General features: G+C 43.4%; 1 protein-coding gene, 30 non-coding genes and 4 pseudogenes across 33 annotated transcripts; 34 read left to right on the top strand and 1 right to left on the bottom strand.

Moving 5' to 3' along the window:
• Positions 1-12,386: 12,386 nt before the first annotated feature.
• Positions 12,387-25,094, bottom strand: LOC122032363 (CST complex subunit CTC1-like). 3 transcript variants are annotated; one of them, XM_042591647.1, is made up of 19 exons: positions 23,911-25,094; positions 23,453-23,571; positions 23,297-23,371; positions 23,121-23,199; positions 22,950-23,012; positions 22,236-22,310; positions 21,957-22,157; positions 21,229-21,333; positions 18,927-19,208; positions 18,793-18,826; positions 18,676-18,717; positions 18,394-18,590; positions 17,667-18,284; positions 17,513-17,604; positions 16,946-17,165; positions 16,601-16,718; positions 15,843-16,171; positions 12,762-13,131; positions 12,387-12,669 (listed from the first exon to the last, which is right to left on the bottom strand). In XM_042591647.1, the coding sequence occupies exons 1-18, from the start codon at positions 25,009-25,011 to the stop codon at positions 12,925-12,927; spliced, it is 3,957 nt and encodes a 1,318-aa protein (XP_042447581.1). In that variant the 5' UTR covers positions 25,012-25,094; the 3' UTR covers positions 12,387-12,669; positions 12,762-12,924. The 3 variants fall into 3 exon arrangements, with proteins under 3 accessions (XP_042447581.1, XP_042447580.1, XP_042447582.1); XM_042591646.1 differs by having other exon boundaries at positions 18,676-18,826; XM_042591648.1 differs by lacking the exons at positions 12,387-12,669; positions 15,843-16,171 and having other exon boundaries at positions 12,950-13,131; positions 18,676-18,826.
• A 2,917-nt stretch (positions 25,095-28,011) lies between these two features.
• Positions 28,012-28,130, top strand: LOC122033013. Its single transcript, XR_006126309.1, has one exon. It is a non-coding gene; the product is annotated as a 5S ribosomal RNA (ribosomal RNA).
• Positions 28,131-28,450: 320 nt separating this feature from the next.
• LOC122032985 lies at positions 28,451-28,569 on the top strand. Its single transcript, XR_006126282.1, has one exon. It is a non-coding gene; the product is annotated as a 5S ribosomal RNA (ribosomal RNA).
• A 3,114-nt stretch (positions 28,570-31,683) lies between these two features.
• On the top strand, positions 31,684-31,793 carry LOC122033028 (annotated as a pseudogene).
• A 979-nt stretch (positions 31,794-32,772) lies between these two features.
• Positions 32,773-32,891, top strand: LOC122032966. The gene has a single exon (XR_006126264.1). It is a non-coding gene; the product is annotated as a 5S ribosomal RNA (ribosomal RNA).
• Positions 32,892-33,226: 335 nt separating this feature from the next.
• LOC122033243 lies at positions 33,227-33,345 on the top strand. The gene has a single exon (XR_006126479.1). It is a non-coding gene; the product is annotated as a 5S ribosomal RNA (ribosomal RNA).
• A 545-nt stretch (positions 33,346-33,890) lies between these two features.
• Positions 33,891-34,004, top strand: LOC122033029 (annotated as a pseudogene).
• A 269-nt stretch (positions 34,005-34,273) lies between these two features.
• LOC122033024 lies at positions 34,274-34,388 on the top strand (annotated as a pseudogene).
• Positions 34,389-34,977: 589 nt separating this feature from the next.
• LOC122033242 lies at positions 34,978-35,096 on the top strand. Its single transcript, XR_006126478.1, has one exon. It is a non-coding gene; the product is annotated as a 5S ribosomal RNA (ribosomal RNA).
• A 362-nt stretch (positions 35,097-35,458) lies between these two features.
• LOC122033241 lies at positions 35,459-35,577 on the top strand. The gene has a single exon (XR_006126477.1). It is a non-coding gene; the product is annotated as a 5S ribosomal RNA (ribosomal RNA).
• A 362-nt stretch (positions 35,578-35,939) lies between these two features.
• LOC122033240 lies at positions 35,940-36,058 on the top strand. Its single transcript, XR_006126476.1, has one exon. It is a non-coding gene; the product is annotated as a 5S ribosomal RNA (ribosomal RNA).
• A 362-nt stretch (positions 36,059-36,420) lies between these two features.
• LOC122032991 lies at positions 36,421-36,539 on the top strand. Its single transcript, XR_006126287.1, has one exon. It is a non-coding gene; the product is annotated as a 5S ribosomal RNA (ribosomal RNA).
• A 361-nt stretch (positions 36,540-36,900) lies between these two features.
• On the top strand, positions 36,901-37,019 carry LOC122033239. The gene has a single exon (XR_006126475.1). It is a non-coding gene; the product is annotated as a 5S ribosomal RNA (ribosomal RNA).
• An 805-nt stretch (positions 37,020-37,824) lies between these two features.
• On the top strand, positions 37,825-37,943 carry LOC122033237. The gene has a single exon (XR_006126474.1). It is a non-coding gene; the product is annotated as a 5S ribosomal RNA (ribosomal RNA).
• Positions 37,944-38,299: 356 nt separating this feature from the next.
• Positions 38,300-38,418, top strand: LOC122033236. Its single transcript, XR_006126473.1, has one exon. It is a non-coding gene; the product is annotated as a 5S ribosomal RNA (ribosomal RNA).
• A 333-nt stretch (positions 38,419-38,751) lies between these two features.
• Positions 38,752-38,870, top strand: LOC122033235. The gene has a single exon (XR_006126472.1). It is a non-coding gene; the product is annotated as a 5S ribosomal RNA (ribosomal RNA).
• Positions 38,871-39,232: 362 nt separating this feature from the next.
• LOC122033234 lies at positions 39,233-39,351 on the top strand. The gene has a single exon (XR_006126471.1). It is a non-coding gene; the product is annotated as a 5S ribosomal RNA (ribosomal RNA).
• Positions 39,352-39,707: 356 nt separating this feature from the next.
• On the top strand, positions 39,708-39,826 carry LOC122033232. Its single transcript, XR_006126469.1, has one exon. It is a non-coding gene; the product is annotated as a 5S ribosomal RNA (ribosomal RNA).
• A 317-nt stretch (positions 39,827-40,143) lies between these two features.
• Positions 40,144-40,262, top strand: LOC122033231. Its single transcript, XR_006126468.1, has one exon. It is a non-coding gene; the product is annotated as a 5S ribosomal RNA (ribosomal RNA).
• Positions 40,263-40,625: 363 nt separating this feature from the next.
• On the top strand, positions 40,626-40,744 carry LOC122033014. The gene has a single exon (XR_006126310.1). It is a non-coding gene; the product is annotated as a 5S ribosomal RNA (ribosomal RNA).
• Positions 40,745-41,512: 768 nt separating this feature from the next.
• LOC122033230 lies at positions 41,513-41,631 on the top strand. The gene has a single exon (XR_006126467.1). It is a non-coding gene; the product is annotated as a 5S ribosomal RNA (ribosomal RNA).
• A 362-nt stretch (positions 41,632-41,993) lies between these two features.
• LOC122033229 lies at positions 41,994-42,112 on the top strand. Its single transcript, XR_006126466.1, has one exon. It is a non-coding gene; the product is annotated as a 5S ribosomal RNA (ribosomal RNA).
• A 362-nt stretch (positions 42,113-42,474) lies between these two features.
• On the top strand, positions 42,475-42,593 carry LOC122033228. Its single transcript, XR_006126465.1, has one exon. It is a non-coding gene; the product is annotated as a 5S ribosomal RNA (ribosomal RNA).
• A 345-nt stretch (positions 42,594-42,938) lies between these two features.
• On the top strand, positions 42,939-43,057 carry LOC122032992. The gene has a single exon (XR_006126288.1). It is a non-coding gene; the product is annotated as a 5S ribosomal RNA (ribosomal RNA).
• Positions 43,058-43,390: 333 nt separating this feature from the next.
• LOC122033226 lies at positions 43,391-43,509 on the top strand. The gene has a single exon (XR_006126463.1). It is a non-coding gene; the product is annotated as a 5S ribosomal RNA (ribosomal RNA).
• Positions 43,510-43,816: 307 nt separating this feature from the next.
• Positions 43,817-43,935, top strand: LOC122033217. The gene has a single exon (XR_006126456.1). It is a non-coding gene; the product is annotated as a 5S ribosomal RNA (ribosomal RNA).
• Positions 43,936-44,262: 327 nt separating this feature from the next.
• Positions 44,263-44,381, top strand: LOC122033248. Its single transcript, XR_006126484.1, has one exon. It is a non-coding gene; the product is annotated as a 5S ribosomal RNA (ribosomal RNA).
• Positions 44,382-44,707: 326 nt separating this feature from the next.
• On the top strand, positions 44,708-44,826 carry LOC122033206. Its single transcript, XR_006126446.1, has one exon. It is a non-coding gene; the product is annotated as a 5S ribosomal RNA (ribosomal RNA).
• A 326-nt stretch (positions 44,827-45,152) lies between these two features.
• LOC122033246 lies at positions 45,153-45,271 on the top strand. The gene has a single exon (XR_006126482.1). It is a non-coding gene; the product is annotated as a 5S ribosomal RNA (ribosomal RNA).
• A 326-nt stretch (positions 45,272-45,597) lies between these two features.
• LOC122033195 lies at positions 45,598-45,716 on the top strand. The gene has a single exon (XR_006126438.1). It is a non-coding gene; the product is annotated as a 5S ribosomal RNA (ribosomal RNA).
• Positions 45,717-46,042: 326 nt separating this feature from the next.
• LOC122033183 lies at positions 46,043-46,161 on the top strand. The gene has a single exon (XR_006126430.1). It is a non-coding gene; the product is annotated as a 5S ribosomal RNA (ribosomal RNA).
• A 318-nt stretch (positions 46,162-46,479) lies between these two features.
• LOC122033171 lies at positions 46,480-46,598 on the top strand. Its single transcript, XR_006126419.1, has one exon. It is a non-coding gene; the product is annotated as a 5S ribosomal RNA (ribosomal RNA).
• A 319-nt stretch (positions 46,599-46,917) lies between these two features.
• Positions 46,918-47,036, top strand: LOC122033159. The gene has a single exon (XR_006126408.1). It is a non-coding gene; the product is annotated as a 5S ribosomal RNA (ribosomal RNA).
• A 323-nt stretch (positions 47,037-47,359) lies between these two features.
• Positions 47,360-47,478, top strand: LOC122032967. The gene has a single exon (XR_006126265.1). It is a non-coding gene; the product is annotated as a 5S ribosomal RNA (ribosomal RNA).
• A 320-nt stretch (positions 47,479-47,798) lies between these two features.
• Positions 47,799-47,918, top strand: LOC122033023 (annotated as a pseudogene).
• Positions 47,919-67,817: the final 19,899 nt, after the last annotated feature.

The raw sequence follows: 67,817 nt of genomic DNA, 5'->3' as shown, positions 1-67,817 counted from the left end.
TGCTCCCACATATGTGGTATTTCTTGTAATGGAGCATTGCTCTCACACTGGAGGATTTAGTCTTTGGTGATTTATGTTGTTGGTGATCAGATTTTCGACTTATTATCGGAGATCTTATGGTTAGGAATGTCTGTGATACGAACATTATGTATTTTGGTTTTACCATTAGGGCTTGCAGAGCAGAGCCTTAGATGTTTTCAGGGGCTCGATGATTCTGGTATTTCGAGGATGTTTGGATCGGTTTCCATTGTCTTTATTGACAATGTTGTGATCTATTTCGGATCCGCGGTGAGTCACGCACATCATCTTTGCATAGTTCTAGAGATGTTTCAATGGGAACATTTATATGCGAAGATCAGTAGTGCGTATTTTGGTTGTCTTCTGTGAGATGTTTGAGGCACACAGTCACCAGTAGGGTATACTGTGGTTCCACAGGAGATCGAGGTTGTTACCGTTGGGAGTAGACAGAGTCTATAGAAGAGGCTCACAACTTCCTTTGTTTGGCTCGATATTTCCGGAGATACGTTGAGGGTTTCTCACGGATTGCTATGCTACTTACACGCCTGACCAGGAAAGGCATGAAGTTCACTTGGACTGAGGATTGCAAGACCAACTTCCAGGAGCTGAAGCAGAGACTGGTGTCGGCTCCGATTGTTGGTTATACCTTCTGAAGAGACGTGTCGGTGTAGAGCACGAATCCGTTGTCTCTTCAGGGTTTGGGTGTTATTCTGATGCAGCACGTCAGAGTAGTCTCCTATGCTTCTTGTCAGTTGAAGGAGCATGAGAAGAACTACCCTGTGCATGATCTGGAGTTAGCCGCCATCATCTTTGCTTTGAAGATTTGGCGACATCATTTATACGGCATTACATTTGAGATTCTCACTGATCATAAGAGTCTCAAATATATTTTTACTCAGAAGGAACTTAATCTCCGATAGAGGAGATAGATGGAGTTCCTGAAGGATTATGATGGTACCATTAGCTATCACCCAGGGAGAGCTAATGTGATTGCCGATGCACTTAGCAGGAAGCCCACAGGGACTTTAGCTTGCCACCGAGTTATGGTCACAGACTTGATTCAGGGTTTCTCCGAGTTAGACCTTGAGGGGCAGGGACATACAGAGCAGGGTATTCTTGTTACCATAGTTGCTCAGTCGTCGATCAGGACGAGAATCCGAGAGACCCAGTTGTTGGGACCTCACAGAGCTCAGCAGGAGGCAGAGTTGGTCCGTACTATCAGGCGGAGGATGTCAAAGGCGCAGGATCGCCAGAAGAGTTATGCTAATCGGAGACGCAGACCTTTGGAGTTCTCTACAGGCGACCATGTATTTCTGCGAGTTTTGCCCACGAAAGGGGTGAAGAGATTTGACCTCAGAGGTAACCTAGCTCCATGATTCATTGGACCTTTCCAGATCCTAGAGAGGATTAGAGCAGTAGCTTATCGGCTGACACTACCACTGTCCCTGGCAGGCGTTCACTACGTATTTCATGTGTCTTTGCTGAGGAGATACATAGCTGACCCCGCACATGTGCTGACAGATATCTCCGTTCCAGTTCAGCCTGACGTCACTTATGAGGAGATTCCAGTACGGATTCTGGACCGGAAGGAGCGTCAGTTGCGGAACAAGACTGTCCGACTGGTTAAAGTCGGATGACAGCATCATTCGGACGAGAAGGCTACTTGGGAGCTCGAGGATATTATCCGAGCTTGATACCCCATCTTTTCACTTGAGGTATGTGGTTTAATTTATCGTTCAGCAATTATACGCTTTACCTGTTGTTAGTATTTGTTGATGGTAGATACTGAAATTTGGGGACCAAATTTTTTATTAGTGGGGGAGAATGTAAAATACCAGAAAATAGAGAATAATAATAAGGGAATTTTTCGAAATTTTTGAAAATTTTTCAAGAATTTTTCGGAGCTCGTATGGACAAGTTAATGGGGATAAAAACGGGGCCCGGGAAAGCCTGTTTAGGCTACCCATTTAAGAAAGGAAATATTATTTTCTTAATTTCCTTTTCTATTTTCTTTTCTTTGTTTTCTTTCTTCTCTTCCTCGCCGAAAACCCGCGCGCCCCTCTTCTTTTCCCGTCGCGACTGTGCCCTAACCGCTCGGCGGTTCTCCTCTTCATTTCTTCTGCCCGACGCCACTGCTCTTCCGCCACAGAGCCCGATTCCTTTCTCCTCTCCCTCCCGCGCCGCCTTCTCTCGACTCCCCATCGTCGCCGACACCCAACCCGATCGCTAGCCTTCATTTTCTCTTTCACACCTCCGTGAGCTTCTCCATCACACCTACTGTCGCCGGTGCTGCCACGGCTTCGCTATCTTGTCTCGTGTAGGGGGCGACTGTGCCCTAGATTTCCGATCGCCCCTCTTTGCTGTGCTCGTGCTCATTTCAGAGAGCCAGCCGCCTAACCTCTACACCGGTAGCCACAGCCACAGCGGCCAGGTGCTGGTGGTTGTACCTGGTGCCACCATTCTTCCGTTCCGGCCATTGTCGAGCTCTAACACTGTGCCCTAGCGTCGACCATAGTTGTTTGCCTCATATCTTTCGCTCCTCATCACCGAACCTTGTATTAAGGGGTCCAGCACCTCCTCTTCATCGGATCTTGGACCATGGAGGTATAATATCTTCTACTCTTCATTGGATTTTGGATTTCTCTTCCTCGCTGTGCTCCAACAGACCCGTGCCACTTACCTTTGTATCGGCAGTGAGCTTGACCTCGTTTCCTGCCTCGATTTGGTTCTCTGGTTGTCATGAAATAGCTTCATCAAGTCATTGAGGAGGTATAAGCATACGATTATTACTCTTTTGTTGGTTTAGTTTTCCTTTCTAGATTATCCTCTTTAGTCTCATGTTGGATTGTTCTATTTAAGGGTGCTTGGATTGAAAATTCACTGGCATGAGAAATGTGAAGGTTTTGGATTTCAATTGGAGACTTTGATTCAAGGTAAGCTATGTATAGTGTTTTGGTTGATCTCATGTTAGTGTTAGGTTGAAATGGATTGGTAACATATTCTATTTGAGATGTTAATATGTGACAACATGACTAATGAGTAATTAGTTATCTTAGGTTGAAATTTCAGATGTGATTGAGGTGCGAATTGTGGATGATTTACATTGAGGGCAGTAGCTTTATGGTTACTCCGACTAGAATTTTCTGACAACCACTTCTCTGACTGCGAGGTGATAAAAGGATACTCACTATTGGGACCCTGATTACGGGACGATTGTTCTGATGTGAGGATTGTTTAGCACAGACTACAGTTAAAGGCGGGTACCTCTTGACTTATCTTTTATGATATTGTCATTTGGATATGCATAGTATTTTATAGCTACAAGCAATGATCATGTTTGCCTTTGGTATGTCACGGTTTGATACCCATAGCATGCTCTGTTTTTGTCGTTTGTTATGTATCCATGTTTATGCCTCGTGATTATTGCCATGGTTACCTTAATTCCTAGAGTAAGTGACATACCATGCTCTACTGATGTAGGACTAGATTCTAGATTTTTTATTATCTGGCATGTGTACCTATATTTTTATATCATATCTGATCTGTATACCTAGACCCTTTTGTTTTGATTCATGTACATTGTTGGTACATATTTTATGGAGGTGGATATGTTCCGGACCTAGGTTGTTATACCATAAAGGACCTGTATACCCTAGATCTGTGGATTCGACTTACTGGTACTAGGGTACACATTTATATATATATATATATATATATATAGATTGGTTCAGGATATGGTCATGCACCATTCGCATATTACATGCTGCGTGATAGTCTACTCCATTATTGTAGAGCATATCGCCAGTTTCATCACTGTTCGGTGCTCCGTTGGTCTGCTCATATGTTGCATGACGCAGCGTGGTAGCACGTCAGTTTTGCTCTGTTCGGTGCTCCGTTGGTCCGCTCATGGGTAGTGTGATGCAGCGTGGTAGCACGTCAGGGATCCCTCCCCGTCATGGTGTACCGGGAGATGAGAGCATTGCGCTCCCCCATTTATAATTTGGGGTAGGAGTATGTGTGTACTCAGACAGCATCCCATCCATTCGGTCACTCATCAGGAGCAGTGACGTCAGAGTGCACGGTTGTCACAGCCCTACCCACTCAGTCTCACCATTGTGTGTGAGATGACTAACTGGCGTCAGGGGTGACCATGTCATTGGCATCATATGCATTTATTGCATTTATTTGCTTATGTTTGCTGCACTTATATGCTGCATTTTGGTGGATGCATTTGTTTGACATGCATACAGGAGGCATATTGTGTATCTGGTTTGACGACCCTTTTGTTCTGGATAGGAGTTCCTGGTGAGTACAGCTTTCTCAGTTACCTTTCAGTTTTGCATATTTCCTATATATGATTAGGAAGTTGTATTCCATGTTTATTGCTGTTAGATATATCTTACTAGGCATGTCTATTGGTATTCGCTGAGTTGTTGAACTCACCCCCGTGGACACTATTTTTTTCAGGTACCAGGTTGATTATGATGTCGCTTGGAGTATCCTGTCTACTGGTCCCCACGTCACCTCAAAAGATCTATCGGTTTCATTTATGTTTTGTTTATTTTATGTGTCAGTGTGTTTAGTTTGTGCTCCGGTTTTGTTTCTGGAGTTTTGAAGTTGTTATGTGGTATTTTGTATTATTGTTGATTGTGTAAGCCTAGCCGGCTAGCAGTTTTGTGTTTGGTTTGTATTTGGTTTTTGTTATTTTCCGTTGTGTTTTGGTTTTGGTACAGCCGAGTGGGCTGCTTTACATATAACTGTGTGGTTGTGTTTTTATTGTATCAGCTGAGTAGGTTGTATCATATAACTGCGTGGTTGTGTGTATATTCCAGCCGCCTGTGGCTCATGTATATTGTGCATGTAGACATGATTCAGATTGTCAGTCGTACAGGGGAGGTACTGTCGAAATTTCTTCGGACAGGGACTCCCCCGAGGCGTGACATTTGTAAGAGGGGGTTTTAATTTTATTATCTTGTCAACCTATTTTTATGACAAATTAATAGTTGATTTTCCTTTGGTCACACAAATAATAGCAGTGACTCTGATGGGGAGGATACTATTAAATGCGCCTAAGTGTATACCATTACTTGATACTAAGTCCATTAAGTAGGATTGTGCCCCTTCCGATGGGGAAGATCACACGCTCCTAAATAATTTCCCATAACCATCCATAAAGGAAGTTTGATCTAGTGATCCACAAACAAACTCATCTAATATGAAGGAAGGCACTCAAATCCAACGCACAAGTTTGTTTGCATCACTTACAAACCAGTAATGGAGATCGTGGAATCTATCTACTAATCCCTCTCCCACTTAGTTATTTAAGGTGAGAAATTTTAACCTATCAAGCATACATCACATGCACACACACATCACAGTAAATAAGAGCAATAAATATGGAAATTAATTTTTCAACTATTATGGCTTCTTCCATCACTGTTCTTCGTGTGCTCCATCCCTGGCTGCTGCCATCTTTAGCCACCGCCATCGGGTCCATGTCGTTGGGTCCATCGAGCTTCCTTTTCTGCTGCGTCTCTGGTCCTCCAATAGCACCACGCTTCGCAAGGATATGATCCGTGACAAAAATAGAATTTTACATATATCGATCCTATATTTCACAAAAGAATGTACATGTATTCTAGATCAAACAAAAAAGTAAAATTCTAAAACTAATACAGCTCCTGCTGTATTTGATACATACAATCATGCACACACAAGATAATGCCCTTGACATGTCTAAGGGTCCAATCACACACAACATATATAAGTCATAATAGTTGGAGCCTGCAACCACAAAGTTAGCACATCCTACTATTATCCTGCCTAAATTATGTATGACATGTGCATAACTAAATTGAAAACCAAACACACAGAGGCAAACCCTAGCTCTGATACCAATTGTTGGTTGGACCTAGGAAGATCGTACCGGTTCCACTGTTCAAAAATTTTATACAAGTGTCGAACCTTTCCTAACAGCCTATTGTGTTCTTTAGAAATTAAATTCGAAATCACAAACGAAACTTAATATTATTGATTCCAAATTTAACTTATCTGTTCTTAATGGTTTAGACTTAGATTGCAAGCGGAACTTAACATTATTGATCCAACTCCGACCTATGTTACAAAGTTGATTAAATATTTATTTCTAAAATCGGCTTCCAGGTCAAACATGGTGAGGCACTAGCCTTCTTGGGTATGGGATCATCCACCACTGCCTCGACAAAGCATTTTATAGAAATTCAATATTTAATTTCCTAAAATAACATTAGGTTTAACCAAAAAAGAACAATCGAATCACAAATTCGAAAAACAAAAAAAAACAAACTCGAATCACAAATTCGAAACTCTAGAATCATATGTCTCTTGTGTTTAGAATTCATACAAAGAAAAATTAGTATGATGCGGAAAATAATTACTAGTTATACCTTTCTTTGTAAGCAAATAACCTCTTGATCTTCTACCGTATTCCTCTTCTAATCTCGGACGTTGTGTGGGCAACGATCTTCCGAGACGAGAACCACCAAGCTCCTTCTTCTCCAAGCTAGATTCGGCCACCACCAATTCTCCAAGAGATGTAAAGGTCCGGCCACCACCACCAAGCTCCAAGGGATGCTAGAAACAAAGCCTCCTTTCTCTGCTTCTTCTCCTAGCTAGAACCGGCCACCAAGGACTCCTCTTGTGTTGATGCCGCCGGCCACAAAGGAGGAAGAGAAAAGGAGAATAGCTAGAAGCAATAGGGTCGGCCACCACCAAGGAAGAGAGGGAGGGAAATAGAATAGAGTTGTTAGCCATGAAGGCACCCCTACCCTCTCTTTTATAATCCTTGGTCTTGGCAAATAAGGAAATTTAAATAAAAACTTCCTTAATTCCTTTTGCCATGAAAAGGAAAATTTAATTGATTAAAAATCAATTTCCTTTTCTTTATCTACATGGTCGGCCACCTACAAGCTCCAAACAAGGAAAGTTTTAATACAAGAATTAAAACTTCCTAATTTGTTTCCGGAAATTTTTAATAAAAATTTCTCTAATAATTTATCCCTTCATGGTTGGTTATAAAAGGAAATTTCTCTAAATTAAAATCTCTCTTTTAAAACATGTGGATAATTTCCAAAAAGGAAAGTTATCTCTAAAATTAAAATCTCCTTTCAATCTACAAATAAGGAAAGATATCTAATCTTTTCTTAATCCTTTGTAGAAACTTATAAAAGGAAAATTTTATAATTTTAAAACTCTCTTTTAAATCATGAACATGGTTACAAAAAAGGAAAGTTTTCTCAAAATTAAAATCTTCCTTTCAATCTACAAATAAGAAAAGATATCATATCTTTTCTTAATCTTTTGTAGAAAGCTATAAAAAGGAAATATTTAAATTTTAAACTCTCTTTTAAAACCATGGAATCCACATAAGAAAAATTTTAAAAAATAAAATCCTTTTAATATGATGTGGCCGGCCACACCAAGCTTGGGTTCAAGCTAGGGTCGGCCACACCATCTTACTCATCCTAATTTCTTTGGCCGGCCCAAGCTTGGGTTCCAAGCTTGCTTGGCCGGCCCCATTAGGATGGGTATAAGGTGGGTAAGAAGTGGGTATATGGTGGGTATAATTCTCTATATACAAGAGGCTACGATAGGGACCGAGAGGAGGAATTGGTTTTGGCCTCCCGATGAAATTAAGTTTCCCGTGTTCACCCCGAACACCTAACTTAATTTCATCAATAATAATTCATTCCACTAAAGAATTATTATTGAACTATCGCACCAATCCCAAATTACATTTTTGGTTCCTTCTTATTATGAGTGTGTTAGTCTCCCTATGTTTAAGATTTTGGATGTCAACTAATTAATTGAGTTACTGACAACTCATTTTAATTAATATCTCGGTCCAAGAGTAATATCACTCAACCTTATCGTCATGTCGGACTAAGTCCACCTGCAGGGTTTAACATGACAATCCTTATGAGCTCCTCTTGGGGGCATTATCAACCTAGATTACTAAGACACAGTTTCCTTCTATAATCAACAACACACACTATAAGTAATATCATTTCTCAACTTATCGAGCCTTTTGATTTATCGAGGTAAATCTCACCCTTTGACAAGTCAAAGAGATAAATACTAAATATATGTGCTTGTTATTATATTAGGATTAAGAGCACACACTTCCATAATAACTAAGGTCTTGTTCTTTTCTTAAGTTAGTATAAAAAGAACTTACATTAAATGATCCTACTCAATACACTTAGAGTGTACTAGTGTAATTTATTAGTCAAGATAAACTAATACCTAATTACACTACGACTATTCCAATGGTTTGTTCCTTTCCATCTTAGTCGTGAGCAACTGTTGATAATTTATAAAGAACTGATAGCATGATCTTCTGTAAATGACACCACTCGCCATGTTATTTACAATATAAATTAATTGAACAACTATACTTAGCAAATAAATGTAGACATATGACCAATGTGATTCTTTTATTTCAAAATAGATGTTTACAAAAAACTAGGCTTTTAGTATACACTCTAACACTCTTCACACATAATCTACATATAATGAATAGTTTCATATTTCCAATGTAATGCTTTACCACCACCCTAATGGATACTTAAACCAATCTTAGATCAATGGTCCAGGGTTCAAATCCTAGCCTGGGTCATTTATATATATATTTTTATTTCTTTTCTCTTCTTTTATTTCATTTTTTTTTTTTTTTGCTCTTTTGGAAGAGAGGAAATTTACAGGCGTTACAAGTCAATTGTTGATGCTTTTATCACATTTTCAACGATGGTTTTTCCAAAAAAAATCATGGTGGTTTTAGGAACAGCTACTGTTCTTTGGGATTTGAGATTGTGAAGAATTTGAAATCTTAGGTTTTCTTATACAAAAACTTGATGAATATTCATGTTTAAATATGTTACATCTAAATCTAACGTGAAACACAAGCATTTTGACCAAAATCGTCAAAAAAACTCATATCATAATGTTGAAAAATCAGCAACAACCCGACATGTGGCTCTAATATCACTTGAAGAATTTTCCATCCTCTTTAAAATCGTGCTATCGCATATGAATCGACAAAAGATTCAAGCGATCCAACATTGGATCTTGTCAAAGATCTATAACAAATATATGAAATCGAAAGTGAAAGAATTAAAATAGAAAATTGTAAATCCGCATCTGAATCCAAAGACATCCTCATCTTTAATATTGTTGAAAGAACCTGAAGATCAAAACACGAATTAGCTGCAAGGCTTGATCTTCCATAGGTGTGAGGGCGATGGCTTCCTAATCTTGATCCAATGGAGAAAGCAAGATAGGCATCAGAATACCTCTCCTACAAGGACCACACTCATATATACATATATGGTCCAAACCCGTTAGCAGGCCATCAATGCTAGCAGTAATGAGCTAATTAACGAGTTTTACATACCAATAATACAAACCCATAATTAAAATCCCAAATTAGATAACTTTAATGAGTTTGTTTATAATAGCAAAATCATGTGTTAGTAATTAACATGTTAGCCCACTTAATGGAGACTAAATCCAATGCATACTAGGTGTTCAAAGATTGAAACACATGCGTTTGAATCTTTATGAACATCCTATTATATTTGGCACACTACCTTCAAATTACATTGATTCTTAACTTTGCATTTGAGGTATACCTTGCACGATATAGTCAAAAATCACACCTTAGTGAGATAATAGTTCCCTCGGAATGTCCTCTTGATTGGACACTAAAAGAAGGTGTGATGAAGTGATTCACCACCCTTCTCTTCCCCTTATTGTGTGATGCCACCATCCTCACCTCTTGGAACACTACCATCTCTCGACCATAGTCATCTTCGACCATCCCTCCTTTGGTAGCTCCCTCACTCTTTCTCTCTCTCTCTCTCTCAATCTCTTGCAATTTCTCTTTTTATCATCCCCTCTTGATAGCAATTCCCTTGTTGGTATTGGAAAACAATCACCTATTTTAGACAAAATCATTTGTTATTTAGGTATGATTATCTCAAGTGCTTCGTAAAATTATTTGTTATTTAGGTTTGATTACCTTAAGTGGTTCGTATCATTGTATTTGGTTTAGGAAGAGAGATTAATGGTTGTTTTTAATAGGGGAAGTTGGTTTCTTTAATTTGGGTTGTATTGGGTTATGAGATCAAGATTGGATTCATCAATCTTGACTTTTATTAATTCTTAGATTTCTATGTTATTATCTTATTTTTTGCTTATTTAAGTTTACTAAGTTGTTCTTATATTTATTTTGTAGATTTAGATCTTTGCTTGATGCATATTTGAGGTAGATAAATCTATCCTTAACTGACTTACATATCCTTATTCATGAATTGAATGTGTAAAATGTTATTTATATTGCTGCAACTATTTTAATAATAAAAAATTAAAACGGCCATAGTTTACCAAATTGGGTTCCAAAAGAACTTGTGGATTAATTAAATGCTATTCTTTATTGATATATGAGTATGATATATGAGTATGAGTGATTATGTAGAAATTAACATGAGGAATTATTTTTAAAAGATAAAAATTGATACTCTAATTAATCCTTAGTTGTTACATGTCTTTAAATTACTTTAGCTTTCATGCAACTTCTTAATTTGGCAATTTTCTAAACCGCGTGAAGAAATTTTCAAAATATCCTTCCTTTTTCTCTCTAGATCCATCAATTAATTTCGTCTGAAACTTGCTAATGGACTTAATGAACTTTGATCACTTTAAACTAAAATCAATATACTCTTAAAAATCTCATTAATATATTTATGTTATCATCTCTGAGTTTAATAATGTAAATTGAAATTAGTTAATTAAATTGAGAGCTCATCTTCAATTATTTACTCTACCCATTTAAAAACTCAACAATCTCAATTTACACTATTGAATTTAGATACGAAAGCATATATACATTAGGAGGTTTTTAAAAGTATATTAATTTTAATTTGAAGTAATTCAGAGTTTTTTAAGTCTATCAATCAATTTCATCCGAAATTGGCTAATAGATTTACACTATTTAAAAATTTAAAAGTTTGATATTTTTGAATCAATGGAGTCTTAGAAACCCGTTGATAGTGTTAATTAGTAAGTATCATTATTCTAAGCCTTATAATAACTTTATTATAAATTCTATCTAGTCTTTTGTAAATTTAAAAAGTCACTACTCTTAATTTATGCTATCGAATACACTAAAGAGACTTCTAGAAGTACATTGGTTTGAAATTGACTAATTGACTAATGGAGCTAGAAAAAAAGAGAAGGGGTATTTCAGGAATACACTATACAATTCGGGTATTTTGAAACTTGGTATGTAAATGGATAATAATGAAATTTGCTCACACCTCTTTAATGTCATAAACTTTTATCTCAAGAGTATATATCTAGTAAAGCATAGTTAAAATTAAGTTTGCCCCTTAAACTAACCAATGCGATAAGTGTTCGAGGTGGACTAACTGTTGCATGAAAAATTTTAGTGAAACAATGTTATCATAAATGATGAAAAAAAACAATTAAGTCTAACCTTTTACTAACGAGGATGCCCACGGTTAATATTTATCTGTACAATAGTATTATATCCTTGTATATCCTCTACTCTAAATTTATTAGTGGGTTTATTGGTGATGATTAAAAAATATTAGTTAAAAGTAGATTAAAATATGATAATAAATGTTTAAGAATTAAATGGATTTATTTATAAAGAACAAATCATGATAATTAACTAGAATAGGAGTAACAGTTGATTCTATGTTAAAATAAAATCAATTATAGTATATTTGTAGAGATTTTTCTTTTAAATAAGACGTACAATCATCAGATATTGAGCTTCTGGGCCATCTACCTTAAACACTTCCCGATTTACCCTAACAACAGATGAAAAAATTTAATGGGGATCAAACTAATCGTCTCAGATTTGATGTTATCTGATTTAACATTTATATTAAAATAAAACCCCAACTTAGAATTCTAGTGTTTGTGATACTCTTGGTTTCCTTGAACTTCAATTTTATAAGTGTTATTTGATGTATAGAGTTACTTGAAAATGTATAATTCTCAAGATGTTTTCAGGTACATCTCAAAGTAAATTTTATGAGTTCTTTTCATTCACTAGTTTAAAAATTTTAGCTATGATTTTTTTGTTATGTTACCCCCATGTGAAAAGAACTAGTCAGGGCTTGGAAGGCCTACCCAACTCTATTCCAAATGCATCATTGGTGTTTGGTCTAATCTTGATACAAGGGTTGTTGGACACACCTCGGCACCTATCGAGCCAAAAGATTCCCACTCCTTAATCAATCTACTAAGAGTTCGAGAGGAAGTTGACATTAAAAACACAGTACGAGTGACAATCTTTTCGAAGCAATGGAACAAGCAAAGATTTAGTAGAGTGCTTGTTTGACGGGTGTTATTGCTACAAGCAGATCAAATCGTAACCTCATGAGCAGACGATAGATGCTGTATTACAATCTTGCTACAGAATGCAATCGAGATAGGGAACAAAAAAGTGACAATAAATACACTCATTTTCTCTTAATGTACTTTCAGATTCCTTCTCACTTTTGCATATGCGATACAAGTAGTAGATACTTCACCAGATTCTGAGAGTCTGGCTGATGGCATCCTACCCAAAAGCTTGAGGGTCTGTCAAAAAAAACATCCAAGAATGTTCTTGTGGTTATCATATATCCATTAACCGATTGGTGATCATACAAGCTTGTGAAAGAACTCCAAACCTGTTGACTCAAAGTTTTGCCACCAAAAACTGCTGCTAGGTTTCATGATGAGCAATGCAACCAATGGTGCAAAAGTAGTAGGAGATATATCAAAGCTAATAAAACGCCACTTGAGCTTCTTTGCAAACAAAAGCCACATCCTTCCACTCAGCTTCTTATTAACTCAAATGGATAAATGAACATCTCCAGCTTCTTGCCTCATCCTTCCACTCAGTGTGTAGGTTCTCCCATAAGCTTCTTGCCTCGAATCAATGGGCACAACCTCTTTAACCCACAAATATGGCAGTGATTGCAATGCTTGACGATGTTCAAGAAATTCCATTTTACCATCGAATGTCGAAGTTGAATTCATCATAATGCCAGCAATACTCTGTCAGCAAAGGAAACTTAGTCAAAAGATATTTAGCACTATTTAACAATATATGTTTACTCCCAACTCTTCAGTGACTGCAACAATGCAACAGCCCCTGCCATTTAAAAATATGCCGATCCTAGATTTTAATAACGGTTATTATAGACGGAACTATAGTTTGTATTACGAAAAGCACAGTTCACCTCTGGTACAAAACTTACAAAGAGTGAAGATAGCAGGAAAAACATTTATAACCAATATTCATTACTTCTTGACCAAAGAGGTTCATATACAGAATGGATTGTCAAACAAGAACTATTTTTTCAAGAAAAGAAAGTTATTATATTAGATGGATTGTCAAAAGATACGGCATTCATTCAGAGTTAGCAAAATTCAGCTGGATAGTCACATTTTGGAGCATTGCTCCACATGTTAGATGTCTTAGGATACTAACCCTGATCTCAGCAAACTTTCCTATCCTAATTGACCATAATACTATGTTATCGTAATCTAGTCTTATGATTAGTTGGCTACTATAAGTTTTACATGCCACATTTGCATATAATAGGAAGTGAAGCCCAAAGTTCAATATAAAGCATTACACTATTCTACAATTTTGCATACCTAAATCCCTTTATTTATTTTCTCATGGCTGTAGCCTTCTCTGTTCTCATTCCAGGAGACTGTTGTAATTTGTGTACCAGACATGACCTCTCTTCGCTAATAATGTGGCAGCTAATAGCATATTGTGTTGTCATCAACGGATTCCTCAAAAGCCAAAACAGGCTAATAGAAACCCGATTGCTGTCAAAAGTCGACTCCTCAAACCATTCCACTTCTGTCCCACAAGTGTAGTGTAACCTGGCCTAAAAGCATGTGCCATCCTATCTGTATCAACCCAATGATTTACAGGATCATTGTTAAGCAACACGTGGCAGCAAATGCATGTGTCGATGTATGAAGTGCCCATAGGCTGCACATTTTAATCCAATTGAACACTTTCTACATCTTCACAACTAAAAGCTATATTCTTCTTCCACCTCCTAATACAATCGATGAAAAAATTTTAGTTACCTAACACATTGCCTTCCTTGGGCATATTTAACTAGCCCATGTATGACTTCTGAGTAAATATAATTTCTTCATTTTCTTATTCACAGATGTAATGGAGTGCGGTGCATTTTAAACTGGAAGCCTTAAATGAAAATTATCTTTTCTAAATATCATAATGGTTTGAGTTCAAAGTATTCGAATTGTGTTCTATGAAATTCGTCCATCCATTAAATTTTTGCTATTAACTTCAGCTGGTTGCATTGGAATAAATAGTTGTGGGGACTTGATGATCCAGTCTAGTCCTTGTAAACTAGATGTAGAGTATCATCGTCCAGGTAAGGCTCAAACCCCATGGCTAGTTAGGTAATCAACAACTCCTTGGACTTCATAAGCAAATCCGACATTAGGAATATAAGAAAGCCGGCCAACCAGTCCTCTGGTGATTAAGAGATTTGCCTCGCCATTCTACCATCGTTCGTATCCTCGTGTGAGGATAGAAATTTGGATATTTCTGTAAAAATCTCCAATTGTTAGCATTATATCAGGAATAACATAGACAAGTTGACTTCCTTGTGTCATATCAACTTCCATTGTGGCAAGGATAGCTTGGTCACGAAGCCATCGATTATCCCGGAAGATGACTAGGGCCATGGTGCCTTCTTCTTGTCGATGGAGAGCTTGTATGCATAATTGTAAAACACCTAGATAGATGTACTACATATGGCTTCTTTGGAGGTGGTTGAAGCTTTCTTCCCGAATGAAGCTTCTATCAAGCTAGCCTCCGTCAGTAATGAGTACAGCTTCCTCCGATCTATGAACATTGACCAATGAGTTGTCTCCGTAATCTCCCAGTTGCCCGTTGGAGATTATACATTCTTCGTTGATTCCGCCTATATTCTCTTATTTGATCTTCGAATAAGGGGGTTGTTTGCACTGGTGTTGATACAGTCTCCATTCTAGTGGCCATTAATTTTTTAATTTAGCCTGTTCTTCTTTAAGCACCTTTTAAGGATCCTTAAAGACCCTTAGCTTTCCTTTACCTTCCTTAGGTTTGTCTGTTGTGCCTAAAGATAAGTTCTTCAATTTTTCTACCAAGTCGTCGGGTATAGAGGTGGTCTGGACTCCTTTCTTTGTTTGTTCTATAATAAGCTTAAGGTCATATTGTATATCTTTTAGGGCTTCTGCTATCTGAACCAAGAGTTGTATTTGTGTATTATTTTGCTTAAATATTTTAAATCTTTTTTACAAGGATGGCATATGGCCAGCATATGCAATGCTTGCATCTGTAAATAATTTGCAAGAGATTGCACATGATTCGTACGAGTTCCTATTGGACCCATATAATAAGAGGTGCGACTATTTGAGATAATATTTCTTTCAAATTGAATACTAAATAACATAAGTATTGCCTAAAAGTGTACAACCTAGATTTACACTGGTACTAACTATTACAAAGAGATGGACAAGCAATAACATTAAATAAATGAAACATAAATGAACAGGATGCACATTGCCAATTAGATTGAATAGATGCGGGACTTTGCATATCAATGGAAAAATATCAGTAAATAAATTGCAGAAAATCAGTATGAATGCTATGCTATCTATATTAGTGAAACTGTTAACAAATTTATATTCGGAAAAATGATTACTACAGGAAGTGTAAGAGAACTGACAAGTGTTGTTGGTGCATGGCATGCATTGTTGATGATGGACCTCAGAAATTTTTCTTCTGCCTTACTGAAAACCTGATCCGAGTCAATCAAAAATGAAAAGTCTACACAGGACAAGTCAGGAGCAGCACCATGATTTCTAACGATGATCCTCTGATGCTTTTTAAGCATCTCGTATAGAAGGTACTTAGTAGTACGCTGAGAATATTTCTTTTCAGGCCCTCTTACTATCTTACCACTACTAAAAATCATTTGACTTGATTCATGTAGCCGAAGCAATGTCTCAGCTCGACCATAGTCAGCCCAGCAATAACATAAGGATGATCCATCCTCTGTACAGATAGACAAATATTCAGTAGAATATTGTAAACTAATTCACTACAATTTACTGTATATCCAGCATGTAAAGGATATACTAACCCCTGTAATGCATGTTCGTCCTTGAAATCTAAGGAAAAAAAATATGATGAAGGCTCACACAATTGTTACAGCAATGCAATAGTTTGCAACATTACCTAGCAACTGATCAATTCTAGTAAGTGATACCATGCAAAACATCCAGAGAAAGTGGCATTACTTAGATTAATCTAAGGCTAGAAGATTGTACCCATTTCCAACATCCAAGTTACATAAGAAGGATTTTTCAGAAATTAACAAGAGATGTAAACCTAGCATACATGAATGACAGTAAAGAAAAGAATAAGTTGCTATTTCTATTATCAAAAATACATGATGATTGGAAAAGGCTCAATGCATCTCACCTACTAGAAAGCCAAGTAGAGGGATACTTGCTGTTGTTATTTTGGGATAGCCTACAGGTTGCGACATTACAGGTCCATGTGTCTGGTTCTCCAGTACCAAAGTAATGATACACACAACCTGCCTTCGAACAAGGAGAAAAGAACACGTGGGCACAAAAACGGCACCAACGTCCAAAAGAGTCAAGACTCAGGAGCATTATGTTAGTCTCTAAAAGCATGAATGACATACAGAGGGAAGTAGCAAGAAACAAAACCAATGAAAATTTCTAGTCAAAAGGTGTCAAACCCTATAAGCTATAAAATTGATACCAAATTGTACAAGCACTATAACTGTTGTTTAATTACCCTGCAGTTAAGGTGGATGAGATCACTGTCAATGCACTGCAGCACATTTGAGATCAAACACGACGATGATTTGGTATTTATGAATACTTCATATGGAATATTCCGTCTGGACTCTTGAATCAAACCTTCAACATTAACCAGAGGGCAAATTTCCTTCACAGTGTTAACCACAATAAATGACATTGGGGTCAACATCAATTCTTTTGTCTGACTTGAATTTCTGCAGATAGGTAGAATTACAGAATTATGTTTTTGTTCTTATTATACTTGTAGGAAAGGGTCACAAATATAAGTGAAGAGACTATGCTGATAAATCATACACTCTTAATTGAGAAAAATAAGATCTTAGGTAAAAAACCAGAAAATTTGATGATAATCTGGTATTTAAAAAGTCACACAGTTCAGAAAGCCACCACTTTAGGGTAGAAAGGTCACTACCAGACGATCCATAATGATGATGGATAAGCACCATGGAAAGCAACAATAAAAATTCCAATATGAATACCATAGCTTATGAATGGCCTTCCAGCATAATAATTGAACAATAAATTCTATGAGTAAACTTACTGAGTCAGCAGGACCTTGTGGAAGGTTGCATTCACTGCATGACCTAATCCAATAGGATAAGCATATCTGCTTATGCTACCACGAATCCGCACCTGAGATTAAAATAACTATCACTACCAGCCACATCAATGATGAAAATGTGACAAGAAATTACCGTATGACAATCATCATTTACAAGCATACAGACTTCACATGTACTCCAGTGTTCACAAACTGTGAAACTAGAGCATGCACATTTAGGTTTGAAGTCATAGATGGAAATACTCTCAATATTTCCACTTAACGATAGCAGATTTCCTTGAGGCAATTCATTGGCTGGAATAAGAATTCCAGACGTAAGAGCAGCCTGAGCCATCATTTGTTGGATGCATGATGACACAGTTGTTATTTTATCCAAAGAAGGAAAAATACTGTGAAAACTCTTCAGCAAGGACTCCAATTCTTCCAATTGATTGATTGCCTCACTATACATATGCAGATGAACATCAGAAAGTCCATGAGTTTCATCATTCAAATGTAGGAATGTTTGCCCAGGCTGACAAAAATTTTCAGTTAAACATTTATCATTTCTCACTGAAGAAACACAAGAACAAACATGTTGAGATTGCCCATTCTGATGCTTTGCTTCGTCAAATAGTATAGAAAGCCTCCAGATAATTGATTCAGAGATTACAAGGGGCTTTACTTGTGTTATATGCTTACAGGCTTTTGATTTGCAGTCAAGACCCTTTCCTGAGCACTTCAGAAGATAATATGATCCTACACGAAGCATCTGGAATGCAAATTGAAAAGTCAGTTCACTTATCAAATTCATCTCTTCATGAAAGTAGCAAATATTGTTGTGCTAGTTTTGTCAAGAAAAATCATCAGCATAATTATACCTGATACTTGTCTAAGTTGTTAGAACTGAACTCTAACAAGATTTTTGAATCACTGTGATTATGAAGCATGCCATTGTCTTTGAACCCACGAGCACAATGTAAATAAAATGGAAACTGAAATGACTGAGAATTGCTTCTACTCAACACGAGCAAACATGGAATCTGGGAGGACCTATAATTCTCTCTCAAGAAATTATCTGAACCAAAAAGGTTGACAGTTATTTGATGGTTGAACATGTTCCAGATGTTTGGACTTACTATCAAATGCATCTTTTAGCTTACCAATACAATCAGACTTCTTATCTAGATTTGTGAGGAAAATTTCTGCAAATTGATCAAGTTCACTTGTCGCATAAGGAATCAAATTATAAGGCGACATAAAAGCCTCAGCAAACAAACCAGAGCTGTTTGACAAACTGACATCCTCATGAAGCTGCATCGTCAGATCAAGTACGAAATAAGTAAAAAAAAGATATTTTACTTACTTGCCATTAAAAAATGTATTTGAATGTCCTAATGATTCAGAGATATACACTGTGATATGCAGGAAATTTGTGTGTGACATATAATAGGTGGAACATTTCACCACTATTACACTTCAAGGAGTCACTGTTGTCCATGTAAGTAGAAAATTGAAAGAAATGCATGCAAGTTGACTTCTTGAGATAGAAATGAACATAAACCACAAGCTGTGATGAGGCTCTGGGAGAAAAATGCTGAAATATGGTTCTGCACGAGAGTGGTTCGTCCAAATACTGCTGCTGCATGTAAATTTTCTTTGACGAACCTTCAATTACAAGTTTATAATCTTTGACCTGGTAAATAGAAGAAATCATCATATCCGCATCAGACAAGCTACCTTGTAAAGATCAAAGTGCTAATTGAAAAATAAAGATTTAATCAAGTAGCTATGAGAACAGACAATGCTGCCAAAAGGGGATAATCAAACATTTGCTGAATTATGAAATGGGGAATAAATAAATATATTATGGGGTTAAACAATATAGTTGAAAACTGATTTCTTTTCTTGCTGCATATGATTTTATCTTGCCATACTTGAGTATGATACATGCAGGTAATACACTTGGAAGGAATTTTTTTTCAAAAGTTATTATTCACTCCATACATTGCTACTTATCTGTTAGTTGCACTGTTCTCAATTTTTTTTTTATTGTTGAATACCTATGAAGCTCTATGTAAAAATTGTATGGGTAATAACTTTGCTAATTGGAGTAACTAAAAGAAACAAGAATACATTATGATACATGGTCAGAGATAATAAGCAAATATGAAATTGGTGAAATTAATGTGTATATACTTACATCAAAGTAAGAGAGCAATTGATATACATACACACAGTATTGAGTCTCATTTCCACACTCAAATGGACCTAAGGTCCTTTCACATGCATTATATAGGCTTTAACCCATTTCTCACTAGGTAGATTATAAGTTGTTCACCCTTTGTAGTGCATTTCTTTATTAGGTGAATTGTGAATTGTTCATCCTCTATATATATATATATTTGATGCATTCCATACTAGATGAATTGTGAGTCATTCACCATCTATATATGATGCATCTTTTATTTACTAGATAATAAGTTTCCACTCTCTAAGAGAAAAATATGAAAATAATGAAACTATCTAAAGGAAATTAGAGAAAAATAAGATAACAGATTGATGATTACTTAATGCTAAAAGAATATAAAATTTATCTAAGATGCTCAATATTTGTATTATCTTCAATGCGATATTATATCATGCACATCCTCTCTTACCCTACTTTGCACTTGTGTATTCATGCTCCACTTTTCCTTTGACCTCTGAGTTCATAAATTTGAGGCAATGTTTTAGGGTGGCACTTACAGTTTCAAATTTGATCATACTCAAATGATTCTGACAACCTATATTGAAGACGGGTTTATTAGTGTCCTTTTATTTTCTTGATGCACGGATTATTTCCTTTGTGTATTTGTAGTTTTTGCATATTTCTCGTTTGTCAACATGAGTCCCGTTATATTCGGTCAGCATGAATCCAAGTATGTTTGTAGGCATGAGTCATTCTTGTATAAGCATATTTTAACTTATTTAATGATTCCAACATTTATTATTATTACAGCTTTGTATATTCAATTGGTGGCTGCATATTGTTGCAAGCCAGTAGTCTATCCCTTATATAAGGACAGAGTCCTTCGAATCATGACCAACTCTAACTCTACTTTAATACCATACCATGTTAAAGTTGATGACTAAGCATTATTAAAAAAACTCAAACTGAAGGATAATACCTCCATAATTCATAATTTAGTTTTTCCATTCTATTTGAGTTATGAGAGCTTGTAATATGGAAGATGTTTCTCCACTTAGTTTATTTTCCTCTCTAACACCTTATTCAGTGTTAATTATCTGTCTTTAAACACCACAGGTTCTCCCTAAACTCCTCCATAGTTTTGTGTCCCTACCACTTATGTTACTTAGGATATTAAAAGTCATAACGCCCAGCAAATATCACAAGACTCCCTAAACTGCCTCTCTGTCAGCATGCTTGTGCAAATATTGAATTTCCAACTCTTGTTCCTGCTATTACATTTTCCCTTCTTTGGATCATCAAATCACTGATCGATAGCAAGGCTGCAGATTTTCTTCTCACTCATTAAAATGTGTTCAAGAAAATCAAAATGAATATTAAAGATTATAATACAATCTCATAACATGGAAGAGGACATGGTACAGTTTGCTTAGCCATAGCATACGTGCGAATAGGTATCACAAACATCAAATGTTGTTAATCTTTGTCTATGAAGGAAATACAAAAGAATAATAATGTGCTACACCTCATAAACGGCCTGGAAGTTCACATCCAATGGTAAATCTGGCACCACAGCATCAATGCTTCCAGTTGCATCAGTTAATTGCAACCTTCCTGAATATGGAGAAACCTGAAGATGCATGTGAAGTTCAGAATATGCACGAGAAAATGCTTGGTTATTTCAACTTTATGAATTCACAAAATAGCATAATAAAGAAATGGGAGATCTTGTATTTCAGTAAAGATGATCAAATCAATGTTGTTTGGGTCATATGGGAAAAAAAGAAAAATAAAAGATCATCATCGTAAAGTCACGTTTGTCTCCACTATTTAGAATCGACCACACAAATCTTATTCCTTTATTGACTAGACATCATATCATTGAAATGTTCTTTTCACATTCTATGTTTGCAAATCTGTTAAGTGATATACAAGGAATAGGTTATCCGTCAAAGAAGACCAAAGCTTGTGAATTGAGATTTCGAATAAGAAACTAAATATGTTACCAAGATCTTCAGAATCTATTTGTGTGCACTTAAATTTCCAACTCCATCTCTAAAGCAAGCTACTCCAAGATCTAAATTCCAACATAAAAATCCAAAGTGTAGCCAGCAAATGGTTACCAAAAAGTTGCCTGTCAATATTTGCTTTTATTTGACTTAGAAAGGTTTACCTCAGTCCATCCATTAATCATACGAATCATGCTGAGAAAAATAGAGAAAAGCAAATAGATAAACAGAAATAGTAACCAACCTTCAACATGCCTACCAAAACAAAGCTCATATCATCACTTGAAAAAATTCTTCTAATCATGTCATTGCCCAAAGGTTCTCTGTGGTATAACTGTTCAAAATATGGGCTTTCTCCAAATTGGTTATTATCATTGTGTTTTTGTGCTAGCAATGAAATCCAAGACACTTCACACCAGCTTTTGAGATTAGATATTGGTATCACCTGGAGAGAGAGAGAGAGAGAGAGAGAGAATCAGATTATTAGCAAATAACTAATCTGACTTCTTATAGCAACTCTTACCAATTTAAGGAATGATAAGTTTTCCATTTGGTAACTGCACCGACCATGTTTGCAGAAATTAGTAAACAATCCTGACTGCAAGCAAGATAAAAATTTGCAGCCACTCAGACAATAGCAAGAAGTACTAAAAAGAAGAAGTAGCTTGAGAAACATTAGTTGTCCAAATTAGATGAAACCTAATTTATGAAGAACCTAATGGAGAAAAGAAGAGTTATGGATGAGAAATAAATTTCAGTTTTATAACATCATACAGAAAATGACTATATTGGGTATGATCATCTAAGTAAGTCAACAAGCTATAAACCATAGCCATGAATCACCCGACCTAATTCCAAGTGATGATTTTCATGAAGATTCAAATATAGCCTATGTCAATTTGAAATTATTAATCATAAATCCACAGAATAACAAAACTAGATTTTATGATCTTTGACCAAGAAAAACAGATGGAATAAGTAATTTAATCAACAGTTTACTCAGAACAATTGGATCCAAGTCAATGCCCCTATATGAAATCCTGGTTGTAGAACAATGAAGTCATGCCTCAACCATTTGAATCAACTAGATGAATTCTATCCCCCAATATGGGACTCCATGTAAAGTCATATGTTAGTCTTATCAGTGATGCCTATTTAAATCATTTTGCCTTTAGTCTCACTTTACCCAGATAAAACTCAGGCAATTAAATTGGAAATAAAAACTAGCAAAATTAACCTTTGTTTCAAAGGCACTAGGAGGCAACAATGTTGTAGCATAAGTTTGTGCAAATCCTTCCTTCTGATGTTACCTTGCACACTTAGATTGTCAGCTAAAGAATGATATGTAAATAAACTCAATCACAAACTAAAATTTAGAACATGAGATGTTATTGCAGAAAGGAATTACTTTCTTTGATCCCAAAATATCCTTGTAAGAAAATATTCCACCAAATTTTTTTTTAAAACACGAGACCAGAAGTAGCATCCTGACAACCAACAATAAATCAGTATAACAAGCAGAAGGTAGAATAAAATGCAATTAGAAAATGATAAGCAAAACCTCTGTTTCTTCAGAATTCCTACCAAAGTTTAGCTGAATATGTTAGAGATTCAAGAAACCTCTCCAAAATACTTGAACCCTCAGATTTAGAATGAGACCTAAATAAGTAAAGACAAAGAATGTTATCTAAGAAGACAATAAAAGAAAAAGCTAGGAAAGGAAAAACCATAATGTCTTGCCTTATATCAGTCATGGAAAAGGATTTGACACTGATGCATGTCTTCACACATGTCCCAAGAAGGATTATCTTGACCCAGGAATACTTAACATGAATAAAATGGAAATTTCTAACAGAAACCTATAGAAGGAAGAAATAGTCAACAACAGAAGGAGGTAGATGATGTAGAAGAATTAGCAAAAAATCCATACACAGCTTTACCAATCTTTGAAGTGAACAATAAAGGGCTATGTTATTTTAACCAATTAGGAACTACATTATAAATAAAATGGAGATGAGGAAGCTACAGGAGACGATCAAAAGAAATGAAAGGAATTTTTAAATAATAATAATAATAATAATAATAAACAATCTCTTGAAAATGTGTTAATTATTTGATAAAAGTGCACTATCATGACAAACTTCTTAAATTTGAGAATTGTCTTGATACATAAATAACTGAAGAAGCTTATGACGCACAATGGCACCCATCCTCAAAGAATGTTGTGGAGGATCAGGAATCAGTAGCAAGACTTTATCGTCCAATTCAATCACCATTCCTTGCATGTAAATTCCAGTAACAACACCATTGTACATGCCTTCATCACTTTTTTTCAAACTTTCTTCATAAATACAATTTGCTGAATGGTTAGTCAAAGATACCATAGTTGATGGTGTTGAGACAAACATCTCATATGACACTTCATTTCCAACAAAGATCAAATTCCTCTTCAACCTTGAAATAGTTATTGACTTCCCAATCAACCTATAGAGTGCTGGCCGCCATAAAAAATTGGGTTGCATGAAATAGACAAATACTGAATTACTGAAGGAATGGCAGTCCTTGTTTTTCAGATGATGGTCATCACGTTCTGCTACAAAACTAGATTCATTGCAAACATCACAGACACAAGTAAGTATCTCCACGAGGAATCCTGTCAAGTCCCCTCTACTCATGAGGTTTCTCCCAGAATTTCTCAAGTTATCCTCTTTTTGCTTCGTGCAAGGTACACGGAAGATGGAGCTAACAGCCTTGAGAATGCCAAAGGCACCACCACGGCACTTCATGTTGGCTTCTCGTGAGGAACAAGCAGAAGTCATAGACAGTAACGAATCAGAAACAAATGCCGCTTCAAAATCTGTGAAGCTCCATCGGATCACCTCAAGAACTCCCCTATCACCATGCTTGAGTGGTAGGAAATTCCACGCCAAGATTTTGACTCTGCGGCCAATGATCCTGAGGTCGAAATCCAGGAAGTAGCAGCAGACTCTCGAAGAGCCATCTGAGAACGAGAAGCAATGATTCAGACAGCCGAGGGAAATCTTAGCATCCCAAGGGAACAGCTCGACGGTGCCAACTATGATCACGGGACGGCTCAAGGGAGAGAAGGTGCCAGGGTTGGAATTTTCACAATGGTCAGCGAAAAGAGGAATTTTGACAGGAACCTCATCTGAAATGTCACATTTAGGTTTTTTGGGCGGAGGAGAGGCCGATGGCGCTAGGCACAGGGAGGCAGCGCCTGTAAGAGGGCGGCCGAGCTTGACGAGGTCGGAGATGGATATGATCGGGATCCTCTCCATGGATATGCACCGGAGAAGGGGAAGAGTGAAAGGAGAGGGTTTTTCGAGGGTTTCCAGAAGCGGGAAAAGCCCCCGCGATGGTGTCCTCGGTACGAAACCAGCAGTCAAATTTGACGCGCCGCGTGGCCCGATATTTTGCGATTCAAGGCAATTTCTCAGAAAAGCCCATCATTTGACTCTTATACAAAATTAAATTTGGAATATTCCAAATTTCAATTAAATATAAAAATAAAATTATTGCATATTCAATTTATTATTAGTAAAATATTATTATTTTTTTTAATTTGTGTTATCGCTGATATTCAGTTTCAACGGGATGCAGATCTAATTGCACATTAGGCGTTTACAAGTATATAGATCTATATGCACTCAAATTTGGTGTATAATTTTGGGATGATCCTGCCATTGGCTTGGCTTAGATATAATAACTCGATCCATACTTCTGAATATCCATCGAGTAAGGAAGAGAGTAGTGATACCAATCTCTTTAGAGGAGATAATAGCTTGACACCTCAACTCCAAAATATCTGCGAAGTCGATAAGAGAAGAGTAATACAGATCTCGCTAGAGGAGACAATAATTTGATCTCTCTATTCTCAAATGTCCGTGAAATCAGGAAGAGAGTATAATAAGAAGCCAAATTGCTGATCGAAGATCTGGGGAGTAAGGATCTAGTTGGGACGAAGGCCTATGGGCTTTTGGCGCAACGGTCGAATGAGAATGACACCTAAGAAGTTTTGATTTCTTGCTTGCTGCATTGTGGGGTGATGTGTTTGTCAAAATCCTCTCGGTCACGGTGATGGTAGAGAGTTTCTCGGCATCATTAATTTTTACATTTTAGATCAGGTGTAAATTCTCACATATGGCATCAAATTGTTGGTACCTCAAGGTAGTTTTGATATGATTAACCAAGTCATGTTAGGTCCTATTGGTGTTTGATCTTTGTGTCTAAGTGTGCAGAAATTTAGAAATACAAGAAGTCAAGTGGAAGACGCATTTAGTGAGAAAGATGGCACGGGAAGGGAGTCGACGGGTTCGGTGCATCTGAGGGACGAGGTGCTACGAAAGAGTACACCGGTGGGCGAGAAGAACATGCGTGACGTTCGAGAAATGAGAAGCCGGGGAGAAAGCCTGCACGAAGAGAAGGCCGGAAAATGAGTTTGGGTGAGTCATATTCTGGTTGACCAAAATCACCCAGGCGAGCGGAGCAGCAGAAGAGCAAAAGATGACTGGAAGTGCTACTAGAGGCGCCTTCAAAGGGAGTTAAAGGCGCCTCCAGTGCCTCACTGTGGAAGGCGCCTTCGACCAGAAAAATATACCATTGCTAAAGGATACAACTTTATCTTTTGGCGCCTTACTGGAGGCGCCTTTCAGGCTGTTGGAAGCGACTTACACCCATGGATAGGATTTTTCATGAGCTATAAAAAGACCCCTGGAGCTAGAAAATACACAACAACTTTAGTATCAACTCTAGTATTAATTTCCTAGCAATAGTCTGAGTAATCAACAAGTGTAAGAGGCTTCTCCACCTTCACCAAAGGAGATCTTTTAAAGCTTTTCATTTATCTTGGATCAACAACCATCTAGGTTGTAACCAAATAAACTCTGCGCCTTTTCTTTCAGTTTTTTTTTTTTTGTTTAATTCATTCTTAACTATACTGTTGCTACTAATCTGAGTTGAAAGAATGAGAAAGGTTGTTTCACAAGCAATTCACTCCCTTAAGCCTGCAGCCAAGGGACCTAACACAAATTTGATCATGTCTGAAATCAATAAGAGTTGAACCATCGGTAAGCTATCGCCAATGTTGACCAAGTCGCCAAGACCAAAAGAAAAGCTAGAAAAAGGGAACCAATGGTAGCAAAAAGTCTCTAGTCAACGACGCATGCAAGGCTGCTTGGCCTATGAGGGAGGGCCTCCCTTATAACATGAAGAAGTGGTATGTCACATTTGTGGCTATCAGTAGAGATGATGCGCTTATGACAGGATGTCATGTCCTAATAAGGTGGGTGTCCCATCGCCATATCAGGAAGTCATATCACCCATATCTAGTACAAAGATCTCACGAAATCACGCTATGTCCATCATGTTGTTCCATGTGTCACGTCAGTTTGTCGGAGTGAAGGTGAGCCACAGCGTCCAATCGACGAGACTGATCGAAGATAAGTTGGGTATTCGATCGGCGAACTGAGCCCTTGGAGTCAAGTGAACTGACTGGAAGTGATCATAGCAATAGATCAACGTGGTTGGACATAGCATTGGATCTAGGTTGGCAAAGCCGAACAGAGATATGTTGGATTTGTAGGGCGATAACATGATAGTAGAGACTCGGTTACTAGAGGGCTCTAGGAGATGAAGCATGGCCAAAGGACTCCGAAAGGTGGAGCACGGCCAGATAAGCGAAAGTGGGGTCTACAGCGGCAGTGGCAAGGCCTATTGCGAGATATGCGCTGGAGGGAAGTGGTGTTGAGGAAATGTCCAATAAGGTTGTGATGGCGGCATGCAGAAGGGTGGAAGAAAACGACGAAGAGGAAGGAGCATGGGAAGTGAATAGGGAGGGAAGCCCTCAAGCCGTACGCGATGACGACAACGTCGGAGGCAGCGAGGTCGATGGTGGGTGAGAGCGGTACTAGGATGGGTGATCCCCTGGGAAGTCCTCATGTTGCACTTATTTTTTGATTTTTGATTTTTTTTAAAAATATTTTTGGTAAAAGAAAAGTGCTCGTGTATGTATTATCGGTCGATCTATTTTTCGCGGGAGGTATCAGACTGTTTGTTCATTCGTTTATTCTTTCCCCGGAAGGCGGTGGCGACGATTGCTCGGAGTAGTCGCGGTCGGGTGCTTACTTGATTTTAATTTCGATTTCGATTGATTTTTATTATTTTTGTTCTTGTTTTCGATTTTTGTGGTCGGGTTGATTTCGCCGGGGGAAAAGCGGCGGAGGGCTGGTTCGCGCGACGGTCGTTCGTGGTATAAATAGAGAGTGTGCGGAAGAGAGGATGGGTGCGATCATACCATTACTAATGCACCGGATCCCATTAGAACTCCGAAATTAAGCGTGCTTAGGCGAGAGCAGTACTAGGATGGGTGACCCCCTGGGAAGTCCTCGTGTTCCACCTATTTTTTGATTTTTTTAAAAAAATTTTTTGGTAAAAGAAAAGTGCTCGTGTATGTATTATCGGTCGATCTGTTTTTCGCGAGACGTATCGGACTGTTTGTTCATTCGTTTTTTTTCTTTCCCCAGAAGGAGGTGGCGGCGACTGCTCGGAGGAGTCGCGACCGGGTGCTTACTTGATTTTGATTTCGATTGGTTTTTCTTATTTTTGTTCTTGTTTTCGATTTTTTTGGTCGGGTTGATTTCGCCGGGGGAAAAGCGGCGAAGGCCTGGTTCGCGCGACGACCGTTCGCGGTATAAAAATGGAGTGTGCGGAATAGAGGATGGGTGCGATCATACCAGCACTAATGCACCGGATCCCATCAGAACTCTGAAGTAAAGCGTGCTTGGGCGAGAGCAGTACTAGGATGGGTGACCCTCTGGGAAGTCCTCGTGTTGCACTTATTTTTTGATTTTTTTTTAAATTTTTTGGTAAAAGAAAAGTGCTCGTGTATGTATTATCGGTCGATCTATTTTTCGCGGAAGGTATCGGACTGTTTGTTCATTCGTTTTTTTCTTTCCCCGAAAGGCGGTGGCGGCAACTGCTCGGAGGAGTCGCGGCGGGGTGCTTACTTGATTTTGATTTCGATTGGTTTTATTATTTTTGTTCTTTTGTCGATTTTTGTGGTCGGGTTGATTTCGGCGGGGGAAAAGCGACGGAGGGCTGGTTGTGCTCATGCATAAATAAAGTGTTGCGGAAAAGAAAGGATGCGATCATACCGGCACTAATGCAGGATCATGAACTCGAAGTTTAAGCGTGCTTCGAGAGCAATACTAGGATGGGTGACCCATGGAAGTCCTCGTGTTGCATGTTTTATTTTTGAATTTTTGGTAAAGGAAAAAGTGCTCGTGTATGTATTCGATTTTGGACGTGTCAGTTGTTTGTTCGCCCGGATGGCGGGGCTCTCGGAGTCGCGGTAGATGATGATTTCAGTTTGGGTTCGATTCGATATTTGATTGGTTTATTATTTTTGTTCTTGTTTTCGATTTTTGTGGTCGGGTGTAGGGAAGCGGCGGAGAAGTCGTTCGTGCTGATCGATCTAATGCATTATAAATAGGGTGCGATCATACCACACTAATGCCGGATCCTACTGGATCACTAGGATGGGTGACCCCACAGGAAGTCCTCGTGTTGCTTTTATTTTTTCTAAATTTTTGGTAGAGGAAAAGTGCTACGTGTATGTATTGTTCATTCGATGTTTTTCATGGTCAGTTGTCTTGGAGTATTCGATTCGCCTTGATGGGGTTTGTTTGATTATGAGTTCGGGTTTGATTTCGATTCGATTCGATTCGATTTTGGTTGGTTTATTATTTTTGTTCTTGTTTCGATTTTGGTGGGTTGATTCGTGAAGGAAGCGTGACGATGGTTCGCCGCTAATGCATTATAAATAAGTCTTGAAGAGAGGATGGGCGATCATACGGCACTAATGCCGGATCCCATCGAACTGAAGTTAAGCGTGCTTGGGCGAGATCTAGGATGGGTGACCCCCAGGAAGTCCTCGTGTTGCACCTATTTTTCATGTTTTATTTTTCTAAATTTTTGGTAGAGGAAAAGTGCTCGTGTATGTATTATCGAGTCGATCTGTTTTTTTGTGGTATCGGTTGTTTGTTCATTCGGGGCAGTAGGGTGCAGGGTTTGATTCGATTCGATTTCGGAGTTTATTATCTTGTTTTCCGATTTTGGTGGTTGATTTGTAGGAAGCGGAGGCTGGTTATGTGACGTCGTTCGGTAATGCATTTTATTATTTTTATTTCTTGTTTGATTTTTGTGTTGATTTTTTTTTGGCGGAGAGAAAATTTAAGCGCGATGTAGTATCGCCGGAGCGTAGAATTTTTTGGGTCCATGGGTGTCAATTATGTTCATGCATTACTAATGAGTGATCGAGGAGTTAAAGCGAGGGTCGAGCCCGAGGATGGTGACCCCACAGGGTAGTCCTCGTTTTTTTCTATTTCATTATGTTCTATTTTTCTAAATGGGTTTTTGGGCAAGTAGAGGAAAAAGTGCTACTGTGTGTTTTCTATCGGTCGATCTTGTTTTTTTATATTATCGGACTGTTGTTCATTCGCCCGGAGCGATATTGAGGCCCTTTCGGAGGAGTGGCGGTAGTGCTTACTTGATTCGGTTTGGGTTCGATTTCGATTCGATTTGATGATTCAGTTGGTTTATTATTTTGTTCTTGTTTCGATTTTTTGGGTTGATTTAGCAGGAAAGCGTGAGGAGAGAAATTGGTTGTGACGGATTCGCCGCTAATGCATTATAAATAGGGAGTCGCGGAAGAGAGGATGGGTGCGATCATACCGGCACTAATGCGGATCATCAGGAACTCCGAAGTTAGCGTGCTTAGGCGAGGGCAGATGCTAGGATGGGTGACCCCACAGGAAGTCCTCGTGTTGCACCTATTTTTCATGTTTTATTTTTCTAAATTTTTGGTAGAGGAGTATGTGTTGTATTAATATGATTTGGTTGGTCGATTGTCGGTGTTTGTATCATTATAAATAGGAAGAGTGAGGATGGGTGGCGAGCTCTGCACCAATTTTAAGCGTGCTCGTGATTCGTTTATTTCGATTCGGTTGGTTCGATTGTTTTTTTTTGTAATTTGATTTCGGAGGAAGCGGTTAGGCGGTTGGTGCATTAGTTAATTCATTTATTAATAGGGTGCGGTATGGAGTGCGATCATACCGGCACTAATGGGCGGTCTTGGTTTCGATTTCATGATTTGATATGGGTTCGAGGGATTTTTGATTTGATTCGGTTTTTCGATTATTTTTGGTTGGTTTTTATTTTGTTCTTGTTTTGGATTTTTAGAGCGGCGGAGGGCTGGTTATGCGACGGTCGTTCATGGTAATGCATTATTAGAGTCTGCGGAAGAGAGGATGGTGCGATACACTAATTAGGAAGGCGTGGGCGGATATAGGATGGTGACCCCTGAAATGTTTATTTTTCATGTTTTATTTTCTCGTGCTGTGTATATATTGTCGGTCGATCTGTTTTCTTTCGGTGTGGAGGGTGCTGCAGTTCTGGGGGTTTGAGATTCGTTCGATTGTGATTCGTAGGAGCAGGCGGATAATCGTTAGATGGAGTGAGGAGATGGGTGCGATCATACCGCACTAATGCGGATCCCATCGAACTCGAAGTTAAGCGTGCTTGGGCGAGGCGATCTAGGATGGGTGACCCCACAGGAAGTCCTCGTGTTGCACCTATTTTTCATGTTTTATTTTTCTAAATTTTTGGTAGAGGAAAAAGTGCTCGTGTATGTATCGGTCGATCTGTTTTTTTTGTGAAGTGTCGGATTTTTGTTCATTCGCCGGGAGTGATAAGAGGGCTCCTTTCGGATCATGGTAGGGTGCTACTTGATTCGGTTTGGGTTCGATTCGATTTCGATTCGATTCGATTTGGTTGGTTTATTATTTTGTTCTTGTTTTCGATTTTGTGGTGGTTGATTTGTAGGAAGCGGCGGAGAGGCTGGTTATGCGGCGTAGCCGTCTAATGCATTATAAATAGAGTGCGGAAGAGAGGATGGGTGCGATCATACCGGCACTAATGCCGGATCCCATCGAACTCGAAGTTAAGCGTGCTTGGGCGAGTACTAGGATGGGTGACCCACAGGGAAGTCCTCGTGTTGCACCTATTTTTCATGTTTTATTTTTCTAAATTTTTGGTAGAGAAAAGTGCTCGTGTATGTATTATCGGTCGATCTGTTTTTTAGCGGTGTTGTTCATTCGCCGGAGATGTGAGGGCTGGTCTGTGATTTGGGTTTGGGTTTGGATTCGATTTCGATTTGGTTGGTTTTATTATTTTGGTTGTTGGTGGTTGATTTGGCGGGAAGCGGCGGAAGGAGAGCTGGTTATTGTGACGGTCGTTCGCCGCTAATGCATTATAAATAGAGTGCGGAAGAGAGGAGTGCGATCATACCGGCACTAATGCCGGATCCATCGAACTCCGAAGTTAAGCGTGCTTGGGCGACTAGGATGGGTGACCCCACAGGAAGTCCTCGTGTTGCACCTATTTTTCATGTTTATTTTTCTAAATTTTTGGTAGAGGAAAAAGTTGGTTTTATTATTTTGTTCTTGTTGTTTTCGATTTTAGGTTCGTCGTTTGATTCGGGATTTGGTTGATTTATAATTCAGCGTTCAGTCGTTCTAATGCATTATAAATAGGAGTGCGGAAGAGAGGATGGGTGCGATCATACGGCACTAATGCCGGATCCATCGAACTCCAAGTTAAGCGTGCTTGGGCGAGGCGATCTTAGGATGGGTGACCCACAGGATCCTCGTGTTGCACCTATTTTTTCATGTTTTATTTTTCTAAATTTTTTTGGTAGAGGAAAAAGTGCTCGTGTATGTATTATCGGTCGATCTGTTTTTGGTATCTTGTTTGTTCATTCGCCGGCGAGGGCTTTCGGAGTCGTGTATGTGTGTTTGATTTGGGTTTCGATTTCGATTTCGATTTCGATTTCGATTTCGGTTGGTTTTATTATTTTTGTTCTTGTTTTCGATTTTTCTGGTCGGGTTGATTTCGCCGGGGGAAAAGCGGCGGAGAGGGCTGGTTCGCGCGACGGTCGTTCGCCGCTAATGCATTATAAATAGGGAGTGCGCGGAAGAGAGGATGGGTGCGATCATACCAGCACTAATGCACCGGATCCCATCAGAACTCCGAAGTTAAGCGTGCTTGGGCGAGAGCAGTACTAGGATGGGTGACCACCTGGGAAGTCCTCGTGTTGCACCTATTTTTGTTATTTTAGTATTATCATTTTTGCTATTTTTGGTTGAGGAAAAACGTGTATGTATTATCGTCGTCTGTTTTTCGTGGGTTGTTTGTTCATTCGCCCCGGAAGGCGGTGGCGGGGACTGCTCGGAGGAGTCGCGGCCGGGTGCTTACTTGATTTCGGTTTGGGTTTCGATTTCGATTTCGATTTCGGTTGGTTTTATTATTTTTGTTCTTGTTTTCGATTTTTCTGGTCGGGTTGATTTCGCCGGGGGAAAAGCGGCGGAGAGGGCTGGTTCGCGCGACGGTCGTTCGCCGCTAATGCATTATAAATAGGGAGTGCGCGGAAGAGAGGATGGGTGCGATCATACCAGCACTAATGCACCGGATCCCATCAGAACTCCGAAGTTAAGCGTGCTTGGGCGAGAGCAGTACTAGGATGGGTGACCCCCTGGGAAGTCCTCGTGTTGCACCTATTTTTTCATGTTTTATTTTTTCTAAATTTTTTGGTAGAGGAAAAAGTGCTCGTGTATGTATTATCGGTCGATCTGTTTTTTTTCGCGGGGGGTATCGGACTGTTTGTTCATTAATGATGTGGGGCTGCCGGAGGTCATGGTAGGGTGCTTCTTGATTCGGTTTGGGTTTGATTTGATTCGATTCGGTTGATTTTGTTCTTGTTTCGATTTCGATGTTGATGGTTGGTAAATTGCGGAAGAGGATGGATCATACCAAATGCGATATCCCATTAGTTAAGCGTGCTTCTCACTGTCCTCGTGTTGCATTTTCATGTTTTATTTTTCTAAATTTTTGTAGAGGAAAAGTGCTCGTGTGTATTATCGTGATCTGTTGTATCGGTTGTTGTATTGCGTGGGGCGCTCACGGAGTCTAAGATTTCGGTTTGTGATTTCGATTCGATTTGAGTCGGTTGGTTTTTTATTTTTGTTCTTGTTTTCGATTTTGTGGTGAGAGATTCAGTGGATTCGTGCTAATGCATTATAAATAGGAGTGCGGAAGAGAGGATGGGTGCGATCATACCGGACTAATGCACGGATCCCATCGAACTCGAAGTTAAGCGTGCTTGGGCGAGGCGATACTAGGATGGGTGACCCCACAGGAAGTCCTCGTGTTGCACCTATTTTTCATGTTTTTTTTTCTAAATTTTTTGGTAGAGGAAAAAGTGCTCGTGTATGTATTATCGGTCGTCTCTGTTTTTGGGTTTGGTTGTTGTTCATATTGGAAGGGCGGTGTGAGGTTGGGTTTCGATTTGATTCGATTTGATTTCTTGGGTTTTATTATTTGTTCTTGTTTTCGATTTTGTGGTGGGTTGATTTCACGGCGAGGGGAGCTGGTTGTGGGTCGTTCGCAGCTAATGCATTATAAATAGGAGTGCGCGGAAGAGAGGATGGGTGCGATCATACCGGCACTAATGCCGGATCCCATCGAACTCGAAGTTAAGCGTGCTTGGGCGAGGGCGATACTAGGATGGGTGACCCCATGGGAAGTCCTCGTGTTGCTTTTCATGTTTAATTGGTTAGTGAGCTTGTATATTATCAGTTTGTTTGTTCATTTTGATGTAGGAGGAGGAGTCGCGGTGGGTGCTATGATTCGGTTTGGGTTTCGATTCGATTCGATTCAGTTGTTTTATTATTTTTGTTCTTGTTTTGATTTTTTTACGGTGGGGATTCGTAGCTAGTTGTGACAGTGCGTTATGTAATGCATTATAAATAGAAGTGCGGAAGAGAGGATGGGTGCGATCATACCAGCGGATCCATCGAACTCGAGTTAAGCGTGCTTGGCGAGCGATGCTAGGATGGGTGACCCCACAGGAAGTCCTCGTTGCATTTCATGTTTTTCTAAATTTTTGGTAGAGAAAAAGCTCGTGTATGTATTATCGGTCGATCTGTTTTTCGTATCGGATTTGTTCATTATTGGGAAAGGTAATTTCAGTTGATTCGATGATTCGATTCGATTCGATGAGTTGGTTTTATTATTTTGTTCTTGTTTTCGATTTTGTGGTGGGTTGATTTGGTAGGAAAGCGGTGAGAGAGGGCGGTTATGACGGTGGATTGCTAATGCATTATAAATAGGGAGTGCGCGGAAGAGAGGATGGGTGCGATCATACCAGCACTAATGCACCGGATCCCATCAGAACTCCGAAGTTAAGCGTGCTTGGGCGAGAGCAGTACTAGGATGGGTGACCCCCTGGGAAGTCCTCGTGTTGCACCTATTTTTTCATGTTTTATTTTTTCTAAATTTTTTGGTAGAGGAAAAAGTGCTCGTGTATGTATTATCGGTCGATCTGTTTTTTTTCGCGGGGGGTATCGGACTGTTTGTTCATTCGCCCCGGAAGGCGGTGGCGGGGACTGCTCGGAGGAGTCGCGGCCGGGTGCTTACTTGATTTCGGTTTGGGTTTCGATTTCGATTTCGATTTCGATTTCGATTTCGGTTGGTTTTATTATTTTTGTTCTTGTTTTCGATTTTTGTGGTCGGGTTGATTTCGCCGGGGGAAAAGCGGCGGAGAGGGCTGGTTCGCGCGACGGTCGTTCGCCGCTAATGCATTATAAATAGGGAGTGCGCGGAAGAGAGGATGGGTGCGATCATACCAGCACTAATGCACCGGATCCCATCAGAACTCCGAAGTTAAGCGTGCTTGGGCGAGAGCAGTACTAGGATGGGTGACCCCCTGGGAAGTCCTCGTGTTGCACCTATTTTTTCATGTTTTATTTTTTCTAAATTTTTTGGTAGAGGAAAAAGTGCTCGTGTATGTATTATCGGTCGATCTGTTTTTTTTCGCGGGGGGTATCGGACTGTTTGTTCATTCGCCCCGGAAGGCGGTGGCGGGGACTGCTCGGAGGAGTCGCGGCCGGGTGCTTACTTGATTTCGGTTTGGGTTTCGATTTCGATTTCGATTTCGATTTCGATTTCGGTTGGTTTTATTATTTTTGTTCTTGTTTTCGATTTTTGTGGTCGGGTTGATTTCGCCGGGGGAAAAGCGGCGGAGAGGGCTGGTTCGCGCGACGGTCGTTCGCCGCTAATGCATTATAAATAGGGAGTGCGCGGAAGAGAGGATGGGTGCGATCATACCAGCACTAATGCACCGGATCCCATCAGAACTCCGAAGTTAAGCGTGCTTGGGCGAGAGCAGTACTAGGATGGGTGACCCCCTGGGAAGTCCTCGTGTTGCACCTATTTTTTCATGTTTTATTTTTTCTAAATTTTTTGGTAGAGGAAAAAGTGCTCGTGTATGTATTATCGGTCGATCTGTTTTTTTTCGCGGGGGGTATCGGACTGTTTGTTCATTCGCCCCGGAAGGCGGTGGCGGGGACTGCTCGGAGGAGTCGCGGCCGGGTGCTTACTTGATTTCGGTTTGGGTTTCGATTTCGATTTCGATTTCGATTTCGATTTCGGTTGGTTTTATTATTTTTGTTCTTGTTTTCGATTTTTGTGGTCGGTTTGATTTCGCCGGGGGAAAAGCTGCGGAGAGGGCTGGTTCGCGCGACGGTCGTTCGCCGCTAATGCATTATAAATAGGGAGTGCGCGGAAGAGAGGATGGGTGCGATCATACCAGCAGTAATGCACCGGATCCCATCAGAACCCCGAAGTTAAGCGTGCTTGGGCGAGAGCAGTACTAGGATGGGTGACCCCCTGGGAAGTCCTCGTGTTGCACCTATTTTTTCATGTTTTATTTTTCTAAATTTTTTGGTAGAGGAAAAAGTGCTCGTGTATGTATTATCGGTCGATCTATTTTTTTTCGCGGGGGGTATCGGACTGTTTGTTCATTCGCCCCGGAAGGCGGTGGCGGGGACTGCTCGGAGGAGTCGCGGCCGGGTGCTTACTTGATTTCGGTTTGGGTTTCGATTTCGATTTCGATTTCGATTTCGATTTCGGTTGGTTTTATTATTTTTGTTCTTGTTTTCGATTTTTCTGGTCGGGTTGATTTCGCCGGGGGAAAAGCGGCGGAGAGGGCTGGTTCGCGCGACGGTCGTTCGCCGCTAATGCATTATAAATAGGGAGTGCGCGGAAGAGAGGATGGGTGCGATCATACCAGCACTAATGCACCGGATCCCATCAGAACTCCGAAGTTAAGCGTGCTTGGGCGAGAGCAGTACTAGGATGGGTGACCCCCTGGGAAGTCCTCGTGTTGCACCTATTTTTTCATGTTTTATTTTTTCTAAATTTTTTGGTAGAGGAAAAAGTGCTCGTGTATGTATTATCGGTCGATCTGTTTTTTTTCGCGGGGGGTATCGGACTGTTTGTTCATTCGCCCCGGAAGGCGGTGGCGGGGACTGCTCGGAGGAGTCGCGGCCGGGTGCTTACTTGATTTCGGTTTGGGTTTCGATTTCGATTTCGATTTCGGTTGGTTTTATTATTTTTGTTCTTGTTTTCGATTTTTGTGGTCGGGTTGATTTCGCCGGGGGAAAAGCGGCGGAGAGGGCTGGTTCGCGCGACGGTCGTTCGCCGCTAATGCATTATAAATAGGGAGTGCGCGGAAGAGAGGATGGGTGCGATCATACCAGCACTAATGCACCGCGTGCTTGGGCGAGAGCAGTACTAGGATGGGTGACCCCCTGGGAAGTCCTCGTGTTGCACCTATTTTTTCATGTTTTATTTTTTCTAAATTTTTTGGTAGAGGAAAAAGTGCTCGTGTATGTATTATCGGTCGATCTGTTTTTTTTCGCGGGGGGTATCGGACTGTTTGTTCATTCGCCCCGGAAGGCGGTGGCGGGGACTGCTCGGAGGAGTCGCGGCCGGGTGCTTACTTGATTTCGGTTTGGGTTTCGATTTCGATTTCGATTTCGATTTCGATTTCGGTTGGTTTTATTATTTTTGTTCTTGTTTTCGATTTTTGTGGTCGGGTTGATTTCGCCGGGGGAAAAGCGGCGGAGAGGGCTGGTTCGCGCGACGGTCGTTCGCCGCTAATGCATTATAAATAGGGAGTGCGCGGAAGAGAGGATGGGTGCGATCATACCAGCACTAATGCACCGGATCCCATCAGAACTCCGAAGTTAAGCGTGCTTGGGCGAGAGCAGTACTAGGATGGGTGACCCCCTGGGAAGTCCTCGTGTTGCACCTATTTTTTCATGTTTTATTTTTTCTAAATTTTTTGGTAGAGGAAAAAGTGCTCGTGTATGTATTATCGGTCGATCTGTTTTTTTTCGCGGGGGGTATCGGACTGTTTGTTCATTCGCCCCGGAAGGCGGTGGCGGGGACTGCTCGGAGGAGTCGCGGCCGGGTGCTTACTTGATTTCGGTTTGGGTTTCGATTTCGATTTCGATTTCGATCTCGGTTGGTTTTATTATTTTTGTTCTTGTTTTCGATTTTTCTGGTCGGGTTGATTTCGCCGGGGGAAAAGCGGCGGAGAGGGCTGGTTCGCGCGACGGTCGTTCGCCGCTAATGCATTATAAATAGGGAGTGCGCGGAAGAGAGGATGGGTGCGATCATACCAGCACTAATGCACCGGATCCCATCAGAACTCCGAAGTTAAGCGTGCTTGGGCGAGAGCAGTACTAGGATGGGTGACCCCCTGGGAAGTCCTCGTGTTGCACCTATTTTTTCATGTTTTATTTTTTCTAAATTTTTTGGTAGAGGAAAAAGTGCTCGTGTATGTATTATCGGTCGATCTGTTTTTTTTCGCGGGGGGTATCGGACTGTTTGTTCATTCGCCCCGGAAGGCGGTGGCGGGGACTGCTCGGAGGAGTCGCGGCCGGGTGCTTACTTGATTTCGGTTTGGGTTTCGATTTCGATTTCGATTTCGATTTCGATTTCGGTTGGTTTTATTATTTTTGTTCTTGTTTTCGATTTTTGTGGTCGGGTTGATTTCGCCGGGGGAAAAGCGGCGGAGAGGGCTGGTTCGCGCGACGGTCGTTCGCTGAAGAGAGGATGGGTGCGATCATACCAGCACTAATGCACCGGATCCCATCAGAACTCCGAAGTTAAGCGTGCTTGGGCGAGAGCAGTACTAGGATGGGTGACCCCCTGGGAAGTCCTCGTGTTGCACCTATTTTTTCATGTTTTATTTTTTCTAAATTTTTTGGTAGAGGAAAAAGTGCTCGTGTATGTATTATCGGTCGATCTGTTTTTTTTCGCGGGGGGTATCGGACTGTTTGTTCATTCGCCCCGGAAGGCGGTGGCGGGGACTGCTCGGAGGAGTCGCGGCCGGGTGCTTACTTGATTTCGGTTTGGGTTTCGATTTCGATTTCGATTTCGATTTCGATCTCGGTTGGTTTTATTATTTTTGTTCTTGTTTTCGATTTTTCTGGTCGGGTTGATTTCGCCGGGGGAAAAGCGGCGGAGAGGGCTGGTTCGCGCGACGGTCGTTCGCCGCTAATGCATTATAAATAGGGAGTGCGCGGAAGAGAGGATGGGTGCGATCATACCAGCACTAATGCACCGGATCCCATCAGAACTCCGAAGTTAAGCGTGCTTGGGCGAGAGCAGTACTAGGATGGGTGACCCCCTGGGAAGTCCTCGTGTTGCACCTATTTTTTCATGTTTTATTTTTTCTAAATTTTTTGGTAGAGGAAAAAGTGCTCGTGTATGTATTATCGGTCGATCTGTTTTTTTTCGCGGGGGGTATCGGACTGTTTGTTCATTCGCCCCGGAAGGCGGTGGCGGGGACTGCTCGGAGGAGTCGCGGCCGGGTGCTTACTTGATTTCGGTTTGGGTTTCGATTTCGATTTCGATTTCGATCTCGGTTGGTTTTATTATTTTTGTTCTTGTTTTCGATTTTTCTGGTCGGGTTGATTTCGCCGGGGGAAAAGCGGCGGAGAGGGCTGGTTCGCGCGACGGTCGTTCGCCGCTAATGCATTATAAATAGGGAGTGCGCGGAAGAGAGGATGGGTGCGATCATACCAGCACTAATGCACCGGATCCCATCAGAACTCCGAAGTTAAGCGTGCTTGGGCGAGAGCAGTACTAGGATGGGTGACCCCCTGGGAAGTCCTCGTGTTGCACCTATTTTTTCATGTTTTATTTTTTCTAAATTTTTTGGTAGAGGAAAAAGTGCTCGTGTATGTATTATCGGTCGATCTGTTTTTTTTCGCGGGGGGTATCGGACTGTGGAGGAGTCGCGGCCGGGTGCTTACTTGATTTCGGTTTGGGTTTCGATTTCGATTTCGATTTCGATTTCGGTTGGTTTTATTATTTTTGTTCTTGTTTTCGATTTTTGTGGTCGGGTTGATTTCGCCGGGGGAAAAGCGGCGGAGAGGGCTGGTTCGCGCGACGGTCGTTCGCCGCTAATGCATTATAAATAGGGAGTGCGCGGAAGAGAGGATGGGTGCGATCATACCAGCACTAATGCACCGGATCCCATCAGAACTCCGAAGTTAAGCGTGCTTGGGCGAGAGCAGTACTAGGATGGGTGACCCCCTGGGAAGTCCTCGTGTTGCACCTATTTTTTCATGTTTTATTTTTTCTAAATTTTTTGGTAGAGGAAAAAGTGCTCGTGTATGTATTATCGGTCGATCTGTTTTTTTTTCGCGGGGGGTATCGGACTGTTTGTTCATTCGCCCCGGAAGGCGGTGGCGGGGACTGCTCGGAGGAGTCGCGGCCGGGTGCTTACTTGATTTCGGTTTGGGTTTCGATTTCGATTTCGATTTCGATTTCGATTTCGGTTGGTTTTATTATTTTTGTTCTTGTTTTCGATTTTTGTGGTCGGGTTGATTTCGCCGGGGGAAAAGCGGCGGAGAGGGCTGGTTCGCGCGACGGTCGTTCGCCGCTAATGCATTATAAATAGGGAGTGTGCGGATGGGATGATTGGTGCAATCATACCAGCTCTATTGCACCTGATCTCATCAAAACTCCGAAGTTAAGCGTGCATGGACGAGAGCAGTACTAGGATGGGTGACCCCTTGGGAAGTCCTTGTGTTGCACCTATTTTTTATTTTTTTTTTATTTTTTGGTAAAAGAAAAGTGCTCGTGTATGTATTATCGGTCGATCTGTTTTTCGCGGGAGGTATCGGACTGTTTGTTCATTCGCCGGAAGGCGATGTGAGGGGCCCTTTCGGGAGTGATAGGTGCTTATGATTCGGTTTGGGTTCGATTTCGATTCGATTTGATTTCGGTTGGTTTATTATTTTTGTTCTTGTTTCGATTTTGTGGTGGGTTGATTTCGGCAGAGGCGGCGAGAGGGCTGGTTCGTGACGATGGTTCGCCGCTAATGCATTATAAATAGGAGTGCGGCGGAAGAGGATGGGTGCGATCATACCGCACTAATGCCGGATCCCATCGAACTCGAGTTAAGCGTGCTTGGGCGAAGCGATCTAGGATGGGTGACCCCACAGGAAGTCCTCGTGTTGCACCTATTTTTCATGTTTTATTTTTCTAAATTTTTGGTAGAGGAAAAGTGCTCGTGTTATCGGTCGATCTGTTTTTTTTCGCGGGGGGTATCGGACTGTTTGTTCATTCGCCCCGGAAGGCGGTGGCGGGGACTGCTCGGAGGAGTCGCGGCCGGGTGCTTACTTGATTTCGGTTTGGGTTTCGATTTCGATTTCGATTTCGGTTGGTTTTATTATTTTTGTTCTTGTTTTCGATTTTTGTGGTCGGGTTGATTTCGCCGGGGGAAAAGCGGCGGAGAGGGCTGGTTCGCGCGACGGTCGTTCGCCGCTAATGCATTATAAATAGGGAGTGCGCGGAAGAGAGGATGGGTGCGATCATACCAGCACTAATGCACCGGATCCCATCAGAACTCCGAAGTTAAGCGTGCTTGGGCGAGAGCAGTACTAGGATGGGTGACCCCCTGGGAAGTCCTCGTGTTGCACCTATTTTTTCATGTTTTATTTTTTCTAAATTTTTTGGTAGAGGAAAAAGTGCTCGTGTATGTATTATCGGTCGATCTGTTTTTTTTCGCGGGGGGTATCGGACTGTTTGTTCATTCGCCCCGGAAGGCGGTGGCGGGGACTGCTCGGAGGAGTCGCGGCCGGGTGCTTACTTGATTTCGGTTTGGGTTTCGATTTCGATTTCGATTTCGATTTCGATTTCGGTTGGTTTTATTATTTTTGTTCTTGTTTTCGATTTTTCTGGTCGGGTTGATTTCGCCGGGGGAAAAGCGGCGGAGAGGGCTGGTTCGCGCGACGGTCGTTCGCCGCTAATGCATTATAAATAGGGAGTGCGCGGAAGAGAGGATGGGTGCGATCATACCAGCACTAATGCACCGGATCCCATCAGAACTCCGAAGTTAAGCGTGCTTGGGCGAGAGCAGTACTAGGATGGGTGACCCCCTGGGAAGTCCTCGTGTTGCACCTATTTTTTCATGTTTTATTTTTTCTAAATTTTTTGGTAGAGGAAAAAGTGCTCGTGTATGTATTATCGGTCGATATGTTTTTTTTCGCGGGGGGTATCGGACTGTTTGTTCATTCGCCCCGGAAGGCGGTGGCGGGGACTGCTCGGAGGAGTCGCGGCCGGGTGCTTACTTGATTTCGGTTTGGGTTTCGATTTCGATTTCGATTTCGATTTCGATTTCGGTTGGTTTTATTATTTTTGTTCTTGTTTTCGATTTTTGTGGTCGGGTTGATTTCGCCGGGGGAAAAGCGGCGGAGAGGGCTGGTTCGCGCGACGGTCGTTCGCCGCTAATGCATTATAAATAGGGAGTGCGCGGAAGAGAGGATGGGTGCGATCATACCAGCACTAATGCACCGGATCCCATCAGAACTCCGAAGTTAAGCGTGCTTGGGCGAGAGCAGTACTAGGATGGGTGACCCCCTGGGAAGTCCTCGTGTTGCACCTATTTTTTCATGTTTTATTTTTTCTAAATTTTTTGGTAGAGGAAAAAGTGCTCGTGTATGTATTATCGGTCGATCTGTTTTTTTTCGCGGGGGGTATCGGACTGTTTGTTCATTCGCCCCGGAAGGCGGTGGCGGGGACTGCTCGGAGGAGTCGCGGCCGGGTGCTTACTTGATTTCGGTTTGGGTTTCGATTTCGATTTCGATTTCGATTTCGGTTGGTTTTATTATTTTTGTTCTTGTTTTCGATTTTTGTGGTCGGGTTGATTTCGCCTGGGGAAAAGCGGCGGAGGGCTGGTTTGCGCGATGGCCGTTCACGGTATAAATAGGGAGTCTGTGAAAGGGAGGCTGAGTGTGATCATACCAGCACTAATGCACCGGATCCTATCAGAACTCCGAAGTAAAGCGTGCTTGGGCGAGAGCAGTACTAGGATGGGTGACCCCCTGGGAAGTTCTCGTGTTGCACCTATTTTTTGATTTTTTTTAAAAATTTTTTGGTAAAAGAAAAGTGCTCGTGTATGTATTATCGGTCGATCTGTTTTTCGCGGGAGGTATCAGACTGTTTGTTCATTCGTTTTTTTTTTCTTTCCCCGGAAGGCGGTGGCGGCGACTGCTCGGAGGAGTCGCGGCCGGGTGCTTACTTGATTTTGATTTTGATTTTGATTTCGATTGGTTTTTATTATTTTTGTTCTTATTTTCGATTTTTGTGGTCGGGTTGATTTCGGCGGGGGAAAAGCGACGGAGGGCTGGTTCGCGCGACGACCATTCGCGGTATAAATAGGGAGTGTGCGGAAGAAAGGATGGGTGCGATCATACCAGCACTAATGCACCGGATCCCATCAGAACTCCGAAGTTAAGCGTGCTTGGGCGAGAGCAGTACTAGGATGGGTGACCCCCTGGGAAGTCCTCGTGTTGCACCTATTTTTTTTTAAAGATTTTTTTGGCAAAAAAGAAAAGTGCTCGTGTATGTGTATTATCGGTCGATCTGTTTTTTCGCGGGAGGTATCGGACTGTTTGTTCATTCGTTTTTTTTTGTTCTCTCCCCGGAAGGCGGTGGCGGCGACTGCTCGGAGGAGTCGCGGGCGGGTGCTTACTTGATTTTGATTTCGATTGGTTTTTATTATTTTTGTTTTGTTTTCGATTTTTGTGGTCGGGTTGATTTCGCCGGGGGAAAAGCGGCGGGGGGCTAGGTTCGCGGTATAAATAGGGAGTGCGCGGAAGAGAGGATGGGTGCGATCATACCAGCACTAATGCACCGGATCCCATCAGAACTCCGAAGTTAAGCGTGCTTGGGCGAGAGCAGTACTAGGATGGGTGACCCCCTGGGAAGTCCTCGTGTTGCACCTATTTTTTCGATTTTTTTTAAAAGATTTTTTGGCAAAAGAAAAGTGCTCGTGTATGTGTATTATCGGTCGATCTGTTTTTTCGCGGGAGGTATCGGACTGTTTGTTCATTCGTTTTTTTGTTCTCTCCCCGGAAGGCGGTGGCGGCGACTGCTCGGAGGAGTCGCGGCCGGGTGCTTACTTGATTTGGATCTTGATTTTTTGGATTTCGATTGGTTTTTATTACTTTTGTTCTTGTTTTCGATTTTTGTGGTCGGGTTGATTTCGCCGGGGGAAAAGCGACGGGGGGCTAGGTTCGCGGTATAAATAGGGAGTGCGCGGAAGAGATGATGGTTGCGATCATACCAGCACTAATGCACCGGATCCCATCAGAACTCCGAAGTTAAGCGTGCTTGGGCGAGAGCAGTACTAGGATGGGTGACCCCCTGGGAAGTCCTCGTGTTGCACCTATTTTTTTTAAAAGATTTTTTTGGCAAAAAAGAAAAGTGCTCGTGTATGTGTATTATCGGTCGATCTGTTTTTTCGCGGGAGGTATCGGACTGTTTGTTCATTCGTTTTTTTTTGTTCTCTCCCCGGAAGGCGGTGGCGGCGACTGCTCGGAGGAGTCGCGGGCGGGTGCTTACTTGATTTGGATCTTGATTTTTTTGGATTTCGATTGGTTTTTTTATTACTTTTGTTCTTGTTTTCGATTTTTGTGGTCGGGTTGATTTCGCCGGGGGAGAAGCGGCGGGGGGCTAGGTTCGCGGTATAAATAGGGAGTGCGCGGAAGAGAGGATGGGTGCGATCATACCAGCACTAATGCACCGGATCCCATCAGAACTCCGAAGTTAAGCGTGCTTGGGCGAGAGCAGTACTAGGATGGGTGACCCCCTGGGAAGTCCTCGTGTTGCACCTATTTTTTTTTAAAGATTTTTTTGGCAAAAAAGAAAAGTGCTCGTGTATGTGTATTATCGGTCGATCTGTTTTTTCGCGGGAGGTATCGGACTGTTTGTTCATTCGTTTTTTTTTGTTCTCTCCCCGGAAGGCGGTGGCGGCGACTGCTCGGAGGAGTCGCGGGCGGGTGCTTACTTGATTTGGATCTTGATTTTTTTGGATTTCGATTGGTTTTTTTATTACTTTTGTTCTTGTTTTCGATTTTTGTGGTCGGGTTGATTTCGCCGGGGGAGAAGCGGCGGGGGGCTAGGTTCGCGGTATAAATAGGGAGTGCGCGGAAGAGAGGATGGGTGCGATCATACCAGCACTAATGCACCGGATCCCATCAGAACTCCGAAGTTAAGCGTGCTTGGGCGAGAGCAGTACTAGGATGGGTGACCCCCTGGGAGGTCCTCGTGTTGCACCTATTTTTTTTTAAAGATTTTTTTGGCAAAAAAGAAAAGTGCTCGTGTATGTGTATTATCGGTCGATCTGTTTTTTCGCGGGAGGTATCGGACTGTTTGTTCATTCGTTTTTTTTTGTTCTCTCCCCGGAAGGCGGTGGCGGCGACTGCTCGGAGGAGTCGCGGGCGGGTGCTTACTTGATTTGGATCTTGATTTTTTTGGATTTCGATTGGTTTTTTTATTACTTTTGTTCTTGTTTTCGATTTTTGTGGTCGGGTTGATTTCGCCGGGGGAGAAGCGGCGGGGGGCTAGGTTCGCGGTATAAATAGGGAGTGCGCGGAAGAGAGGATGGGTGCGATCATACCAGCACTAATGCACCGGATCCCATCAGAACTCCGAAGTTAAGCGTGCTTGGGCGAGAGCAGTACTAGGATGGGTGACCCCCTGGGAAGTCCTCGTGTTGCACCTATTTTTTTTTAAAGATTTTTTTGGCAAAAAAGAAAAGTGCTCGTGTATGTGTATTATCGGTCGATCTGTTTTTTCGCGGGAGGTATCGGACTGTTTGTTCATTCGTTTTTTTTTGTTCTCTCCCCGGAAGGCGGTGGCGGCGACTGCTCGGAGGAGTCGCGGGCGGGTGCTTACTTGATTTGGATCTTGATTTTTTTGGATTTCGATTGGTTTTTTTATTACTTTTGTTCTTGTTTTCGATTTTTGTGGTCGGGTTGATTTCGCCGGGGGAGAAGCGGCGGGGGGCTAGGTTCGCGGTATAAATAGGGAGTGCGCGGAAGAGAGGATGGGTGCGATCATACCAGCACTAATGCACCGGATCCCATCAGAACTCCGAAGTTAAGCGTGCTTGGGCGAGAGCAGTACTAGGATGGGTGACCCCCTGGGAAGTCCTCGTGTTGCACCTATTTTTTTTAAAAGATTTTTTGGCAAAAGAAAAGTGCTCGTGTATGTGTATTATCGGTCGATCTATTTTTTCGCGGGAGGTATCGGACTGTTCGTTCGTTCGTTTTTTTGTTCTCTCCCCGGAAGGCGGTGGCGGCGACTGCTCGGAGGAGTCGCGGCCGGGTGCTTACTTGATTTGGATCTTGATTTTTTGGATTTCGATTGGTTTTTATTACTTTTGTTCTTGTTTTCGATTTTTGTGGTCGGGTTGATTTCGCCGGGGGAAAAGCGGCGGGGGGCTAGGTTCGCGGTATAAATAGGGAGTGCGCGGGAGAGAGGATGGGTGCGATCATACCAGCACTAATGCACCGGATCCCATCAGAACTCCGAAGTTAAGCGTGCTTGGGCGAGAGCAGTACTAGGATGGGTGACCCCCTGGGAAGTCCTCGTGTTGCACCTATTTTTTTTTAAAATATTTTTTGGCATAAGAAAAGTGCTCGTGTATGTGTATTATCGGTCGATCTGTTTTTTCGCGGGAGGTATCGGACTGTTTGTTCATTCGTTTTTTTGTTCTCTCTCCTGAAGGCGGTGGCGGCGACTGCTCGGAGGAGTCGCGGCCGGGTGCTTACTTGATTTGGATCTTGATTTTTTGGATTTCGATTGGTTTTTATTACTTTTGTTCTTGTTTTCGATTTTTGTGGTCGGGTTGATTTCGCCGGGGGAAAAGCGGCGGGGGGCTAGGTTCGCGGTATAAATAGGGAGTGCGCGGAAGAGAGGATGGGTGCGATCATACCAGCACTAATGCACCGGATCCCATCAGAACTCCGAAGTTAAGCGTGCTTGGGCGAGAGCAGTACTAGGATGGGTGACCCCCTGGGAAGTCCTCGTGTTGCACCTATTTTTTTTTAAAGATTTTTTTGGCAAAAAAGAAAAGTGCTCGTGTATGTGTATTATCGGTCGATCTGTTTTTTCGCGGGAGGTATCGGACTGTTTGTTCATTCGTTTTTTTTTGTTCTCTCCCCGGAAGGCGGTGGCGGCGACTGCTCGGAGGAGTCGCGGGCGGGTGCTTGCTTGATTTGGGTCTTGATTTTTTCGATTTCGATTGGTTTTTATTACTTTTGTTCTTGTTTTCGAATTTTGTGGTCGGGTTGATTTCGCCGGGGGAAAAGCGGCGGGGGGCTAGGTTCGCGGTATAAATAGGGAGTGCGCGGAAGAGAGGATGGGTGCGATCATACCAGCACTAATGCACCGGATCCCTTCAGAACTCCGAAGTTAAGCGTGCTTGGGCGAGAGCAGTACTAGGATGGGTGACCCCCTGGGAAGTCCTCGTGTTGCACCTGTTTTTTTTTGAAGACTTTTTTGGTGACAGAGAATAGTGTTCGTGTATGTGTATTATCGGTCGATCCGTTTTTTCGCGGGAGGTATCGGACTGTTTGTTCATTCGTTTTTTTGTTCTCTCCCCGGAAGGCGGTGGCGGCGACTGCTCGGAGGAGTCGCGGGCGGGTGCTTGCTTGATTTGGATATTGATTTTTTGGATTTCGATTGGTTTTATTACTTTTGTTCTTGTTTTCGAATTTTGTGGTCGGGTTGATTTCGCCCGGGGAAAAGCGGCGGGGGGCTAGGTTCGCGGTATAAATAGGGAGTGCGCGGAAGCGAGGATGGGTGCGATCATACCAGCACTAATGCACCGGATCCCATCAGAACTCCGAAGTTAAGCGTGCTTGGGCGATAGCAGTACTAGGATGGGTGACCCCCTGTTGCACCTATTTTTTCATGTTTTTTTTTTAAAATTTTTTGGTAGAGGAAAAGTGCTGTATGTATTATCGGTCGATCTGTTTTTGTGGGGGTATCGATTGTTTTGTTCATTCGCCCGGAAGGCGGTGGCCCTTTCGGAGGAGTGCTATGATCTTACTTGATTTGGGTTTGATTTGATTCGATTTCGATTGGTTTTTATTATTTTGTTCTTGTTTCGATTTTGTGGTGGGTTGATTCAGGGAGAAAGCCGGTGAGGCTAGGTTCTAATGCATTATAAATAGGGAGTGCGCGGAAGAGAGGATGGGTGCGATCGTACCAGCACTAATGCGGATCCCCAGGAACTCACGAATTAAGCGTGCTTGAGGCGAGGCGATCTAGGATGGGTGACCCCAGGAGGAGTCCTATTTTTACATGTTTTTTTTTTTAAATTTTTGGTAGAGGAAAAGTGCTCGTGTATGTATTATCGGTCGATCTGTTTTTCGCGGGAGGTATCGGATTGTATATAGCCTGGGCAGAGCGTTTTCTTCGCCAGATCTTTGCGATCTTCTTCCTTCGATTTTTCTGCGATCTTCAACGAGCTTCTCCGACTTTCACCGCCAGTTCTTGAAGGCTCTTGAGAGTGTTTTCTCAAGGTTAAAGAGGCAATAACAAGCAACAAGTAAGCAAGAAGAGAGTGTTTTACTTGTATTTGTATTTCTTCTTCTTGTGTCAATTGTTTGTGTGTGTGAGAATTTGTACAAGGCTTTTCCACCTTCGGCTGCGACTGAGAAGGAGGGTTTTCATAGTGGAGGAGCGTGTCATGTGTGGATCCTTGGATTAGTCACCTATTCTTGAGGTGGATACCAAGTAAATCTACTGTTAGCGTTATGTGAGTCTTATATTTTATTTCCGCTGCATATCATCATCAAGACGCAACCGACAAGCGCGCGACGAGACGCTATTCACCCCACTCTAGCGGGCACATCGGTCCCAACAATTGGTATCAGAGTGAGGTCGCTCTTCTACGAACTAACCGCCAAGAGAGCAAGAAGCTTGAGGAAGAAGAAGATGGAGATTGAAGGACCGCTCGGATGGGATATCCGAATTCTACCCTCGTATGACAAAGAGGACTTCAATTTTTGGAGAACTCGGTTGGAGACATGATTCCAAATGGATTGGAACCAATGGGTTGTTTTGGAGGACCCATTTGAAGCTCCAAAGGACAAAAAGGGGAAGCGCCTCTGACCTCGACATTGGACCGAGGAACAAAGGGAGCAAGCGGAGGCGGATAAGGAGGTAATAAAAATTTTGTTAAATCTATTACCCTCTAACATAATTTTGAGTGTAGGTGAATGCATGAGTGCAAGTGATCTTTGAAAAAAGGTCATTGCCTATCATGAGAACCCCACTCAATTTCAAGGAGTGGATGAGCCTAAGGAGAAGGGTTCATTGGTCCAAGAAGAGAAGGACCAATCCGATGTTGACATAAGATCAACATTTGAGGAGAAGAAGGAAGAGGAGGAGAAGGAAGAAGATGAGAGATCTTCTACATCTTCAAGAGAGAAAGAGGTGGAAGTATCCACATCCTCAAGAGTTGAAGAGGTGGAAGCACCCACACCCTCAAGAGGAGAAGAAGAAGAAGATGATGCAACATCCACAATGCAAGATAAATCAAATAGAGGATCAAGTGACACCCCTACAAGCAAAGGTATAGAAATTTTGATTGTAAATAATAAAAATCATATCATTTGATTTGAGTGTAGGGAACATAGACACTACAAGAGCAAGTGTCCCAAGTTGGCCAAGAAGAAGAGCCAAGTAGTACTCAAGGGCAAGGAGAAGCCCAAGGAGACAATCCCCACAACAAAAAAGAGCAAGAAACACATTGTGTTTCTTATGCAACTAAAATGGGCATTATCGAAGCTAATGTCCAAAGGGGAAGAAAACAACTAAAGTCAAAGGAGGAAGCACAAATCAAGGGGGAGCTTTTAAGAGCAAACCCAAGGTAAACTTAAATAGTGCAATTCCTCTTAGTCATGATAAAATGCATGTTAGAAATAATACTTATCATTTTAATGCAAATTATCATGAAAGTAGGAAGCATGATAGCGTTAAGGGAAAATACATTCCTCCTCATGCTAGAACTACTACACCTAAGTTTAGGAAGGTAGATAGTATCTTAGGCAATAACTCTAAGGATTATAGATATATGCCAAAAATATAGAAATGCTCATAGGGGTCAAGAAAAATCTAAATCTATGGATTTAATGATGGAGAACCAAGTCTTGAGGTCAAGACTTGATAATTTAGAAAGGGCTCTAGCAAGAATGGAAAGCATGCTTAGGGGTCAAAATGAGCATAACCTAGGAAAAGTTAGACAAGAGACATCCAATGGCTATAGAGGTTTGGGATACAAACCTAAAGTCAAGAAGGATGTGACTTCCTTTCATAGGGTTCCATATAGCTATGGGACCAACCCTAAGTGTAAAGGTCAAGCCAATGATACTAGGGAAGGAATCCCTAAAGGTTCTTTTGGCAAGACCAATGTGACTAAGACTTCTAAGAAGTCTAACAAAGTCACAAAGAAGGTTACAAGGGAAGTTATCCCTAGGAGTGACCTAGTAGAAGTGACCAAGGTTTCTAAGAAGCCTAGAAAGGTCCTTAGAAAGATATCTAGGGAAGTTATCCCTAGCGAGTACCTAGAGCATCTAAGGAGCACCAATAGGTATTAGGTTCCGAGGAGCATATTATCTACACCCTAGAGGGGTTTAGAGAATGTCAACTCTAATTGGAAGGGTAGGTAACCCAACCTTGGTAAAGTTGACATTTGAGAGCATTTTCAAGGTTATTGTTAACCTTTGAAAATGAAAAGGATTATTGGGTTACTCTTTGAAAGAGTAATATATGTGCCAAAATTTGAAGAGTTGAATTTAATCTAAATTGACACACTTAAGAAAAATATAAGAAAAATCAAGTTAGAATTTTGATACTTTCTTAAGGAATTAAGAGAAACCCCGTACTTTAATCAAATGTGATTAAGCCTTGAAGAGCAAAAAGGTGCCAAGTTTTGAGGATTTGAAATTAGGCTAAATTGGCACATTTAAAGGAAAACCATAAGAGATACTAAGTTGAGATTTTGGTGTTATCTTAATGGGTTAAGGGAAATCTAAGCCTTAATCAGATCGATTACTCATTGGAAAGAGTAACATGCGCCAAACAAAATTTTTAGGATTTAATTCTTAATCTCAATTGACACAAATAGGAAAGATAAAAGACATGCCAAGTTGGGTTGTAGCATTGTTTCAATAGACAATCTAGGATTAGAATTTAAAGGCTTAGCTAAGAGATTAAGGATATTTAGATAGTCTATCTAGGTATATTTTATATATGCTAAAGTGCCATGATTGATTGCTTATCACATGTCATGACATCATGTGTTGCATTCATCTTTATTATGAAAAACACAAAAATTCCATGTCATGTCATACATACATCATGTAGCAGTAGCATGTCTTTCTTTTGAAAAATTGCTCATCTTGATGTGTGTCATATAACATCATGTATTATTTTAATTCCCTTACTATTAAGGACAAATGACATCTGATCCGGCGGTAACGACGGGGGACCCCCTTTAAGGGAAGTCAACGCCACGTGGAGGTCAAAGGTCAAGCGGCCGACCGGAGAAGGGGATGCCGACCGGACGAGCGGCGCCCTAGCGGAATCAAAGACGACTCGGCGAGGACTCGGGGTTCCGACGCTCATGGGAACAAGGTCGCCTGGCCGAGCGGGCAACCCGCTCGGCCAAAGCTTAAAACATCCAGACTGTGGAAGCCGTCTCAGCCAAGCACCCGGTCGGACCTATACTTAGGCCCGGTCAGACAATTGTAGATGGCCAAGCGCTTGGACTCTTGGCGTTAGGAAAAAGAAGACAAGGGCAAGGGGACATTAGGGAACATCATTTTCTGACAGCAGGTATGTTCGACGACCAGGCCATACATAGAATCGTACGATGGAAGGATCTGCTGTCCCATCAAAGAGGTAATCAGACTGTAGCAGTATGGTGTCAGGCATGTTCCTCTGACAAGTCCATGTATGATACCAGGACACGTGTACGCCTCGGTAGGTGTGCACGAGCCTCCCCATAGCTCTATATAAGAGCCTTTATACTTCGCCGGAGGTACGCGATCTTTCATCTTCGAAGCCACTTCCTTCGTTTCCTCTTGCCTGACTAAGCGTCGGAGGGTCGTCGCCGGGAACCCCTTCCCGGCCCGACTTCTTTGCAGGTTCGCCGGAGCTCCATACGGTCGGTCAGAGAGCCACGTCATCGATTCAGATAGCGCCACGGGCCCAGCATCCATCGATTCAGTGTTCAGACAGGATCAATTTGGCGCCGTCTGTGGGAACGCACCTGCATCCGAGCGGAAGCAATGGACGAAACTTGATGACCGCATACAGTGACGCTCTCCACGGAGGAGCTCGATGCTCTGATCGAGTCAAGGGCAGCTAAGCTGGTGGAACAATAGAAACAGAGGGCACAAGCTGAGCGGATAGAGCAACAAGCGACGTCCGCGTCGGCAGGCCGAGCGGAGGCACCGCCTGCCACGGTTCCCTTTCACCGAGCCCTATTCCGTACGCCTCCTGAAGTCACAACAGTTCACCGTGATCGAGGATCTTCATCCGACGAGACACCTGTGCGAGACAACAAGAAAGGCAAGGCTCCCTGAACGGATGCTTCCCCCGAGCGGATCAATCGGCAATTTTCAGAGGCCATCCTCCGAGACCCTCTGCCAAAGCACTATGTGCCCCCGGCGATCGGGGAATACAATGGAACCACCGACCCGGACGATCATCTGGGTAAGTTTGACAACACAGCTACCCTACATCAATACACAGATGGAGTAAAATGTCGGGTATTCCTTACCACTCTCTTGGGATCGGCGCAACGGTGGTTTCGGAGGCTGCCGAACGGATCCATCACAAGTTTCAAGGACTTCCACACGGCCTTCCTCCACCACTTTGCAAGCAGTCGGCGCTACCAGAAGACCAGTGTCAGCCTATTCGCCATTAAACAAGAGCCCAGGGAGCCGCTCAGAACTTACATCCAACGCTTCAACCGAGTGGCCATGGATATCCCAACGGCCACCTCAGAAACGATGATGAATGCGTTTACACAGGGCCTCGTGGACGGTGACTTCTTCCGTTCACTTATTTGAAAGCCGCCCCGAGACTACGATCATATGTTACACCGGGCCAATGAATACATCAATGTGGAGGAAGCCCAGGCGGCCCGAAGGAAGGAAGCTCCGACCGAGCGGGCAATTACTGCCGAGCGGAAGCCGGCTCATCAGCCGCCCAGAGGACCGCGAGCTGAAGCAGCCCGCTCCCAGCAACAGGCAAGATCCCACGCCATTCAAGAAGTATCTGCCGAGTGGCCCAAACCAAAAAAGAAGGTATGGACCCCAATGTTTTGCTCATTCCACCGGACGAACACGTATAACACAAGAGATTGCCGGAGCCTTCCCCTGATCGCCCACCCCGTGCCCCGGGGTGGCCACCGTCGATCGCCATCATCCGACAAGCGACAGTGACACCGTGAAGCCGATCGAAGACAGTCTCCCGAGCGGTATCGTCCTCAGAGGCACGAGAACAATCCCCGGGTATCTAAGGAGCGGCCTAGGCCGTCTGCCCGGGAGGAAGAAAACAGAAGCAACACGTCCCGCGGCGAAATCAACATCATCGCTGGCGGGCCGACTGGAGGTGACTCCAACAGAGCATGGAAGGCAAGTGTCAGGCAGCTACAGATCCACGCGGTCGGATGTAGCCAACAACGGGCGAGCGGGCCCGAAATCAGCTTCGGACCCAGGGACTTGGAGGGAGTCGAAGTGCCACATGATGACGCCCTCCTCATCAAAGCGGTAATAGCTAATTATACTATTCACCGCATTTTCGTTGATACAGGCAGCTCGATCAACATCATATTCAAAAAAGCTTTCGACCAACTGCAAATCGATCAAGCCGAGCTGCTGCCCATGACAACCCCCCTCTACGGGTTTACGGGCAATGAAGTCCTGCCGGTCGGACAGGTCCAACTGGCTATTTCACTGGGAGAAGAGCCGCTTAGAAGGACGCTGATGACAAACTTCGTCGTGGTTGACTCTCCCTCAGCATATAATGTCATCCTGGGGCGACCGACGCTCAGTGAGTTCCGAGCGGCCGTCTCCACCTTCTACCAAAAAATCAAGTTCCCGGTGGAGGATAAAGTGGGAGAAGTACGAGGAGATCAGCTGGCGGCTCGGCGATGCTACGTCGAGATGGTCCGAGCCGAAGCTAATTCCGCACGGAAGACGCCACGGATCGAGGTGAACACTATAACCGAAAAACCACCCTCTTTGGTTTATGAAGAAAAAGAGGAAGTGCAGATTCACCCGACCCGATCGGAGGCCACCACATTCATTGCAGCCGATCTGGAGGCAAGCCAGAAAGAGGAAGTGATCAAATGTCTCCAGAGAAACTGTGATGTCTTCGTTTGGTCGACGCATGAGCTGCCCGGGATTTCGCCAAGTATAGCGCAGCATGAGCTTCACGTCCGACCGGACGCTCGACCGGTGAAACAAAGAAAGAGGAACTTCAGCGCCGAACAGAACGCCATCATCCGAGCGGAGGTTGAGAAGCTCCTGGAGGCCGACCACATACGTGAAGTGCAGTTTCCGAGCTGGTTGGCGAACGTGGTGTTAGTCTCCAAACCGGGCAACAAGTGGAGAGTTTGCATCGATTTTCGGGATCTCAACAAAGCATGCCCAAAGGATTTTTATCCTCTGCTCCGGATCGATCAACTGGTGGACTCCACGGCCGGCTATGAGTTGATATGCATACTCGACACCTATTAGGGCTACCATCAAGTGCCGCTCGCCCGAGAAGATCAAGAGAAGGTCAACTTCGTTACAGCCGACGGCACTTACTGCTACAATATGATGTCGTTCGGACTGAAGAACGCGGGAGCAACTTACCAGCGCTTGATGAACAAAGTGTTCAAGAAGCAGATCGGACAAAATTTGGAGGTGTACGTGGATGATATTATCATCAAGTCCGTCCGAGCGGCCGACCTCTTTACAGACATGGAGGAGACTTTCCGAACGCTGAGGAAGTATGGAGTTAAGCTGAATCCTCAGAAGTGTCTGTTCGGAGCAAAAGGCGGGCATTTTCTGGGCTATATAGTGACCGAGCAGGGCATAGAGGCAAACCCCAGCAAAGTCAAAGCGCTGCAAGATATGCCGCCCCCAAGAAATCTAAAGGAAGTACAGCGCCTGACCGGTCGGATAACTGCGTTGTCCAGATTTATCTCCAAGACTGGAGACCGGAGCCTCCCGTTTTTCAAAATCTTGCGCAAAACTACTAAGTTTCAGTGGGATGAAGAATGCGATCGGGCGTTTGAAGAACTGAAGACATACCTGAACTCTTTGCCCGTGCTAGCCAAGCCAGCTGTAGGTGAGCCGCTCTGTATCTATTTATCTTCAATCGAGCAGGCAGTAGGCTCGGCATTAGTGAGGGTGAGCGGAGAAGAACCTGTGTATTTCTTTATACATATTTTAAAAGACGCTGAATCTCGCTACACCGGACTCGAGAAGCTGGCTTTTGCTTTGGTCCTCGCCGCTTGGAGACTTCGTCCTTATTTCCTAGCACATACAATCATCGTCCGGACGAATAGCCCATTGGGGAGAGTGTTGCTGAACCCAGAAGCGTCCGGACGGCTCATCAAGTGGACAACGGAGTTGAGTGAGTTTGATATTCAGTATCAACCCCGGTCGGCGATAAAGGCGCAGTCCTTGGTAGATTTTGTTACCGAGGTGCAAAAGCCCGAGCCCGAAGCTATGTGGAAAATTTTTATTGATGGGTCGTCCACTCGGCTCGGAAGCGGAATTGGGGTGTTATTGCTCTCTCCACAAGAAGAACGAATGCATCTATTCGTCCGGCTGGAATACAGAGCCACAAACAACGAAGTGGAGTATGAAGCCCTCATAGCCGGCTTGCAAGCAGTCCGGCATGTAGGAGCCGGTCGGGTGACAATCCATTTGGACTCCCAGTTAGCCGCTCAGCAACTCTCGGGCACTTTTGAGATTAACAATGCTCGGCTCAAGCTCTATGCCGAAGCCTTCGAAAAGCTCAAGGCCAACTTCAGAGAGGTCATTATCCAGAAGATACCCCGAGCGGAGAACCAGGCTGCAGATGAGTTAGCCAAACTTGCAAGTTCAATATCACCGGTCGTCATACAACAACCAATTGAACAAGTATCCATGGTGGCGCATATCGACCGGATGGAGGGCCTCACTTTCCCGAATGACTGGAGGACAACCATCATGGAGTTTCTCCGCTCGGGTGCAACACCTTCCGATCGGGATGAAGCCCAGCTATTGAGGAGGAGAGCCGGTCGGTTCACACTCGTTGGAGATCAACTCTTCAAGAAGGCTTTCTCCCGCCCACTTTTGAAGTGTGTGAGCTCGGAAGACGCGGAATACATCCTCCAGGAAGTGCACCAAGGGTCGTGCGGTGGACATCCGGGCGGACGATCACTGGCCAGGAAGATCCTGCTTGCCGGATATTTCTGGCCAACCCTGCAAGCAGACGCCGCTCGGACCGTCGCCACGTGCCTATCCTGCCAGAAATATCACAACGTCTCCCACCGACCGACGGAGGAAATGAAAGCATCTACTGTATCCTGTCCGTTCGACCAATGGGGAATGGATATCGTGGGTCCGTTCCCTATGGCGACCGGTCAGCGGAAGTTTCTACTGGTGGCAGTCGACTATTTTTCCAAATGGGTGGAGGCCGAGCCACTAGCCAAGATCACCGAGCAGATGGTCAAGAAGTTTATCTAGCAACATATAATCTGTCGGTTCGGCATCCCTCGCCGGCTCTTATCTGATAACAGGCGACAGTTCGTAGGGAAGCAGCTCGAAGAATGGTGCGAAAGTTATGGCATCGAGCAACACTTTACTTCCGTGGCGTATCCCCAGAGCAACGACCAAGCGGAAGTAGCCAACCGGGAGATTCTTCGCATTCTTCGGGCTCGGATCGACCACATGGGAGGAAGTTGGGTGGACGAGCTCCCAGGCGTCTTATAGGCTATCCGCACGACACCAAAGGAGGGAACGGGAGTTACGCCGTTCCATTTAGTGTACGGTGACGAGGTAGTCATCCCAGTTGAAGTCGGCGTTGAGTCCGTCCGGATCCAGAATTATGATGATGACAACGCCGAGCGGAGGAACCTGGAGTTGGACTTGATCGATGAAGAGCGAGCCAAGGCGTCCGTCCGGCTGATGACGTACAGGCAAAGAATGAAGCAGAACTACAATCGGTGCGTGATCCCTAGAGCGTTCCAAGTCGACGACCTAGTCTGGAAGAAAGTAAAGCCGGTCGGCGACGTTGGCAAGCTGGAGGCTCCTTGGGCGGGTCCCTTCAAAGTCATCGAAAAACTCCGCTCGGGTGCTTATTATTTGGAAGATGAAGACGGACGGCGGCTGGATCGACCATGGAGCGCAAATCATCTCCAGCCGTACCGAGCTGGGTGAGAGGTGCGCTGATGTAATTCATTTTGTGTATCTCTTGGTCGCCTGTGTTCTCTTAATGCAGGAAGCAAAATGATAAGATAACGCATTTGGCAATCTTCGCCGAACGACAGTGTTGAAATTAGCCTTAAAGGCTGTCGAGCTCCGACGTTAAATATCGAGAGTCGCGCCGGCGACTATAAACCCTCCGGCCGGAAGACCGTCGAGCTCCGACGTTAAATATCGAGAGTCGCGCCGGCGACTATAAACCCTCCGGCCGGAATCGAGAGTCGCGCCGGCGACTATAAACCCTCCGGCCGGAAGACCGTCGAGCTCCGACGTTAAATATCGAGAGTCGCGCCGGCGACTATAAACCCTCCGGCCGGAAGACCGTCGAGCTCCGACGTTAAATATCGAGAGTCGCGCCGGCGACTATAAACCCTCCGGCCGGAAGACCGTCGAGCTCCGACGTTAAATATCGAGAGTCGCGCCGGCGACTATAAACCCTCCAGCCGGAAGACCGTCGGTGTCGAGCTCCGACGTTAAATATCGAGAGTCGCGCCGGCGACTATAAACCCTCCGGCCGGAAGACCGTCGAGCTCCAACGTTAAATATCGAGAGTCGCGCCGGCAACTATAAACCCTTCGGCCGGAAGACCGTCGAGATAAAGACGGAAGAGGTCGACTTGTGAGTCGTTTGGCCGTTCGGCCAAGTAGCCAAAAACACTTGTGAACATCTAGCGAAAATCCCGTTTGCAAAACAGAACATATCAAGCCGAGCGGATGGCATGCATATTGATTAGTAAAAGAAAAAAGCAAACAAAGGGATAGCATATCAGAGAAATTAAGGCCGAACGACCGAATTACAAAAAGTGATCGTTTTTAGCCGAGCGACCAGATTACACATAAGCTTCTATTCTAAATACTCGTAGAGATCCTTCGGGATGTTGTTGAGGAGTGTTGCCTGGTCCTGAGTGGGGATAACGGCGGAATCGGGAAGTTCTCCTTTGGACTTCAAGTATTCTGTCGTGGCATTCATGGCAAGTTCAAAGGCCATGTACATCTGCTTGCAAATTTTCTCCAAAAATTCAGCCGAACGGATGTAATTCAGCCTTAGGGCTGCGACTCGGCCAGGCTCAGCCTCTTGATATTCTTTAAAGGCCACCTGGGAGGCTGCGAGGGACTCCTGCAGAGTTTTCAGTTCGTCCTTATGCTTAATTGCCTCGACCGAGCGACTTGCCTTCTCGCCATCTAGCTGCTCCATCAACTCTTTGACTCGCTGCTCCAGGCCCCGAGCTTCGACATTCTTCTTCTCCAGATCGGAGATAGCTGTCTTCTTCCGCTCGGTCGCCAGGCTTATCTTGTGATCCAGTGATTTATTCAGGCGATCAAGTTCGACCAGATTGTGAGCCTGGTTGGTCGTCTTCTTTCGTTCGGCCTCCAACAGATTTTGAGTCTTTTTGAGCTCCTTCTGCAGCTCGGCATATGATGGGCCTTGGGAAGGAGTGCCGCCCGAACTCCGTAGTCTTTTGAGCTCCTCATCCACCATGGCGAGCCGATTGGAGACAGCAATCTCCTCCACCCATCTCTGACAAAAGAAAAATTGTTAATAGCCGATCGGGAAGAATGCATAAAAAGCTTAGGAAGAAAATGCACTTACCCCCGTGGCCTGCTGCATGTGGCTGTTGGCCAGGTTGCTGAGGGGAATCATCGCCACGCACGCCCGAGCGTCGGCCCACATTTCGGCTAGAGGCTCTTTCAAAGTGATCGTGTGCTTGGGCGCGGTAGGCCGATCGGCTTCAGGCATTAATTCCTCGGTGGGGAGATGCAAGGAGACCTGGACGGTGCGGCGCCGACCGGGGGTCGTCTGGGCGGAAGCCGGAGAAGGATCGGAAGCCGGCGCAGAGAACTGGGACAAAATTGTTGAACGTTGGACTTGGCAGGGAGCGTGCGGAAGGACGCTGACTGGAACGGCCTCGAGAGGGTCCGCCGGCGCGTCCAATTGCGATGGGGTCCGATCGGACGATATCACCTCTACCGCTGGAGCTTTGCCTCTAGAATCAGCGGTGGTCCGCTCGGAAGGATGGACTGCAGAAGTAGCCGAGCGGAGAGGTGTCTCCGTGCGGCGCCGCTTTTGTCGGGGGGGTCGCTCTTCCTCTTGAGCCGAGCCTTCCTCTCAGACGAAAGGCTCTCGACTAGCAGTTGTGCCAGCCGCTGGCTCCGGGAGAGAAGCCTGAGCGGTCGACTCCCCAGCATTTGTCTCGCTCTCTTCTTCATTAGAGCCGACCGGCTGGATGCCAAGCATCTCCATCTCTTTGGCCGCTGCGGCCTCGAGCGCCGCCGCCTTCCTTTTCAAAATGCCAGCCATCACCGACTCCATGACAATGTTCGCTGCAAAGGAAAAAAAAGAAAATCAGTTAGCAATCAAGGCAAATGTATAAGTAAGATTCTTACCGAAGCCGCTCGGGAGGGGAGTCCTGATCGGACTCAGGCCGAATATGTACATCACCCCTTCTGGTAAGAACGTGTTGATGTCGACCCTCAGACCGGCCAGCATATTGGCAGCATGAAGATAGTCCGGTCGGGTCTTGAACCTTTTGAGATCAGGGGAAACTGGCGGTCCGGTCTGCCATTGGGTTCGGAAGGGAGCCCGCTCGGGAAGGTGAATATAGAAGTAAAATTCTTTCCAATGATTATTGGAAGAAGGTAGTTTATTGAAGAAAACTAAACCGGGCCGAGCCTGGAACATGTAAGTGCCCGGCTCAGACTTTTTAGGGTAGTAGAAATAGTAGAAAACCTCCGGTCAGAGGGGAATGTTATGGATTTTGAATAGGATGACAACGCCACATAGAAGGCGGAAAGTGTTGGGGACTAGGCTTCCGAGCGGAATGCCGAAAAAATTACAAACTTCAACGATGAAGGGATGAATGGGAAGTCGCAGACCGGCAGTGAACTGGTAGCGGAAAACACAAAAGGCTCCGCGAGGTGATTTGTGTGGCCGAGCGGAGGGAGTGGGTAAGATAATTTCGAGGTCAGAAGGGATGTCATAACTATTTATCAGAATGTCGGCGTCGCGCCGATCGAAGCGCGATTCCATGGTAGTATACCACGGGCCGAGAGTTTGGTCTTGGGATTGAGAGGAATGGGCCATTGTCCGAACGAACGAAATCAAAAAAGGCGAAGAAAGGTAGAGGATAGAAGAAAGAAGACAGCAAACGAAACAGTGCCCCGAGGGTCAAAACTCTGGAAAGAAATGCAAAGAAAACACAAGAACCAAAGAGGGAAAGAAGGAGAACTTTACAACGAAGAGGAGGATCGAGGGAAGAACGCCGGAGATCGTCGGAGAACAGGAGCAAGATCGCCGGAGCGCTGAGGAAAAGGAACTGGGGGGCACGCGAGGGCAGAAGTGAGGCGAAGGAAAGAAGAGAAGCCTTTATAGGGTGGAGCCCGATCGGCCTCCACCGTCGGATCCAGGTCGCGAGAATCGGAGCACGCATCGCGCCGTCCATTTCGAACCGCCTCGGTCTCGTCACCCATGGCGCCGCCGCCGTACGATGACGATAGCAAGGCCACGTGGCATTCCATCACGGGGGAGCATTTAATGAGCGCCTTAATGAGGCACAGAGTGCGTGCTCGACCTTAATGATGGAGATTGGCGAAAACTTCGAAAAGATACCGAGGAGGGTTGGCGTTGACTGGCGTTTTAGCTGCCCCCGTGGGGGCCGAGCGAAGGACAGTTGCTTATGGACGCCGCTCGGTGAAACTGATGGTCCAGTCAGTCGGACTAATCGCCTCCTTCGACTAGACTTGAAGGGGAGGCAAGTGATCCGAAGGTAACAACGGGGGACCCCCTTTGAGGGAAGTCAACGCCACATGGAGGTCAAAGGTCAAGCGGCCGACCGGAGAAGGGGATGCCGACCGGACGAGCGGCGCCCTAGCAGAATCAAAGACGACCTGGCGAGGACTCGGGGTTCCGACGCTCATGGGAACAAGGTCGCCTAGCCGAGCGGGCAACCCGCTCGGCTGAAGCATAAAACATCCAGACTGTGGAAGCCGTCTCAGGCAAGCACCCGGTCGGACCTATACTTAGGCCTGGTCGGACGATTGTAGATGGTCGAGCGCTTGGACGCTTGGCGTCAGGAAAAAGAAGACAAGGGCAAGGGGACATTAGGGAACATCATTTTCTGACAGCAGGTATGTTCGACGACCAGGCCATATATAGAATCGTACGATGGAAGGATCTGCTGTCCCATCAAAGAGGTAATCAGACTGTAGCAGTATGGTGTCAGGCATGTTCCTCTGACAAGTCCATGCTAAGGTATGGTACCAGGACACGTGTACGCCTCGGTAGGTGTGCACGAGCCTCCCCATAGCTCTATATAAGAGCCTTCATACTTCGCCGGAGGTACGCGATCTTTCATCTTCGAAGCCACTTCCTTCGTTTCCTCTTGCCTGACTTAAGCGTCGGAGGGTCATCGCCGGGAACCCCTTCCCGGCCCGACTTCTTTGCAGGTTCGCCGGAGCTCCATACGGCCGGTCAGAGAGCCACGTCATTGATTCAGATAGCGCCATGGGCCCAACGTCCATCGATTCAGTGTTCGGACAGGATCAACATCTATTATGAATGGTAAATGTTCCAACAAGTGGGAGTATACCAAGTGACATCCTAAGTGGATGATCATAAATTTCATAATGCCTAGATAGATATGCATGATCTCTTAGTTTAGGGTAAAACCAAATATACATCTCACAAAGAACCATAAGGTGACTTGTATGTGTTTTAGTACACATTAGATACAAGTGAGATGTTAGGATGGTAAACAAAACTCAAGATGTTGATTTAGTGCATCTTGTTGAGTTTTAGGTTCATCAAAACACATAGTTATGTGTTTCCCAATCATTGGAAAAGCTAATGTACAAGTCATGTGCATTGAGCCCAAAGAACATAGTTGGATATTGGTTTTTAAAATATTTTTAAAATGCTTTTGAAAACCTTGGTGAAGACTATCTTTTGATAATATTCATTATTGAAAAATTAGACACAAACTAGGAGAAAACATTGAAGTTTTCAAGAGTTTTTAAATTTATGTTAATCTTTGAAAATAAGAAGTATTTTCATAGAAAACTATTTTTCCTTGATAGAGTATATCCTAAAAAGTATCTGCATGAATTTTCATGATTTTTATAATTTTGTAGAATTTTTGGGGAGTTTCTGAGTTTCGCTGAAACTAAATTTCAGAAAATTAGAAACCCAATCGATCAGCCGATCGATTGGGATGGTTTTAATCGATCAGTCGATCGATTGGGAAGCTAATTCCTGTGAACAGAGAGTCAGTGGATCGATCAACCGATCGATTGACTCAGGCTGGATTGATCAGTCGATCGATTCAGAGGGAATTTCTGTGAGCAATAGCTTGCGGAATCGATCAATGGATCGATTAAAGTGATTTCAATCGATTGAGTCCCAACTTCAATCGATTGAGAAGTCTGATTTTGGCTTGAAAAGCTTGATTTCAGCACTTTAAGCCACTTCAAGTTCCAATAACCATTCCAAATCCCTTGGAATACATTTGTATACATTTAGGGAGAGTTTTCTTGATGAAAACAGGTATGGATTGGTTAAGATAAATCAAAATGAAGTTTAGGATGAAGTTTAGTTTCAATTTCAAATTTTGGAACCTCCAAACTTCAAGTTTTGGTTTTCAATAGTCATTAACCATTCCTAACCCTTTGGAATACACTTGTATACATTTAGGGGGAGTTTTCATGATGAAAGCAAGTATGAATTGGTTAAGGTAGACTTAGGTGAAGTTTAGGTTGGGGTTTAGTTTCATTATTGAATTTTGAACCTCAAAATTTCAAGTTTTGGTTTTCCTAACTGTTTAGGAACTCCAAGTCATTGTTGGTACAATGACAAAAGTTTGACCATGTTTTTAGGTGCAATGACAAATGTTTGACCATGTTTTTAGGGGGAGCTACTCCTTGAATGCATGAAAATTTATCTTCAAGGACCTTGGAAGGGGGTTAAACCTTCGTGATGGATAATACTCAGGGTTGAGTATTGGGGAACAATGGAAGATTGGTTATCTTCATTGTTAGGATGATAAATGCTCTCGGATGAGCATTGTGAAGTAGGTTACTGCTCAAGGGGGAGCATTGGATTAATGAAGGGGATCAGACTTTCATTGGTAAAGTGGAAAATGCCCTCGGATGAGCATTGTGAAGAAGATTATTGCTCAAGGGGGAGTATTGAATACAATGAATGGGAGTTTTATTGGGAGGTTAATGCATGCTCTGGGATGAGCATTTTAAAGTAAAGTAGAGCTCAAGGGGGAGCTTAGGCGGCAATGAAGAATATGAGATCTTCATTGTGGGGTTGTTAACAACATATGAGGTTGTAAACAATGTAGAGTTAACTCTTATGGAGAAGAGTTTGTTTTCAGTTTTTGATGTGTGACAAAGAGGAAGAATGGAAGGTTAAGTTAGACCTTCATCCCAAGCAGGGGGAGTTTGCCCTCTAGGAAAGGGAGAGAATGAAGGAAGCCTTCATTCAAGCCTTGTGATAGAGGTTAAGGCTATGGGATTTAGCCATGGTATAAAGAAGAGGTTAAGGCTATGGGATTTAGCCTTGTGATAAAGAAAAGGTTAAGGCTATGGGATTTAGCCTTGTGATAAAGAAGAGGTTAAGGCTATGAGATTTAGCCTAACTTAGAGGTATTGTCAAACATAAAAAAGGGCGAGATTGTTGGGGTAATTTCCCTAGGTCAAGTTTGACCAGTTTGACTAAGCTTGAGTTGAGTCAAGCTTAAGTCAGGATTTGAAATTTGATGTTTGACAATATAAGGAGATTGCTGGAGCAATCGTTCGGTTGTGGAGATGGTCAAAGGATTGACCAGGTTGATGAGAATACAAGTCAAGTAGGTCAAGGTTGACAGGAGACTTGACTAGGAAAGTCCTAACTGGAGGTTAGGCATTTGGAAAGTCCTGGTGAGGAGCCAAGCAACGGGAAAGTCCTAGTGAGGAGCTAGGCAGGAGAAAGTCCTGGTGAGGAGCCAGACAAAGAGAAAGTCCTAGTGTAGAGCTAGGCAGGAGAAAGTCCCAGTGAGGAGCCAGGCAACGGGAAAGTCCTAGTGTGGAACTAGGCAGGAGAAAGTCCAAGTGTGATCTTGGAAAAGGAAAAGTCCTGGTGAGGAGCCAGGCAATTGGAAAGTCTAAGTGTAATCTTGGCAAAGGAGAAAGTCCTAATGAGGAGCCAGGCAATTGGAAAGTCCAAGTGTGATCTTGGCAAAGGAGAAAGTCCTGATAAGGAGCCAGGCAATTGGAAAGTCCAAATGTGATCTTGGGAAAGGGTGTAAGTCCAAGTATGCGGTCTTGGCAAGATAAGTCCTTGTGTAACTTGGCAAGGAAGACCCGACAACTAGGATGAGGCTGAAGGAAGCTGCTGAAGGCAAGACGTGAAAGATGGGGAGATATCCGAGGGACGAAAGGCTGATGGAGGAGGCTAGAAGGCTAGTTCGAGGTTGGTCGGGTGTGGCCAAATGCTAGGCATGGAGACCTAACATGTCACGGTTGACTGGGAGTTGGGTTGGAGACTTTGGGCTTGAGATTGAGTCAAGTTCAGGCTGGTCAATCGATTGGGCAATCGATTGAACTAGGGTCCAATCGATCAGTTGATCGATTGGACTGTGCTGCGATTGTGGGAAGGCCCAATCGATTGGGATGTGAAATCGCGAGCACAGAGACTTTCCCAATCGATCGACCGATCGATTGGGAGCTGTTGATCGATTGGTCAATCGATTGGGCAGCAGAAGCTCTCACGCGGACGTGAGAGCACAGAAAGGCGCTGAATCAATCGGGCAATCGATTCAGGCAATCCTAATCGATCGATCGATCGATTGGGAAGTGACCGTTGCACAGGATGCAGGTGATGGATGGCCGCGATGGAGCGGTGCTGACGTGGCAATTGATTGGAGGCACTGTATATAGCCTGGGCGGAGCGTTTTCTTCACCAGATCTTTGTGATCTTCTTCCTGTGATTTTTTTGCGATCTTCAACGAGCTTCTCCGACTTTCACCGTTAGTTCTTGAAGGCTCTTGAGAGTGTTCTCTCAAGGTTGAAGAGGCAATAACAAGCAACAAGTAAGCAAGAAGAGAGTGTTTTACTTGTATTTGTATTTCTTCTTCTTGTGTGAGTTGTTTGTGTGTGTGAGAATTTGTACAAGGCTTCTCCACCTTTGGCTGCGACCGAGAAGGAGGGTTTTCATAGTGGAGGAGCGTGTCGTGTATGGATCCTTGGATTAGTCACCTCTTCTTGAGGTGAATACCAAGTAAATCTACTTGTTAGCGTTGTGTGAGTTTTGTATTTTATTTCCACTGCATATCATCATCAAGACGCAATCGACAAGCGCGCGACGAGATGCTATTCACCCCCCCTCTAGCGGGCGCATCGGTCCCAACAATCAATTCATCTACTAGGGAATATTCCAATATATTCATAATTGCACATGTAGAGATATTCACAAGTTGTGATCTGATGTGCGTAGATCTTATGATCATTTATGCATGTTTGGACGCACATCTACTTGTATTTCATAGCATATTCTATGTTTATTGCATCCTATTTCTTTATAATGACATACTTCCATTATATTTGTTTGGAGATCCGCTCTTTGCTTGTTTTCTTGTTGACAGGATGTTATTTGGAGTGAAAATGGAGCAAAAGTGCACACAGGAGCTTGGGCCGTGCAAGCACCACACGACCGTGTGGCCATGAGCACGTTCCGACCGTGCCAAATGGCACGGTCATGCTTGCAATATAGAGTTGAAGAGGGTCACGGCCGTACCTAATGGCACGGTCGTGCCAATCACACCGTGGCCAAGCAACACACGGTCGTGCCAAATGGCACGGCCGTGCCAACATTCCAGAGGGGAGGAAGGCCACGGCCATGTGAATTCACACGGCCGTGTGACCTCGGCAGAGACGACGAAGGCCACGGTCGTGTGATCCCACATGGCCATGTGACTCAATCAGAGAGGAAGCTGTGTGAGGCCGTGTGGATTCCACACGGCCGTGCGACGAAGAACACAGGTTGTGCTACGCCAAAACAGAGCTGTGCTGAATTTTGGACAGATTACAGACTGATCGTAATTTGGCCATAACTTTGTGCTCCGTTGGAGTTTCGGGATGTTCTTTATACCAAAACGTAGATGACTTCAAGATCTACAACTTTTCTTCAGATCCAATAGAGAGAAAGAATTTTTTTCACATGCTAAATGGCACGGACGTGCCTCCCAACCGTGGGTTCAACTGGACCTCCGCCCAGATTGTAGACCAAACTTCGAACCGCCATAACCTTCGGCTCGGTTTGAGCCATGGCTCGATCCAATTATCAAATTGAAGATAATTTCAAGGGATACAACTTTGGTTCAGGATGAATCACGAGAAAACCTGGTTTAATGGGTGAAAAACCTAGTTTACCGGACGCCTGTAATCCTGGTTTTCTTGGGCAGCGTGGAGGAGGTATCAAAAACCCTATTCTTTGATTATCTTTGGTTCGGGGACTTCGTCTCTCTCCTTGGGAAAGGGTTTTCTCCTTCGGGGGAAACCCTAGAGCTTCATCCACCACCATCCCTCGACGTTCCGTTCATCTCCAGAGCAAGGGGGCATCTTCAAGACATCGGAAACCTAGGCAAGCATCGCTTCTTCCCTTCCTTCTCATATCAAGGGTTGTAAGTATATTCTTCTTTATGTTTTGGGGTTGTTCTTCTCTCACAATGGAGTAGACATCCTGTTCTAGGATTAGGAAGTATTTGTAATATGATGGAGACGTAGAACTATGTAGATTCACCTTGTTTCTATTCAATGACCTGTTGATGCCTTGTTCATGCTTGATGAGTTGCGTGTGTGCCATGTTTACGTTTCTATGCTTTGATTGCTTGATGTAGAGGATTGTTGATCCTGCAAAGGGAGTACCTTAGAGCGTATTGACCAAGGTACCCTAATGACAGGGGTAACCCTTTTCGGACGTCTAAGACGTTCCCTTAAAAGGAGAAACAATCCCTTAGGAACTACTGCTCTCGTAAAGAGAGTGCTCTAGATCGTATACCCGAGGGGCCCTAGTGACAAGGGTAACCCGTTCACGAATGTCTAGGACATTCCCTTGAAGGGAGAGGTAATTCCTCCATAAGGAGATAGGTAACCCTTATCCTTATTGTTATTTACTATATGTGTATCCCAGTGATCTACTGAGGCGCCCTCGTGACAGGGGGGGTTAACCGTTACAGGATTTCACAAGGATCGTCTCTATTCGATACTTAGGGATATTGAACAATCTAACTTCCTACAAGAGCATGGACATAGAGGGTAGAAACTAAGCAATCTATGTAGTATCTCCTAGTATTACAA

Source organism: Zingiber officinale, chromosome 11A, assembly GCF_018446385.1.
Source record: "Zingiber officinale cultivar Zhangliang chromosome 11A, Zo_v1.1, whole genome shotgun sequence".
NCBI classification, from domain to species: Eukaryota; Viridiplantae; Streptophyta; class Magnoliopsida; order Zingiberales; family Zingiberaceae; genus Zingiber; species Zingiber officinale.
This window is presented reverse-complemented; position numbering and strand designations above follow the sequence as displayed.

Excerpts from the sequence above, each read along its gene's own strand:
- LOC122032363 (XM_042591646.1), bottom strand. The coding sequence starts at position 25,011 with ATGGAGAGGATCCCGATCATATCCATCTCCGACCTCGTCAAGCTCGGC. Across the intron at positions 18,827-18,926 it reads AATTTCCTGCATATCACAGT|CTTCATGAGGATGTCAGTTT; the intron begins GTATATCTCTGA and ends CTGACGATGCAG. Across the intron at positions 13,132-15,842 it reads GCCATGCACCAACAACACTT|AGTATTGCTGGCATTATGAT; the intron begins GTCAGTTCTCTT and ends CTTTGCTGACAG.